A 69807-nucleotide genomic window follows, 5' to 3' on the forward strand; every position below is an offset into this window, starting at 1 on the left:
TTTGTGGATAGAGTCTCGTGGGGATGCCGGCTAAGCTCACTTGGGAAGTACAAGTGCCAGAGTTCCTTTCCGGGGCACCATCAAGAGATCAAATTCGTAGCATGCGGGTAAAGCTTTCCTCCTAATCTGTGCATTCGCAGGCAGCTTCAAGGTGTTGTTTTGTGGTTACACTCTCGTGGAGAGGCCAGCTAAGCTCACTTGAGAAGTACAAGTGCCAGAGTTACTTTCCGGGGCACCTTCAAGACATCAAATTCGTAGCAGGCGGGTAGGTTTCCTCCTAAACTGTGCATTCGCAGGCAGGTTCAAGGTGTTCCTTTTGTGGTTAGACCCTCGTGGAAATGCCAGCCTAGCTCACTTGAGAAGTACAAGTGCCAGAGTTCCTTTCAGGGGCACCAACAAGAGATCAAATTCGTAGCATTCGGGTACTGCTTTCCTCCTAAGCTGTGCATTCACAGGCAGCTTGAATGTGTTCATTTTGTGGATAGAGTCTCGTGGGGATGCTGGCTAAGCTCACTCGGGAAGTACAAGTGCCAGAGTTCCTTTCCGGGGCACCATTAAGAGATCAAATTCGTAGCATGAGGGTAAAGCTTTCCTCCTAAGCTGTGCATTCGCAGGCAGCTTCAAGTTGTTGTTTTGTGGTTACACTCTCGTGGAGAGGCCGGCTAAGCTCACTTGAGAAGTACAAGTGCCAGAGTTCCTTTCCGGGGCACCATCAAGAGATCAAATTCGTAGCATGCGGGTACTGCTTTCTTCCTAAGCTGTGCATTCGCAGCCAGCTTGAATGTGTTCATTTTTTGGATAGAGTCTCGTGGGGATGCCGGCTAATTTAACTTGGGAAGTACAAGTGCCAGAGTTCCTTTCTGGGGCACCATCAAGAGATCAAATTCGTAGCATGCGGGTAAAGCTTTCCTCCTAAGCTGTGCATTCGCAGGTAGCTTCAAGGTGTTGTTTTGTGGTTACACTCTCGTGGAGAGTCCGGCGAAGCTCACTTGAGAAGTTCAAGTGCCAGGGTTCCTTTCCGGGACACCTTCAAGACATCAAATTCGTAGCATGCGGGTAAAGAATTCCTTCTACACTGTGCATTCGCAGGCAGGTTGAAGATGATCATTTTGTGGATAGAGTCTCGTGGGGATGCCGGCTAAGCTCACTCGGGAAGTACAAGTGCCAGAGTTCCTTTCCGGGACACCATCAAGAGATCAAATTCGTAGCATGCGGGTAAAGCTTTCCTCCTAACCTGTGCATTCGCAGGCAGCTGCAAGGTGTTCAAGGTGTTTTTTTGTGGTTACACTCTCGTGGAGAGGCCAGCTAAGCTCACTTGAGAAGTACAAGTGCCAGAGTTACTTTCCGGGGCACATTCAAGACATCAAATTGGTAGCAGGCGGGTAAGGTTTCCTCCTAAACTGTGCATTCGCAGGCAGGTTTAAGGTGTTCCTTTTGTGGTTAGACTCTCGTGGAAATGGCAGCTAAGCTCACTTGAGAAGTACAAGTGCCAGAGTTCCTTTCCGGGGCACCTTCAAGACATCAAATTCGTAGCATGCGGGTAAAGCTTTCCTCCTACACTGTGCATTCGCAGGCAGGTTGAAGGTGATCATTTTGTGGATAGAGTCTCGTGGGGATGCCGGCTAAGCTCACTTGGGAAGTACAAGTGCCAGAGTTCCTTTCCGGGGCACCATCAAGAGATCAAATTCGTAGCATGCGGGTAAAGCTTTCCTCCTAAGCTGTGTATTCGCAGGCAGCTTCGAGTTGTTGTTTTGTGGTTACACTCTCGTGGAGAGGACGGCTAAGCTCACTTGAGAAGTACAAGTGCCAGAGTTCCTTTCCGTGGCACCATCAAGAGATCAAATTCGTAGCATGCGGGTACTGCTTTCCTCCTAAGCTGTGCATTCGCAGCCAGCTTGAAGGTGTTCATTTTTTGGATAGAGTCTCGTGGGGATGCCGGCTAAGCTCACTTGGGAAATCCAAGTGCCAGAGTTCCTTTCCGGGGCACCATCAAGAGATCAAATTCGTAGCATGCGGATAAAGCTTTCCTCCTAAGCTATGCATTCGCAGGCAGCTTCAAGGTGTTCTTTTGTGGTTACACTCTCGTGGAGAGGCCAGGTAAGCTCACTTGAGAAGTACAAGTGCCAGAGTTACTTTCCGGGGCACCTTCAAGACATCAAATTCGTAGCAGGCGGGTAAGGTTTCCTCCTAAACTGTGCATTGGCAGGCAGGTTCAAGGTGTTCCTTTTGTGGTTAGACTCTCGTGGAAATGCCAGCTAAGCTCTCTTGAGAAGTACAACTGCCAGAGTTCCTTTCCGGGGCACCATAAAGAGATCAAATTCGCAGCATGCGGGTACTGCTTTCCTCCTAAGCTGTGCATTCAAGGCAGCTTGAAGGTGTTCATTTTGTGGATAGAGTCTCGTGGGAATGCCGGCTAAGCTCACTTGGGATGTACAAGTGCCAGTGTTCCTTTGCGGGGCACCGTCAAGAGATCAAATTCGTAGCATGCGGGTAAAGCTTTCCTCCTAACCTGTACATTCGCAGGCAGCTTCAAGTTGTTGTTTTGTGGTTACACTCTCGTGGAGAGGCCGGCCAAGCTCACTTCAGAAGTACAAGTGCCAGAGTTCCTTTCCGGGGCACCATAAAGAGATCAAATTCGTAGCATGCGGGTACTGCTTTCCTCCTAAGCTGTGCATTCGCAGCCCGCTTGAAGGTGTTCATTTTTTGGATAGAGTCTCGTGGGGATGCCGGCTAGGTTAACTTGGGAAGTACAAGTGCCAGAGTTCCTTACCGGGGCACCTTCAAGACATCAAATTCGTAGCATGCGGGTAAAGCTTTCCTCCTAAGCTGTGCATTCGCCGGTAGCTTGAAGGTGTTGTTTTTTGGTTACACTCTCGTGGAGAGGCCGGCGAAGCTCACTTGGGAAGTTTAAGGGCCAGAGTTCCTTTCCGGGGCACCATAAAGAGATCAAATTCGTAGCATGCAGGTACTGCTTTCCTCCTAAGCTGTGCATTCACAGGCAGCTTGAAGGTGTTCATTTTGTGGATAGAGTCTCGTGGGGATGCCAGCTAAGCTCACTCGGGAAGTACAAGTGCCAGAGTTCCTTTCCGGGGCACCATCAAGAGATCAAATTCGTAGCATGCGGGTAAAGCTTTCCTCCTAACCTGTGCATTCACAGGTATCTTCAAGGTGTTGTTTTGTGGTTACACTCTCGTGGAGAGGCCGGCCAAGCTCACTTGATAAGTTCAAGTGCCAGAGTTCCTTTCCGGGGCACCTTCAAGACATCAAATTCGTAGATGCGGGTAAACCTTTCCTCCTGCAATGTGCATTCGCAGGCAGGTTGAAGGTGATCATTTTGTGGATAGAGTCTCGTGGGGATGCCGGCTAAGCTCACTCGGGAAGTACAAGTGCCAGAGTTCCTTTCCGGGGCACCATAAAGAGATCAAATTCGTAGCATGCGGGTACTGGTTTCCTCCTAAGCTGTGCATTCACAGGCAGCTTGAAGGTGTTCATTTTGTGGATAGAGTCTCGTGGGAATGCCAGCTAAGCTCACTTGGGAAGTACAAGTGCCAGAGTTCCTTTCCGGGGCACCATCAAGAGATCAAATTCGTAGAATGCGGGTAAAGCTTTCCTCCTAATCTGTGCATTCGCAGGCAGCTTCAAGTTGTTGTTTTGTGGTTACACTCTCGTGGAGAGGCCGGCCAAGCTCACTTGAGAAGTACAAGTGCCAGAGTTCCTTTCCGGGGCACCATCAAGAGATCAAATTCATAGCTTGCGGGTACTGCTTTCCTCCTAAGCTGTGCATTCGTAGCCAGCTTGAAGGTGTTCATTTTTTGGATAGAGTCTCGTGGGGATGCCGGCTAGGTTAACTTGGGAAGTACAAGTGCCAGAGTTCCTTTCCGGGGCACCATCAAGAGATCAAATTCGTAGCATGCGGGTACTGCTTTCCTCCTAAGCTGTGCATTCGCAGGTAGCTTCAAGGTGTTATTTTGTGGTTACACTCTCGTGGAGAGGCCGGCGAAGCTCACTTGAGAAGTTCAAGTGCCAGAGTTCCTTTCCGGGGCACCTTCAAGACATCAAATTCGTAGCATGCGGGTAAAGCTTTCCTTCTACACTGTGCATTTGCAGGCAGGTTGAAGGTGATCATTTTGTGGATAGAGTCTCGTGGGGATGCCGGCTAAGCTCACTCGGGAAGTACAAGTGCCAGAGTTCCTTTCTGGGGCACCATCAAGAGATGAAATTCGTAGCATGCGGGTAAAGCTTTCCTCCTAACCTGTGCATTCGCAGGCAGCTGCAAGGTGTTCAAGGTGTTTTTTTGTGGTTACACTCTCGTGGAGAGGCCAGCTAAGCTCACTTGAGAAGTACAAGTGCCAGAGTTACTTTCCGGGGCACTTTCAAGACATGAAATTCGTAGCAGGCGGGTAAGGTTTCCTCCTAAACTGTGCATTGGCAGTCAGGTTCAAGGTGTTCCTTTTGTGGTTAGACACTCGTGGAAATGCCAGCTAAGCTCACTTGAGAAGTACAAGTGCTAGAGTTCCTTTCCGGGGCACCATAAACAGATCAAATTCGTAGCATGCGGGTACTGCTTTCCTCCTAAGCTGTGCATTCACAGGCAGCTTGAAGGTGTTCATTTTGTAGATAGAGTCTCGTGGGGATGCCGGCGAAGCTCACTTGAGAAGTTCAAGTGCCAGAGTTCCTTTCCAGGGCACCTTCAAGACATCAAATTCGTAGCATGCGGGTAAAGCTGTGCATTCGCAGGCAGCTTCAAGTTGTTGTTTTGTGGTTACACTCTCGTGGAGAGGCCAGCTAAGCTCACTTGAGAAGTACAAGTGCCAGAGTTCCTTTCCGGGGCACCTTCAAGACATCAAATTCGTAGCATGCGTGTAAAGCTTTCCTCCTACACTGTGCATTCGCAGGCAGGTTGAAGGTGATCATTTTGTGGATAGAGTCTCGTGGGGATGCCGGCTAAGCTCACTTGGGAAGTACAAGTGCCAGAGTTCCTTTCCGGGGCACCATCAAGAGATCAAATTCGTAGCATGCGGGTAAAGCTTTCCTCCTAATCTGTGCATTCGCAGGCAGCTTCAAGGTGTTGTTTTGTGGTTACACTCTCGTGGAGAGGCCAGCTAAGCTCACTTGAGAAGTACAAGTGCCAGAGTTACTTTCCGGGGCACCTTCAAGACATCAAATTCGTAGCAGGCGGGTAGGTTTCCTCCTAAACTGTGCATTCGCAGGCAGGTTCAAGGTGTTCCTTTTGTGGTTAGACCCTCGTGGAAATGCCAGCCTAGCTCACTTGAGAAGTACAAGTGCCAGAGTTCCTTTCAGGGGCACCATCAAGAGATCAAATTCGTAGCATGCGGGTAAAGCTTTCCTCCTATGCTGTGCATTCGCAGGTAGCTTCAAGGTGTTGTTTTGTGGTTACACTCTCGTGGAGAGTCCGGCGAAGCTCACTTGAGAAGTTCAAGTGCCAGGGTTCCTTTCCGGGACACCTTCAAGACATCAAATTTGTAGCATGCGGGTAAAGCATTCCTTCTACACTGTGCATTCGCAGGCAGGTTGAAGATTATCATTTTGTGGATAGAGTCTCGTGGGGATGCCGGCTAAGCTCACTCGGGAAGTACAAGTGCCAGAGTTCCTTTCCGGGACACCATCAAGAGATCAAATTCGTAGCATGCGGGTAAACCATTCCACCTAACCTGTGCATTCGCAGGCAGCTGCAAGGTGTTCAAGGTGTTTTTTTGTGGTTACACTCTCGTGGAGAGGCCAGCTAAGCTCACTTGAGAAGTACAAGTGCCAGAGTTACTTTCCGGGGCACATTCAAGACATCAAATTCGTAGCAGGCGGGTAAGGTTGCCTCCTAAACTGTGCATTCGCAGGCAGGTTTTAGGTGTTCCTTTTGTGGTTAGACTCTCGTGGAAATGGCAGCTAAGCTCACTTGAGAAGTACAAGTGCCAGAGTTCCTTTCCGGGGCACAATAAAGAGATCAAATTCGTAGCATGCGGGTACTGCTTTCCTCCTAAGCTGTGCATTCGCAGCCAGCTTGAAGGTGTTCATTTTTTGGATAGAGTCTCGTGGGGATGCGGGCTAATTTAACTTGGGAAGTACAAGTGCCAGAGTTCCTTTCCGGGGCACCATCAAGAGATCAAATTCGTAGCATGCGGGTAAAGCTTTCCTCCTAAGCTGTGCATTCGCAGGCAGCTTCAAGTTGTTGTTTTGTGGTTACACTCTCGTGGAGAGGCCGGCGAAGCTCACTTGATAAGTTCAAGTGCCAGAGTTCCTTTCCGGGGCACCTTCAAGACATCAAATTCGTAGCATGCGGGTAAAGCTTTCCTCCTACACTGTGCATTCGCAGGCAGGTTGAAGGTGATCATTTTGTGGATAGAATCTCGTGGGGATGCCGGCTATGCTCACTTGGGAAGTACAAGTGCCAGAGTTCCTTTCCGGGGCACCTTCAAGACATCAAATTCGTAGCAGGCGGGTAAGGTTTCCTCCTAAACTGTGCATTGGTAGGCAGGTTCAAGGTGTTCCTTTTGTGGTTAGACTCTCGTGGAAATGCCAGCTAAGCTCACTTGAGAAGTACAACTGCCAGAGTTCCTTTCCGGGGCACAGTAAAGAGATCAAATTGGCAGCATGCGGGTACTGCTTTCCTCCTAAGCTGTGCATTCAAGGCAGCTTGAAGGTGTTCATTTTGTGGATAGAGTCTCGTGGGAATGCCGGCTAAGCTCACTTGGGATGGACAAGTGCCAGTGTTCCTTTGCGGGGCACCGTCAAGAGATCAAATTCGTAGCATGCGCGTAAAGCTTTCCTCCTAACCTGTGCATTCGCAGGCAGCTTCAAGTTGTTGTTTTGTGGTTACACTCTCGTGGAGAGGCCGGCCAAGCTCACTTGAGAAGTACAAGTGCCAGAGTTCCTTTCCGGGGCACCATAAAGAGATCAAATTCGTAGCATGCGGGTACTGCTTTCCTCCTAAGCTGTGCATTCGCAGCCAGCTTGAAGGTGTTCATTTTTTGGATAGAGTCTCGTGGGGATGCCGGCTAGGTTAACTTGGGAAGTACAAGTGCCAGAGTTCCTTTCCGGGGCACCATCAAGACATCAAATTCGTAGCATGGGGGTAAAGCTTTCCTCCTAAGCTGTGCATTCGCAGGTAGCTTCAAGGTGTTGTTTTTTGGTTACACTCTCGTGGAGAGGCCGGCGAAGCTCACTTGGGAAGTTCAAGCGCCAGAGTTCCTTTCCGGGGCACCATCAAGAGATCAAATTCGTAGCATGCGGGTACTGCTTTCCTCCTAAGCTGTGCATTCACAGGCAGCTTGAAGGTGTTCATTTTGTGGATAGAGTCTCGTGGGGATGCCGGCTAAGCTCACTCGGGAAGTACAAGTGCCAGAGTTCGTTTCCGGGGCACCATCAAGAGATCAAATTCGTAGCATGCGGGTAAAGCTTTCCTCCTAAGCTGTGCATTCGCAGGCAGCTTCAAGTTGTTGTTTTGTGGTTACACTCTCGTGGAGAGGCCGGCTAAGCTCACTTGATAAGTTCAAGTGCCAGAGTTCCTTTCCGGGGTACCTTCAAGACATCAAATTCGTAGATGCGGGTAAACCTTTCCTCCTACACTGTGCATTCGCAGGCAGGTTGAAGGTGATCATTTTGTGGATAGAGTCTCTTGGGGATGCCCGCTAAGCTCACTCGGTAAGTACAAGTGCCAGAGTTCCTTTCCGGGGCACCGTCAAGAGATCAAATTCGTAGCATGCGGGTAAAGCTTTCCTCCTAACCTATGCATTCGCAGGCAGCTTCAAGTTGTTGTTTTGTGGTTACACTCTCGTGGAGAGGCCGGCTAAGCTCACTTGAGAAGTACAAGTGCCAGAGTTCCTTTCCGGGGCACCATCAAGAGATCAAATTCGTAGCATGCGGGTACTGCTTTCCTCCTAAGCTGTGCATTCGAGGCCAGCTTGAAGGTGTTCATTTTTTGGATAGAGTCTCGTGGGGATGCCGTCTAAGTAAACTTGGGAAGTACAAGTGCCAGAGTTCCTTTCCGGGGCACCATCAAGAGATCAAATTCGTAGCATACGGGTAAAGCTTTCCTCCTAATCTGTGCATTCACAGGCAGCTTCAAGGTGTTGTTTTGTGGTTACACTCTCGTGGAGAGGCCAGCTAAGCTCACTTGAGAAGTACAAGTGCCAGAGTTACTTTCCGGGGCATCTTCAAGTCATCAATTTCGTAGCAGGCGGGTAGGTTTCCTCCTAAACTGTGCATTCGCAGGCAGGTTCAAGGTGTTCCTTTTGTGGTTAGACCCTCGTGGAAATGCCAGCCTAGCTCACTTGAGAAGTACAAGTGCCAGAGTTCCTTTCAGGGGCACCAACAAGAGATCAAATTCGTAGCATGCGGGTACTGCTTTCCTCCTAAGCTGTGCATTCACAGGCAGTTTGAATGTGTTCATTTTGTTGATAGAGTCTCTTGGGGATGCCGGCTAAGCTCACTCGGGAAGTACAAGTGCCAGTGTTCCTTTCCGGGGCACCGTCAAGAGATCAAATTCGTAGCATGCGGGTAAAGCTTTCCTCCTAACCTATGCATTCGCAGGCAGCTTCAAGTTGTTTTTTTGTGGTTACACTCTCGTGGAGAGGCCGGCTAAGCTCACTTGAGAAGTACAAGTGCCAGAGTTCCTTTCCGGGGCACCATCAAGAGATCAAATTCGTAGCATGCGGGTACTGCTTTCTTCCTAAGCTGTGCATTCGCAGCCAGCTTGAATGTGTTCATTTTTTGGATAGAGTCTCGTGGGGATGCCGGCTAATTTAACTTGGGAAGTACAAGTGCCAGAGTTCCTTTCTGGGGCACCATCAAGAGATCAAATTCGTAGCATGCGGGTAAAGCTTTCCTCCTAAGCTGTGCATTCGCAGGTAGCTTCAAGGTGTTGTTTTTTGGTTACACTCTCGTGGAGAGGCCGGCGAAGCTCACTTGGGAAGTTCAAGGGCCAGAGTTCCTTTCCGGGGCACCATCAAGAGATCAAATTCGTAGCATGCGGGTACTGCTTTCCTCCTAAGCTGTGCATTCTCAGGCAGCTTGAAGGTGTTCATTTTGTGGATAGAGTCTCGTGGGGATGCCGGCTAAGCTCACTCGGGAAGTACAAGTGCCAGAGTTCCTTTCCGGGGCACCATCAAGAGATGAAATTCGTAGCATGCGGGTAAAGCTTTCCTCCTAAGCTGTGCATTCGCAGGCAGCTTCAAGTTGTTGTTTTGTGGTTACACTCTCGTGGAGAGGCCGGCTAAGCTCACTTGAGAAGTACAAGTGCCAGAGTTCCTTTCCGGGGCACCATCAAGAGATCAAATTCGTAGCATGCGCGTACTGCTTTCCTCCTAAGCTGTGCATTCGCAGCCAGCTTGAAGGTGTTCATTTTTTGGATAGAGTCTCGTGGGGATGCCGGGTAAGTTTACTTGGGAAGTACAAGTGCCAGAGTTCCTTTCTGGGGCACCATCATGTGATCAAATTCGTAGCATGCGGGTAAAGCTTTCCTCCTAATCTGTGCATTCGCAGGCAGCTTCAAGGTGTTGTTTTGTGGTTACACTCTCGTGGAGAGGCCAGCTAAGCTCACTTGAGAAGTACAAGTGCCAGAGTTACTTTCCGGGGCACCTTCAAGACATCAAATTCGTAGCAGGCGGGTAGGTTTCCTCCTAAACTGTGCATTCGCAGGCAGGTTCAAGGTGTTCCTTTTGTGGTTAGACCCTCGTGGAAATGCCAGCCTAGCTCACTTGAGAAGTACAAGTGCCAGAGTTCCTTTCAGGGGCACCAACAAGAGATCAAATTCGTAGCATTCGGGTACTGCTTTCCTCCTAAGCTGTGCATTCACAGGCAGCTTGAATGTGTTCATTTTGTGGATAGAGTCTCGTGGGGATGCTGGCTAAGCTCACTCGGGAAGTACAAGTGCCAGAGTTCCTTTCCGGGGCACCATTAAGAGATCAAATTCGTAGCATGAGGGTAAAGCTTTCCTCCTAAGCTGTGCATTCGCAGGCAGCTTCAAGTTGTTGTTTTGTGGTTACACTCTCGTGGAGAGGCCGGCTAAGCTCACTTGAGAAGTACAAGTGCCAGAGTTCCTTTCCGGGGCACCATCAAGAGATCAAATTCGTAGCATGCGGGTACTGCTTTCTTCCTAAGCTGTGCATTCGCAGCCAGCTTGAATGTGTTCATTTTTTGGATAGAGTCTCGTGGGGATGCCGGCTAATTTAACTTGGGAAGTACAAGTGCCAGAGTTCCTTTCTGGGGCACCATCAAGAGATCAAATTCGTAGCATGCGGGTAAAGCTTTCCTCCTAAGCTGTGCATTCGCAGGTAGCTTCAAGGTGTTGTTTTGTGGTTACACTCTCGTGGAGAGTCCGGCGAAGCTCACTTGAGAAGTTCAAGTGCCAGGGTTCCTTTCCGGGACACCTTCAAGACATCAAATTCGTAGCATGCGGGTAAAGAATTCCTTCTACACTGTGCATTCGCAGGCAGGTTGAAGATGATCATTTTGTGGATAGAGTCTCGTGGGGATGCCGGCTAAGCTCACTCGGGAAGTACAAGTGCCAGAGTTCCTTTCCGGGACACCATCAAGAGATCAAATTCGTAGCATGCGGGTAAAGCTTTCCTCCTAACCTGTGCATTCGCAGGCAGCTGCAAGGTGTTCAAGGTGTTTTTTTGTGGTTACACTCTCGTGGAGAGGCCAGCTAAGCTCACTTGAGAAGTACATGTGCCAGAGTTACTTTCCGGGGCACATTCAAGACATCAAATTGGTAGCAGGCGGGTAAGGTTTCCTCCTAAACTGTGCATTCGCAGGCAGGTTTAAGGTGTTCCTTTTGTGGTTAGACTCTCGTGGAAATGGCAGCTAAGCTCACTTGAGAAGTACAAGTGCCAGAGTTCCTTTCTGGGGCACCTTCAAGACATCAAATTCGTAGCATGCGGGTAAAGCTTTCCTCCTACACTGTGCATTCGCAGGCAGGTTGAAGGTGATCATTTTGTGGATAGAGTCTCGTGGGGATGCCGGCTAAGCTCACTTGGGAAGTACAAGTGCCAGAGTTCCTTTCCGGGGCACCATCAAGAGATCAAATTCGTAGCATGCGGGTAAAGCTTTCCTCCTAAGCTGTGTATTCGCAGGCAGCTTCGAGTTGTTGTTTTGTGGTTACACTCTCGTGGAGAGGACGGCTAAGCTCACTTGAGAAGTACAAGTGCCAGAGTTCCTTTCCGTGGCACCATCAAGAGATCAAATTCGTAGCATGCGGGTACTGCTTTCCTCCTAAGCTGTGCATTCGCAGCCAGCTTGAAGGTGTTCATTTTTTGGATAGAGTCTCGTGGGGATGCCGGCTAAGCTCACTTGGGAAATCCAAGTGCCAGAGTTCCTTTCCGGGGCACCATCAAGAGATCAAATTCGTAGCATGCGGATAAAGCTTTCCTCCTAAGCTATGCATTCGCAGGCAGCTTCAAGGTGTTCTTTTGTGGTTACACTCTCGTGGAGAGGCCAGGTAAGCTCACTTGAGAAGTACAAGTGCCAGAGTTACTTTCCGGGGCACCTTCAAGACATCAAATTCGTAGCAGGCGGGTAAGGTTTCCTCCTAAACTGTGCATTGGCAGGCAGGTTCAAGGTGTTCCTTTTGTGGTTAGACTCTCGTGGAAATGCCAGCTAAGCTCTCTTGAGAAGTACAACTGCCAGAGTTCCTTTCCGGGGCACCATAAAGAGATCAAATTCGCAGCATGCGGGTACTGCTTTCCTCCTAAGCTGTGCATTCAAGGCAGCTTGAAGGTGTTCATTTTGTGGATAGAGTCTCGTGGGAATGCCGGCTAAGCTCACTTGGGATGTACAAGTGCCAGTGTTCCTTTGCGGGGCACCGTCAAGAGATCAAATTCGTAGCATGCGGGTAAAGCTTTCCTCCTAACCTGTGCATTCGCAGGCAGCTTCAAGTTGTTGTTTTGTGGTTACACTCTCGTGGAGAGGCCGGCCAAGCTCACTTGAGAAGTACAAGTGCCAGAGTTCCTTTCCGGGGCACCATAAAGAGATCAAATTCGTAGCATGCGGGTACTGCTTTCCTCCTAAGCTGTGCATTCGCAGCCCGCTTGAAGGTGTTCATTTTTTGGATAGAGTCTCGTGGGGATGCCGGCTAGGTTAACTTGGGAAGTACAAGTGCCAGAGTTCCTTACCGGGGCACCTTCAAGACATCAAATTCGTAGCATGCGGGTAAAGCTTTCCTCCTAAGCTGTGCATTCGCCGGTAGCTTGAAGGTGTTGTTTTTTGGTTACACTCTCGTGGAGAGGCCGGCGAAGCTCACTTGGGAAGTTTAAGGGCCAGAGTTCCTTTCCGGGGCACCATAAAGAGATCAAATTCGTAGCATGCAGGTACTGCTTTCCTCCTAAGCTGTGCATTCACAGGCAGCTTGAAGGTGTTCATTTTGTGGATAGAGTCTCGTGGGGATGCCAGCTAAGCTCACTCGGGAAGTACAAGTGCCAGAGTTCCTTTCCGGGGCACCATCAAGAGATCAAATTCGTAGCATGCGGGTAAAGCTTTCCTCCTAACCTGTGCATTCACAGGTATCTTCAAGGTGTTGTTTTGTGGTTACACTCTCGTGGAGAGGCCGGCCAAGCTCACTTGATAAGTTCAAGTGCCAGAGTTCCTTTCCGGGGCACCTTCAAGACATCAAATTCGTAGATGCGGGTAAACCTTTCCTCCTGCAATGTGCATTCGCAGGCAGGTTGAAGGTGATCATTTTGTGGATAGAGTCTCGTGGGGATGCCGGCTAAGCTCACTCGGGAAGTACAAGTGCCAGAGTTCCTTTCCGGGGCACCATAAAGAGATCAAATTCGTAGCATGCGGGTACTGGTTTCCTCCTAAGCTGTGCATTCACAGGCAGCTTGAAGGTGTTCATTTTGTGGATAGAGTCTCGTGGGAATGCCAGCTAAGCTCACTTGGGAAGTACAAGTGCCAGAGTTCCTTTCCGGGGCACCATCAAGAGATCAAATTCGTAGAATGCGGGTAAAGCTTTCCTCCTAATCTGTGCATTCGCAGGCAGCTTCAAGTTGTTGTTTTGTGGTTACACTCTCGTGGAGAGGCCGGCCAAGCTCACTTGAGAAGTACAAGTGCCAGAGTTCCTTTCCGGGGCACCATCAAGAGATCAAATTCATAGGTTGCGGGTACTGCTTTCCTCCTAAGCTGTGCATTCGTAGCCAGCTTGAAGGTGTTCATTTTTTGGATAGAGTCTCGTGGGGATGCCGGCTAGGTTAACTTGGGAAGTACAAGTGCCAGAGTTCCTTTCCGGGGCACCATCAAGAGATCAAATTCGTAGCATGCGGGTACTGCTTTCCTCCTAAGCTGTGCATTCGCAGGTAGCTTCAAGGTGTTATTTTGTGGTTACACTCTCGTGGAGAGGCCGGCGAAGCTCACTTGAGAAGTTCAAGTGCCAGAGTTCCTTTCCGGGGCACCTTCAAGACATCAAATTCGTAGCATGCGGGTAAAGCTTTCCTTCTACACTGTGCATTTGCAGGCAGGTTGAAGGTGATCATTTTGTGGATAGAGTCTCGTGGGGATGCCGGCTAAGCTCACTCGGGAAGTACAAGTGCCAGAGTTCCTTTCTGGGGCACCATCAAGAGATGAAATTCGTAGCATGCGGGTAAAGCTTTCCTCCTAACCTGTGCATTCGCAGGCAGCTGCAAGGTGTTCAAGGTGTTTTTTTGTGGTTACACTCTCGTGGAGAGGCCAGCTAAGCTCACTTGAGAAGTACAAGTGCCAGAGTTACTTTCCGGGGCACTTTCAAGACATGAAATTCGTAGCAGGCGGGTAAGGTTTCCTCCTAAACTGTGCATTGGCAGTCAGTTTCAAGGTGTTCCTTTTGTGGTTAGACACTCGTGGAAATGCCAGCTAAGCTCACTTGAGAAGTACAAGTGCTAGAGTTCCTTTCCGGGGCACCATAAACAGATCAAATTCGTAGCATGCGGGTACTGCTTTCCTCCTAAGCTGTGCATTCACAGGCAGCTTGAAGGTGTTCATTTTGTAGATAGAGTCTCGTGGGGATGCCGGCGAAGCTCACTTGAGAAGTTCAAGTGCCAGAGTTCCTTTCCAGGGCACCTTCAAGACATCAAATTCGTAGCATGCGGGTAAAGCTGTGCATTCGCAGGCAGCTTCAAGTTGTTGTTTTGTGGTTACACTCTCGTGGAGAGGCCAGCTAAGCTCACTTGAGAAGTACAAGTGCCAGAGTTCCTTTCCGGGGCACCTTCAAGACATCAAATTCGTAGCATGCGTGTAAAGCTTTCCTCCTACACTGTGCATTCGCAGGCAGGTTGAAGGTGATCATTTTGTGGATAGAGTCTCGTGGGGATGCCGGCTAAGCTCACTTGGGAAGTACAAGTGCCAGAGTTCCTTTCCGGGGCACCATCAAGAGATCAAATTCGTAGCATGCGGGTAAAGCTTTCCTCCTAATCTGTGCATTCGCAGGCAGCTTCAAGGTGTTGTTTTGTGGTTACACTCTCGTGGAGAGGCCAGCTAAGCTCACTTGAGAAGTACAAGTGCCAGAGTTACTTTCCGGGGCACCTTCAAGACATCAAATTCGTAGCAGGCGGGTAGGTTTCCTCCTAAACTGTGCATTCGCAGGCAGGTTCAAGGTGTTCCTTTTGTGGTTAGACCCTCGTGGAAATGCCAGCCTAGCTCACTTGAGAAGTACAAGTGCCAGAGTTCCTTTCAGGGGCACCATCAAGAGATCAAATTCGTAGCATGCGGGTAAAGCTTTCCTCCTATGCTGTGCATTCGCAGGTAGCTTCAAGGTGTTGTTTTGTGGTTACACTCTCGTGGAGAGTCCGGCGAAGCTCACTTGAGAAGTTCAAGTGCCAGGGTTCCTTTCCGGGACACCTTCAAGACATCAAATTTGTAGCATGCGGGTAAAGCATTCCTTCTACACTGTGCATTCGCAGGCAGGTTGAAGATTATCATTTTGTGGATAGAGTCTCGTGGGGATGCCGGCTAAGCTCACTCGGGAAGTACAAGTGCCAGAGTTCCTTTCCGGGACACCATCAAGAGATCAAATTCGTAGCATGCGGGTAAACCATTCCACCTAACCTGTGCATTCGCAGGCAGCTGCAAGGTGTTCAAGGTGTTTTTTTGTGGTTACACTCTCGTGGAGAGGCCAGCTAAGCTCACTTGAGAAGTACAAGTGCCAGAGTTACTTTCCGGGGCACATTCAAGACATCAAATTGGTAGCAGGCGGGTAAGGTTTCCTCCTAAACTGTGCATTCGCAGGCAGGTTTTAGGTGTTCCTTTTGTGGTTAGACTCTCGTGGAAATGGCAGCTAAGCTCACTTGAGAAGTACAAGTGCCAGAGTTCCTTTCCGGGGCACAATAAAGAGATCAAATTCGTAGCATGCGGGTACTGCTTTCCTCCTAAGCTGTGCATTCGCAGCCAGCTTGAAGGTGTTCATTTTTTGGATAGAGTCTCGTGGGGATGCGGGCTAATTTAACTTGGGAAGTACAAGTGCCAGAGTTCCTTTCCGGGGCACCATCAAGAGATCAAATTCGTAGCATGCGGGTAAAGCTTTCCTCCTAAGCTGTGCATTCGCAGGCAGCTTCAAGTTGTTGTTTTGTGGTTACACTCTCGTGGAGAGGCCGGCGAAGCTCACTTGATAAGTTCAAGTGCCAGAGTTCCTTTCCGGGGCACCTTCAAGACATCAAATTCGTAGCATGCGGGTAAAGCTTTCCTCCTACACTGTGCATTCGCAGGCAGGTTGAAGGTGATCATTTTGTGGATAGAATCTCGTGGGGATGCCGGCTATGCTCACTTGGGAAGTACAAGTGCCAGAGTTCCTTTCCGGGGCACCTTCAAGACATCAAATTCGTAGCAGGCGGGTAAGGTTTCCTCCTAAACTGTGCATTGGTAGGCAGGTTCAAGGTGTTCCTTTTGTGGTTAGACTCTCGTGGAAATGCCAGCTAAGCTCACTTGAGAAGTACAACTGCCAGAGTTCCTTTCCGGGGCACCATAAAGAGATCAAATTGGCAGCATGCGGGTACTGCTTTCCTCCTAAGCTGTGCATTCAAGGCAGCTTGAAGGTGTTCATTTTGTGGATAGAGTCTCGTGGGAATGCCGGCTAAGCTCACTTGGGATGTACAAGTGCCAGTGTTCCTTTGCGGGGCACCGTCAAGAGATCAAATTCGTAGCATGCGGGTAAAGCTTTCCTCCTAACCTGTGCATTCGCAGGCAGCTTCAAGTTGTTGTTTTGTGGTTACACTCTCGTGGAGAGGCCGGCCAAGCTCACTTGAGAAGTACAAGTGCCAGAGTTCCTTTCCGGGGCACCATAAAGAGATCAAATTCGTAGCATGCGGGTACTGCTTTCCTCCTAAGCTGTGCATTCGCAGCCAGCTTGAAGGTGTTCATTTTTTGGATAGAGTCTCGTGGGGATGCCGGCTAGGTTAACTTGGGAAGTACAAGTGCCAGAGTTCCTTTCCGGGGCACCATCAAGACATCAAATTCGTAGCATGCGGGTAAAGCTTTCCTCCTAAGCTGTGCATTCGCAGGTAGCTTCAAGGTGTTGTTTTTTGGTTACACGCTCGTGGAGAGGCCGGCGAAGCTCACTTGGGAAGTTCAAGCGCCAGAGTTCCTTTCCGGGGCACCATCAAGAGATCAAATTCGTAGCATGCGGGTACTGCTTTCCTCCTAAGCTGTGCATTCACAGGCAGCTTGAAGGTGTTCATTTTGTGGATAGAGTCTCGTGGGGATGCCGGCTAAGCTCACTCGGGAAGTACAAGTGCCAGAGTTCGTTTCCGGGGCACCATCAAGAGATCAAATTCGTAGCATGCGGGTAAAGCTTTCCTCCTAAGCTGTGCATTCGCAGGCAGCTTCAAGTTGTTGTTTTGTGGTTACACTCTCGTGGAGAGGCCGGCTAAGCTCACTTGATAAGTTCAAGTGCCAGAGTTCCTTTCCGGGGTACCTTCAAGACATCAAATTCGTAGATGCGGGTAAACCTTTCCTCCTACACTGTGCATTCGCAGGCAGGTTGAAGGTGATCATTTTGTGGATAGAGTCTCTTGGGGATGCCCGCTAAGCTCACTCGGTAAGTACAAGTGCCAGAGTTCCTTTCCGGGGCACCATCAAGAGATCAAATTCGTAGCATGCGGGTAAAGCTTTCCTCCTAACCTGTGCATTCACAGGTATCTTCAAGGTGTTGTTTTGTGGTTACACTCTCGTGGAGAGGCCGGCCAAGCTCACTTGATAAGTTCAAGTGCCAGAGTTCCTTTCCGGGGCACCTTCAAGACATCAAATTCGTAGATGCGGGTAAACCTTTCCTCCTGCAATGTGCATTCGCAGGCAGGTTGAAGGTGATCATTTTGTGGATAGAGTCTCGTGGGGATGCCGGCTAAGCTCACTCGGGAAGTACAAGTGCCAGAGTTCCTTTCCGGGGCACCATAAAGAGATCAAATTCGTAGCATGCGGGTACTGGTTTCCTCCTAAGCTGTGCATTCACAGGCAGCTTGAAGGTGTTCATTTTGTGGATAGAGTCTCGTGGGAATGCCAGCTAAGCTCACTTGGGAAGTACAAGTGCCAGAGTTCCTTTCCGGGGCACCATCAAGAGATCAAATTCGTAGAATGCGGGTAAAGCTTTCCTCCTAATCTGTGCATTCGCAGGCAGCTTCAAGTTGTTGTTTTGTGGTTACACTCTCGTGGAGAGGCCGGCCAAGCTCACTTGAGAAGTACAAGTGCCAGAGTTCCTTTCCGGGGCACCATCAAGAGATCAAATTCATAGGTTGCGGGTACTGCTTTCCTCCTAAGCTGTGCATTCGTAGCCAGCTTGAAGGTGTTCATTTTTTGGATAGAGTCTCGTGGGGATGCCGGCTAGGTTAACTTGGGAAGTACAAGTGCCAGAGTTCCTTTCCGGGGCACCATCAAGAGATCAAATTCGTAGCATGCGGGTACTGCTTTCCTCCTAAGCTGTGCATTCGCAGGTAGCTTCAAGGTGTTATTTTGTGGTTACACTCTCGTGGAGAGGCCGGCGAAGCTCACTTGAGAAGTTCAAGTGCCAGAGTTCCTTTCCGGGGCACCTTCAAGACATCAAATTCGTAGCATGCGGGTAAAGCTTTCCTTCTACACTGTGCATTTGCAGGCAGGTTGAAGGTGATCATTTTGTGGATAGAGTCTCGTGGGGATGCCGGCTAAGCTCACTCGGGAAGTACAAGTGCCAGAGTTCCTTTCTGGGGCACCATCAAGAGATGAAATTCGTAGCATGCGGGTAAAGCTTTCCTCCTAACCTGTGCATTCGCAGGCAGCTGCAAGGTGTTCAAGGTGTTTTTTTGTGGTTACACTCTCGTGGAGAGGCCAGCTAAGCTCACTTGAGAAGTACAAGTGCCAGAGTTACTTTCCGGGGCACTTTCAAGACATGAAATTCGTAGCAGGCGGGTAAGGTTTCCTCCTAAACTGTGCATTGGCAGTCAGTTTCAAGGTGTTCCTTTTGTGGTTAGACACTCGTGGAAATGCCAGCTAAGCTCACTTGAGAAGTACAAGTGCTAGAGTTCCTTTCCGGGGCACCATAAACAGATCAAATTCGTAGCATGCGGGTACTGCTTTCCTCCTAAGCTGTGCATTCACAGGCAGCTTGAAGGTGTTCATTTTGTAGATAGAGTCTCGTGGGGATGCCGGCGAAGCTCACTTGAGAAGTTCAAGTGCCAGAGTTCCTTTCCAGGGCACCTTCAAGACATCAAATTCGTAGCATGCGGGTAAAGCTGTGCATTCGCAGGCAGCTTCAAGTTGTTGTTTTGTGGTTACACTCTCGTGGAGAGGCCAGCTAAGCTCACTTGAGAAGTACAAGTGCCAGAGTTCCTTTCCGGGGCACCTTCAAGACATCAAATTCGTAGCATGCGTGTAAAGCTTTCCTCCTACACTGTGCATTCGCAGGCAGGTTGAAGGTGATCATTTTGTGGATAGAGTCTCGTGGGGATGCCGGCTAAGCTCACTTGGGAAGTACAAGTGCCAGAGTTCCTTTCCGGGGCACCATCAAGAGATCAAATTCGTAGCATGCGGGTAAAGCTTTCCTCCTAATCTGTGCATTCGCAGGCAGCTTCAAGGTGTTGTTTTGTGGTTACACTCTCGTGGAGAGGCCAGCTAAGCTCACTTGAGAAGTACAAGTGCCAGAGTTACTTTCCGGGGCACCTTCAAGACATCAAATTCGTAGCAGGCGGGTAGGTTTCCTCCTAAACTGTGCATTCGCAGGCAGGTTCAAGGTGTTCCTTTTGTGGTTAGACCCTCGTGGAAATGCCAGCCTAGCTCACTTGAGAAGTACAAGTGCCAGAGTTCCTTTCAGGGGCACCATCAAGAGATCAAATTCGTAGCATGCGGGTAAAGCTTTCCTCCTATGCTGTGCATTCGCAGGTAGCTTCAAGGTGTTGTTTTGTGGTTACACTCTCGTGGAGAGTCCGGCGAAGCTCACTTGAGAAGTTCAAGTGCCAGGGTTCCTTTCCGGGACACCTTCAAGACATCAAATTTGTAGCATGCGGGTAAAGCATTCCTTCTACACTGTGCATTCGCAGGCAGGTTGAAGATTATCATTTTGTGGATAGAGTCTCGTGGGGATGCCGGCTAAGCTCACTCGGGAAGTACAAGTGCCAGAGTTCCTTTCCGGGACACCATCAAGAGATCAAATTCGTAGCATGCGGGTAAACCATTCCACCTAACCTGTGCATTCGCAGGCAGCTGCAAGGTGTTCAAGGTGTTTTTTTGTGGTTACACTCTCGTGGAGAGGCCAGCTAAGCTCACTTGAGAAGTACAAGTGCCAGAGTTACTTTCCGGGGCACATTCAAGACATCAAATTGGTAGCAGGCGGGTAAGGTTTCCTCCTAAACTGTGCATTCGCAGGCAGGTTTTAGGTGTTCCTTTTGTGGTTAGACTCTCGTGGAAATGGCAGCTAAGCTCACTTGAGAAGTACAAGTGCCAGAGTTCCTTTCCGGGGCACAATAAAGAGATCAAATTCGTAGCATGCGGGTACTGCTTTCCTCCTAAGCTGTGCATTCGCAGCCAGCTTGAAGGTGTTCATTTTTTGGATAGAGTCTCGTGGGGATGCGGGCTAATTTAACTTGGGAAGTACAAGTGCCAGAGTTCCTTTCCGGGGCACCATCAAGAGATCAAATTCGTAGCATGCGGGTAAAGCTTTCCTCCTAAGCTGTGCATTCGCAGGCAGCTTCAAGTTGTTGTTTTGTGGTTACACTCTCGTGGAGAGGCCGGCGAAGCTCACTTGATAAGTTCAAGTGCCAGAGTTCCTTTCCGGGGCACCTTCAAGACATCAAATTCGTAGCATGCGGGTAAAGCTTTCCTCCTACACTGTGCATTCGCAGGCAGGTTGAAGGTGATCATTTTGTGGATAGAATCTCGTGGGGATGCCGGCTATGCTCACTTGGGAAGTACAAGTGCCAGAGTTCCTTTCCGGGGCACCTTCAAGACATCAAATTCGTAGCAGGCGGGTAAGGTTTCCTCCTAAACTGTGCATTGGTAGGCAGGTTCAAGGTGTTCCTTTTGTGGTTAGACTCTCGTGGAAATGCCAGCTAAGCTCACTTGAGAAGTACAACTGCCAGAGTTCCTTTCCGGGGCACCATAAAGAGATCAAATTGGCAGCATGCGGGTACTGCTTTCCTCCTAAGCTGTGCATTCAAGGCAGCTTGAAGGTGTTCATTTTGTGGATAGAGTCTCGTGGGAATGCCGGCTAAGCTCACTTGGGATGTACAAGTGCCAGTGTTCCTTTGCGGGGCACCGTCAAGAGATCAAATTCGTAGCATGCGGGTAAAGCTTTCCTCCTAACCTGTGCATTCGCAGGCAGCTTCAAGTTGTTGTTTTGTGGTTACACTCTCGTGGAGAGGCCGGCCAAGCTCACTTGAGAAGTACAAGTGCCAGAGTTCCTTTCCGGGGCACCATAAAGAGATCAAATTCGTAGCATGCGGGTACTGCTTTCCTCCTAAGCTGTGCATTCGCAGCCAGCTTGAAGGTGTTCATTTTTTGGATAGAGTCTCGTGGGGATGCCGGCTAGGTTAACTTGGGAAGTACAAGTGCCAGAGTTCCTTTCCGGGGCACCATCAAGACATCAAATTCGTAGCATGCGGGTAAAGCTTTCCTCCTAAGCTGTGCATTCGCAGGTAGCTTCAAGGTGTTGTTTTTTGGTTACACGCTCGTGGAGAGGCCGGCGAAGCTCACTTGGGAAGTTCAAGCGCCAGAGTTCCTTTCCGGGGCACCATCAAGAGATCAAATTCGTAGCATGCGGGTACTGCTTTCCTCCTAAGCTGTGCATTCACAGGCAGCTTGAAGGTGTTCATTTTGTGGATAGAGTCTCGTGGGGATGCCGGCTAAGCTCACTCGGGAAGTACAAGTGCCAGAGTTCGTTTCCGGGGCACCATCAAGAGATCAAATTCGTAGCATGCGGGTAAAGCTTTCCTCCTAAGCTGTGCATTCGCAGGCAGCTTCAAGTTGTTGTTTTGTGGTTACACTCTCGTGGAGAGGCCGGCTAAGCTCACTTGATAAGTTCAAGTGCCAGAGTTCCTTTCCGGGGTACCTTCAAGACATCAAATTCGTAGATGCGGGTAAACCTTTCCTCCTACACTGTGCATTCGCAGGCAGGTTGAAGGTGATCATTTTGTGGATAGAGTCTCTTGGGGATGCCCGCTAAGCTCACTCGGTAAGTACAAGTGCCAGAGTTCCTTTCCGGGGCACCGTCAAGAGATCAAATTCGTAGCATGCGGGTAAAGCTTTCCTCCTAACCTATGCATTCGCAGGCAGCTTCAAGTTGTTGTTTTGTGGTTACACTCTCGTGGAGAGGCCGGCTAAGCTCACTTGAGAAGTACAAGTGCGAGAGTTCCTTTCCGGGGCACCATCAAGAGATCAAATTCGTAGCATGCGGGTACTGCTTTCCTCCTAAGCTGTGCATTCGAGGCCAGCTTGAAGGTGTTCATTTTTTGGATAGAGTCTCGTGGGGATGCCGTCTAAGTAAACTTGGGAAGTACAAGTGCCAGAGTTCCTTTCCGGGGCACCATCAAGAGATCAAATTCGTAGCATACGGGTAAAGCTTTCCTCCTAATCTGTGCATTCACAGGCAGCTTCAAGGTGTTGTTTTGTGGTTACACTCTCGTGGAGAGGCCAGCTAAGCTCACTTGAGAAGTACAAGTGCCAGAGTTACTTTCCGGGGCATCTTCAAGTCATCAATTTCGTAGCAGGCGGGTAGGTTTCCTCCTAAACTGTGCATTCGCAGGCAGGTTCAAGGTGTTCCTTTTGTGGTTAGACCCTCGTGGAAATGCCAGCCTAGCTCACTTGAGAAGTACAAGTGCCAGAGTTCCTTTCAGGGGCACCAACAAGAGATCAAATTCGTAGCATGCGGGTACTGCTTTCCTCCTAAGCTGTGCATTCACAGGCAGTTTGAATGTGTTCATTTTGTTGATAGAGTCTCTTGGGGATGCCGGCTAAGCTCACTCGGGAAGTACAAGTGCCAGTGTTCCTTTCCGGGGCACCGTCAAGAGATCAAATTCGTAGCATGCGGGTAAAGCTTTCCTCCTAACCTATGCATTCGCAGGCAGCTTCAAGTTGTTTTTTTGTGGTTACACTCTCGTGGAGAGGCCGGCTAAGCTCACTTGAGAAGTACAAGTGCCAGAGTTCCTTTCCGGGGCACCATCAAGAGATCAAATTCGTAGCATGCGGGTACTGCTTTCTTCCTAAGCTGTGCATTCGCAGCCAGCTTGAATGTGTTCATTTTTTGGATAGAGTCTCGTGGGGATGCCGGCTAATTTAACTTGGGAAGTACAAGTGCCAGAGTTCCTTTCTGGGGCACCATCAAGAGATCAAATTCGTAGCATGCGGGTAAAGCTTTCCTCCTAAGCTGTGCATTCGCAGGTAGCTTCAAGGTGTTGTTTTTTGGTTACACTCTCGTGGAGAGGCCGGCGAAGCTCACTTGGGAAGTTCAAGGGCCAGAGTTCCTTTCCGGGGCACCATCAAGAGATCAAATTCGTAGCATGCGGGTACTGCTTTCCTCCTAAGCTGTGCATTCTCAGGCAGCTTGAAGGTGTTCATTTTGTGGATAGAGTCTCGTGGGGATGCCGGCTAAGCTCACTCGGGAAGTACAAGTGCCAGAGTTCCTTTCCGGGGCACCATCAAGAGATGAAATTCGTAGCATGCGGGTAAAGCTTTCCTCCTAAGCTGTGCATTCGCAGGCAGCTTCAAGTTGTTGTTTTGTGGTTACACTCTCGTGGAGAGGCCGGCTAAGCTCACTTGAGAAGTACAAGTGCCAGAGTTCCTTTCCGGGGCACCATCAAGAGATCAAATTCGTAGCATGCGCGTACTGCTTTCCTCCTAAGCTGTGCATTCGCAGCCAGCTTGAAGGTGTTCATTTTTTGGATAGAGTCTCGTGGGGATGCCGGGTAAGTTTACTTGGGAAGTACAAGTGCCAGAGTTCCTTTCTGGGGCACCATCATGTGATCAAATTCGTAGCATGCGGGTAAAGCTTTCCTCCTAAGCTGTGCATTCGCAGGTATCTTCAAGGTGTTGTTTTGTGGTTACACTCTCGTGGAGAGGCAGGCGAAGCTCACTTGATAAGTTCAAGTGCCAGAGTTCCTTTCCGGGGTACCTTCAAGACATCAAATTCGTAGATGCGGGTAAACCTTTCCTCCTACACTGTGCATTCGCAGGCAGGTTGAAGGTGACCATTTTGTGGATAGAGTCTCATGGGGATGCCGGCTAAGCTCACTCGGGAAGTACAAGTGCCAGAGTTCCTTTCCGGGGCACCATAAAGAGATCAAATTCGTAGCATGCGGGTACTGCTTTCCTCCTAAGCTGTGCATTCACAGGCAGCTTGAAGGTGTTCATTTTGTGGATAGAGTCTCGTGGGAATGCCGGCTAAGCTAACTCGGGAAGTACAAGTGCCAGAGTTCCTTTCCGGGGCACCATCAAGAGATCAAATTCGTAGAATGCGGGTAAAGCTTTCCTCCTAATCTGTGCATTCGCAGGCAGCTTCAAGTTGTTGTTTTGTGGTTACACTCTCGTGGAGAGGCCGGCCAAGCTCACTTGAGATGTACAAGTGCCAGAGTTCCTTTCCAGGGCACCATCAAGAGATCAAATTCGTAGCATGCGGGTACTGCTTTCCTCATATGCTGTGCATTCGCGACCAGCTTGAAGGTGTTCATTTTTTGGATAGAGTCTCGTGGGGATGCCGGCTAGGTTAACTTGGGAAGTACAAGTGCCAGAGTTCCTTTCCGGGGCACCATAAAGAGATCAAATTCGTAGCATGCGGGTACTGCTTTCCTCCTAAGCTGTGCATTCACAGGTAGCTTGTAGGTGTTCATTTTGTGGATAGAGTCTCGTGGGGATGCTGGCTAAGCTCACTCGGGAAGTACAAGTGCCAGAGTTCCTTTCCGGGGCACCATCAAGAGATTAAATTCGTAGCATGCGGGTAAAGCTTTCCTCCTAAGCTGTGTATTCGCAGCCAGCTTGAAGGTGTTCATTTTTTGGATAGAGTCTCGTGGGGATGCCGCCTAAGTTATCTTGGGAAGTACAGGTGCCAGAGTTCCTTTCCGGGGCACCATCAAGTGATCAAATTCGTAGCATGCGGGTACTGCATTCCTCCTAAGCTGTTCATTCGCAGCCAGCTTGAAGGTGTTCATTTTTTGGATAGAGTCTCGTGGGGATGCCGCCTAAGTTATCTTGGGAAGTACAGGTGCCAGAGTTCCTTTCCGGGGCACCATGAAGAGATCAAATTCGTAGCATGCGGGTAGAGCTTTCCTCCTAAGCTGTGCATTCGCAGGTAGCTTCAAGGTGTTGTTTTTTGGTTACACTCTCGTGGAGAGGCCGGCGAAGCACACTTGAGAAGTCCAAGGGCCAGAGTTCCTTTCCGGGGCACCTTCAAGACATCAAATTTGTAGCATGCGGGTAAAGCTTTCCTTCTACACTGTGCATTCGCAGGCAGGTTGAAGGTGATCATTTTGTGGATAGAGTCTCGTGGGGTTGCCGGCTAAGCTCACTTGGGAAGTACAATTGCCAGAGGTGCTTTCCGGGGCACCATAAAGAGATCAAATTCGTAGCATGCGGGTAACGCTTTCCTCCTAATCTGTGCATTCGCAGGCAGGTTCAAGGTGTTTTTTTGTGGTTACACTCTCATGGAGAGGCCAGCTAAGCTCACCTGAGAAGTACCAGTGCCAGAGTTACTTTCCGGGGCACCTTCAAGACATCAAATTCGTAGCAGGCGGGTAAGGTTTCCTCCTAAACTGTGCATTGGCAGGCAGGTTCAAGGTGTTCCTTTTGTGGTTAGACTCTCGTGGAAATGCCAGCTAAGCTCACTTGAGAAGTACAAGTGCCAGAGTTCCTTTCCGGGGCACCATAAAGAGATCAAATTCGTAGCATGCGGGTACTGCTTTCCTCCTAAGCTGTGCATTCACAGGCAGCTTGAAGGTGTTCATTTTGTGGATAGAGTCTCGTGGGGATGCCGGCTAAGCTAACTCGGGAAGTACAAGTGCCAGAGTTCCTTTCCGGGGCACCATCAAGAGATTAAATTCGTAGCATGCGGGTAAAGCTTTCCTCCTAAGCTGTGTATTCGCAGGCAGTTTCAAGTTGTTGTTTTGTGGTTACACTCTCGTGGAGAGGACGGCTAAGCTCACTTGAGAAGTACAAGTGCCAGAGTTCCTTTCCGAGGCACCATCAAGAGATCAAATTCGTAGCATGCGGGTACTGCTTTCCTCCTAAGCTGTGCATTCGCAGCCAGCTTGAAGGTGTTCATTTTTTGGATAGAGTCTCGTGGGGATGCTGGCTAAGCTCACTTGGGAAATACAAGTGCCAGTGTTCCTTTCCGGGGCACCATCATGTGATCAAATTCATAGCATGCGGGTAAAGCTTTCCTCCTAAGCTGTGCATTCGCAGGTATCTTCAAGGTGTTGTTTTGTGGTTACACTCTCGTGGAGAGGCCGGCCAAGCTCACTTGAGAAGTACAAGTTCCACAGTTCCTTTCCGGGCCACCATCAAGAGATCAAATTCGTAGCATGCGGGTACTGCTTTCCTCCTAAGCTGTGCATTCGCAGCCAGCTTGAAGGTGTTCATTTTTTGGATAGAGTCTCGTGGGGATGCCGGCTAGGTTAACTTGGGAAGTACAAGTGCCAGGGTTCCTTTCCGGGGCACCATCAAGAGATCAAATTCGTAGCATGCGGGTACTGGTTTCCTCCTAAGCTGTGCATTCGCAGCCAGCTTGAAGGTGTTCATTTTTTGGATAGAGTCTCGTGGGGATGCCGGCTAAGCTCACTTGGGAAATCCAAGTGCCAGAGTTCCTTTCCGGGGCAACATCAAGTGATCAAATTCGTAGCATGCGGGTAAAGCTTTCCTCCTAAGCTGTGCATTCGCAGGCAGCTTCAAGGTGTTGTTTTGTGGTTACACTCTCGTGGAGAGGCCAGCTAAGCTCACTTGAGAAGTACAAGTGCCAGAGTTACTTTCCGGGGCCCCTTCAAGACATCAAATTCGTAGCAGGCGGGTAAGGTTTCCTCCTAAACTGTGCATTGGCAGGCAGGTTCAAGGTGTTCCTTTTGTGGTTAGACTCTCGTGGAAATGCCAGCTAAGCTCACTTGAGAAGTACAACTGCCAGAGTTCCTTTCCGGAGCACCATAAAGAGATCAAATTCGCAGCATGCGGGTACTGCTTTCCTCCTAAGCTGTGCATTCACAGGCAGCTTGAAGGTGTTCATTTTGTGGATAGAGTCTCGTGGGAATCCCGGCTAAGCTCACTTGGGATGTACAATTGCCAGTGTTCCTTTGCGGGGCACCGTCAAGAGATCAAATTCGCAGAATGCGGGTAAAGCTTTCCTCCTAACCTGTGCATTCGCAGGCAGCTTCAAGTTGTTGTTTTGTGGTTACACTCTCGTGGAGAGGCAGGTCAAGCTCACTTGAGAAGTACAAGTGCCAGAGTTCCTTTCCGGGGCACCATAAAGAGATCAAATTCGTAGCATGCGGGTACTGCTTTCCTCCTAAGCTGTGCATTCGCAGCCAGCTTGAAGGTGTTCATTTTTTGGATTGAGTCTCGTGGGGATGCCGGCTAGGTTAACTTGGGAAGTACAAGTGCCAGAGTTCCTTACCGGGGCACCTTCAAGACATCAAATTCGTAGCATGCGGGTAAAGCTTTCCTCCTAAGCTGTGCATTCGCAGGTAGCTTCAAGGTGTTGTTTTTTGGTTACACTCTCGTGGAGAGGCCGGCGAAGCTCACTTGGGAAGTTCAAGGGCCAGAGTTCCTTTCCGGGGCACCATCAAGAGATCAAATTCGTAGCATGCGGGTACTGTTTTCCTCCTAAGCTGTGCATTCACAGGCATCTTGAAGGTGTTCATTTTGTGGATAGAGTCTCGTGGGGATGCCGGCTAAGCTCACTCGGGAAGTACAAGTGCCAGAGTTCCTTTCCGGGGCACCATCAAGAGATGAAATTCGTAGCATGCGGGTAAAGCTTTCCTCCTAAGCTGTGCATTCGCAGGCAGCTTCAAGGTGTTGTTTTGTGGTTACACTCTCGTGGAGAGGCCAGCTAAGCTCACTTGAGAAGTACAAGTGCCAGAGTTACTTTCCGGGGCACCTTCAAGATATCAAATTCGTAGCAGGCGGGTAAGGTTTCCTCCTAAACTGTACATTGGCAGGCAGGTTCAAGGTGTTCCTTTTGTGGTTAGACTCTCGTGGAAATGCCAGCTAAGCTCACTTGAGAAGTACAACTGCCAGAGTTCCTTTCCGGGGCACAGTAAAGAGATCAAATTGGCAGCATGCGGGTACTGCTTTCCTCCTAAGCTGTGCATTCAAGGCAGCTTGAAGGTGTTCATTTTGTGGATAGAGTCTCGTGGGAATGCCGGCTAAGCTCACTTGGGATGTACAAGTGCCAGTGTTCCTTTGCGGGGCACCGTCAAGAGATCAAATTCGTAGCATGCGGGTAAAGCTTTCCTCCTAAACTGTGCATTCGCAGGCAGCTTCAAGTTGTTGTTTTGTGGTTACACTCTCGTGGAGAGGCCGGCCAAGCTCACTTGAGAAGTACAAGTGCCAGAGTTCCTTTCCGGGGCACCATAAAGAGATCAAATTCGTAGCATGCGGGTACTGCTTCCTCCTAAGCTGTGCATTCGCAGCCAGCTTGAAGGTGTTCATTTTTTGGATAGAGTCTCGTGGGGATGCCGGCTAGGTTAACTTGGGAAGTACAAGTGCCAGAGTTCCTTACCGGGGCACCTTCAAGACATCAAATTCGTAGCATGCGGGTAAAGCTTTCCTTCTAAGCTGTGCATTCGCAGGTAGCTTCAAGGTGTTGTTTTTTGGTTACACTCTCGTGGAGAGGCCGGCGAAGCTCACTTGGGAAGTTCAAGGGCCAGAGTTCCTTTCCGGGGCACCATCAAGAGATCAAATTCGTAGCATGCGGGTACTGCTTTCCTCCTAAGCTGTGCATTCACAGGCAGCTTGAAGGTGTTCATTTTGTGGATAGAGTCTCGTGGGGATGCCGGCTAAGCTCACTCGGGAAGTACAAGTGCCAGAGTTCCTTTCCGGGGCACCATCAAGAGATCAAATTCGTAGCATGCGGGTAAAGCTTTCTTCCTAAGCTGTGCATTCGCAGGCAGCTTCAAGTTGTTGTTTTGTGGTTACACTCTCGTGGAGAGGCCGGCGAAGCTCACTTGATAAGTTCAAGTGCCAGAGTTCCATTCCGGGGTACCTTCAAGACATCAAATTCGTAGATGCGGGTAAACCTTTCCTCCTACACTGTGCATTCGCAGGCAGGTTGAAGGTGATCATTTTGTGGATAGAGTCTCGTGGGGATGCCCGCTAAGCTCACTCGGGAAGTACAAGTGCCAGAGTTCTTTTCCGGGGCACCATAAAGAGATCAAATTCGTAGCATGCGGGTACTGGTTTCCTCCTAAGCTGTGCATTCACAGGCAGCTTGTAGGTGTTCATTTTGTGGATAGAGTTTCGTGGGAATGCCGGTTAAGCTCACTTGAGAAGTACAAGTGCCAGAGTTCCTTTCCGGGGCACCATCAAGAGATCAAATTCGTAGAATGCGGGTAAAGCTTTCCTCCTAATCTGTGCATTCGCAGGCAGCTTCAAGTTGTTGTTTTGCGGTTACACTCTCGTGGAGAGGCCGGCCAAGCTCACTTGAGAAGTACAAGTGCCAGAGTTCCTTTCCAGGGCACCATCAAGAGATCAAATTCGTAGCATGCGGGTACTGCTTTCCTCCTAAGCTGTGCATTCGCAGCCAGCTTGAAGGTGTTCATTTTTTGGATAGAGTCTCGTGGGGATGCCGGCTAGGTTAACTTGGGAAGTACAAGTGCCAGAGTTCCTTTCCGGGGCACCATCAAGAGATCAAATTCGTAGCATGCGGGTACTGCTTTCCTCCTAAGCTGTGCATTCGCAGCCAGCTTGAAGGTGTTCATTTTTTGGATAGAGTCTCGTGGGGATGCCGTCTAAGTAAACTTGGGAAGTACAAGTGCCAGAGTTCCTTTCCGGGGCACCATCAAGAGATCAAATTCGTAGCATGCGGGTAAAGCTTTCCTCCTAATCTGTGCATTCACAGGCAGCTTCAAGGTGTTGTTTTGTGGTTACACTCTCGTGGAGAGGCCAGCTAAGCTCACTTGAGAAGTACAAGTGCCAGAGTTACTTTCCGGGGCATCTTCAAGTCATCAATTTCGTAGCAGGCGGGTAGGTTTCCTCCTAAACTGTGCATTCGCAGGCAGGTTCAAGGTGTTGCTTTTGTGGTTAGACCCTCGTGGAAATGCCAGCCTAGCTCACTTGAGAAGTACAAGTGCCAGAGTTCCTTTCAGGGGCACCAACAAGAGATCAAATTCGTAGCATGCGGGTACTGCTTTCCTCCTAAGCTGTGCATTCACAGGCAGTTTGAATGTGTTCATTTTGTGGATAGAGTCTCTTGGGGATGCCGGCTAAGCTCACTCGGGAAGTACAAGTGCCAGAGTTCCTTTCCGGGGCACCGTCAAGAGATCAAATTCGTAGCATGCGGGTAAAGCTTTCCTCCTAACCTGTGCATTCGCAGGCAGCTTCAAGTTGTTGTTTTGTGGTTACACTCTCGTGGAGAGGACGGCTAAGCTCACTTGAGAAGTACAAGTGCCAGAGTTCCTTTCCGGGGCACCATCAAGAGATCAAATTCGTAGCATGCGGGTACTGCTTTCTTCCTAAGCTGTGCATTCGCAGCCAGCTTGAATGTGTTCATTTTTTGCATAGAGTCTCGTGGGGATGCCGGCTAAGCTCACTCGGGAAGTACAAGTGCCAGAGTTCCTTTCCGGGGCACCGTCAAGAGATCAAATTCGTAGCATGCGGGTAAAGCTTTCCTCCTAACCTGTGCATTCGCAGGCAGCTGCAAGGTGTTCAAGGTGTTTTTTTGTGGTTACACTCTCGTGGAGAGGCCAGCTAAGCTCACTTGAGAAGTACAAGTGCCAGAGTTACTTTCCGGGGCACATTCAAGACATCAAATTGGTAGCAGGCGGGTAAGGTTTCCTCCTAAACTGTGCATTCGCAGGCAGGTTTAAGGTGTTCCTTTTGTGGTTAGACTCTCGTGGAAATGGCAGCTAAGCTCACTTGAGAAGTACAAGTGCCAGAGTTCCTTTCCGGGGCACCATAAAGAGATCAAATTCGTAACATGCGGGTACTGCTTTCCTCCTAAGCTGTGCATTCGCAGCCAGCTTGAAGGTGTTCCTTTTTTGGATAGAGTCTCGTTGTGATGCGGGCTATGTTAACTTGGGAAGTACAAGTGCCAGAGTAACTTTCCGGGGCACCATCAAGAGATCAAATTCGTAGCATGCGGGTAAAGCTTTCCTCCTACGCTGTGCATTCGCAGGTAGCTTCAAGGTGTTGTTTTGTGGTTACACTCTCGTGGAGAGGCCGGCGAAGCTCACTTGAGAAGTTCAAGTGCCAGAGTTCCTTTCCGGGGCACCTTCAAGACATCAAATTCGTAGCATGCGGGTAAAGCTTTCCTCCTACACTGTGCATTCGCAGGCAGGTTGAAGGTGATCATTTTGTGGATAGAGGCTCGTGGGGATGCCGGCTAAGCTCACTTGGGAAATACAAGTGCCAGAGTTCCTTTCCGGGGCACCATCAAGAGATCAAATTCGTAGCATGCGGGTAAAGCTTTGCTACTAACCTGTGCATTCGCAGGAAGCTTCGAGTTGTTGTTTGTGGTTACACTCTCGTGGAGAGGACGGCTAAGCTCACTTGAGAAGTACAAGTGCCAGAGTTCCTTTCCGTGGCACCATCAAGAGATCAAATTCGTAGCATGCGGGTACTGCTTTCCTCCTAAGCTGTGCATTCGCAGCCAGCTTGAAGGTGTTCATTTTTTGGATAGAGTCTCGTGGGGATGCCGGCTAAGCTCACTTGGGAAATCCAAGTGCCAGAGTTCCTTTCCGGGGCATCATCAAGTGATCAAATTCGTAGCATGCGGGTAAAGCTTTCCTCCTAAGCTGTGCATTCGCAGGCAGCTTCAAGGTGTTCTTTTGCGGTTACACTCTCGTGGAGAGGCCAGCTAAGCTCACTTGAGAAGTACAAGTGCCAGAGTTACTTTCTGGGGCACCTTCAAGATATCAAATTCGTAGCAGGCGGGTAAGGTTTCCTCCTAAACTGTGCATTGGCAGGCAGGTTCAAGGTGTTCCTTTTGTGGTTAGACTCTCGTGGAAATGCCAGCTAAGCTCACTTGAGAAGTACAACTGCCAGAGTTCCTTTCCGGGGCACCATAAAGAGATCAAATTCGCAGCATGCGGGTACTGCTTTCCTCCTAAGCTGTGCATTCACAGGCAGCTTGAAGGTGTTCATTTTGTGGATAGAGTCTCGTGGGAATGCCGGCTAAGCTCACTTGGGATGTACAAGTGCCAGTGTTCCTTTGCGGGGCACCGTCAAGTGATCAAATTCGTAGCATGCGGGTAAAGCTTTCCTCCTAACCTGAGCATTCGCAGGCAGCTTCAAGTTGTTGTTTTGTGGTTACACTCTCGTGGAGAGGCCGGTCAAGCTCACTTGAGAAGTACAAGTGCCAGAGTTCCTTTCCGGGGCACCATAAAGAGATCAAATGCGTAGCATGCGGGTACTGCTTTCCTCCTAAGCTGTGCATTCGCAGCCAGCTTGAAGGTGTTCATTTTTTGGATTGAGTCTCGTGGGGATGCCGGCTAGGTTAACTTGGGAAGTACAAGTGCCAGAGTTCCTTACCGGGGCACCTTCAAGACATCAAATTCGTAGCATGCGGGTAAAGCTTTCCTCCTAAGCTGTGCATTCGCAGGTAGCTTCAAGGTGTTGTTTTTTGGTTACACTCTCGTGGAGAGGCCGGCAAAGCTCACTTGGGAAGTTCAAGGGCCAGAGTTCCTTTCCGGGGCACCATCAAGAGATCAAATTCGTAGCATGCGGGTACTGCTTTCCTCCTAAGCTGTGCATTCTCAGGCAGCTTGAAGGTGTTCATTTTGTGGATAGAGTCTCGTGGGGATGCCGGCTAAGCTCACTCGGGAAGTACAAGTGCCAGAGTTCCTTTCCGGGGCACCATCAAGAGATGAAATTCGTAGCATGCGGGTAAAGCTTTCCTCCTAAGCTGTGCATTCGCAGGCAGCTTCAAGGTGTTGTTTTGTGGTTACACTCTCGTGGAGAGGCCAGCTAAGCTCACTTGAGAAGTACAAGTGCCAGAGTTACTTTCCGGGGCACCTTCAAGATATCAAATTCGTAGCAGGCGGGTAAGGTTTCCTCCTAAACTGTACATTGGCAGGCAGGTTCAAGGTGTTCCTTTTGTGGTTAGACTCTCGTGGAAATGCCAGCTAAGCTCACTTGAGAAGTACAACTGCCAGAGTTCCTTTCCGGGGCACAGTAAAGAGATCAAATTGGCAGCATGCGGGTACTGCTTTCCTCCTAAGCTGTGCATTCAAGGCAGCTTGAAGGTGTTCATTTTGTGGATAGAGTCTCGTGGGAATGCCGGCTAAGCTCACTTGGGATGTACAAGTGCCAGTGTTCCTTTGCGGGGCACCGTCAAGAGATCAAATTCGTAGCATGCGGGTAAAGCTTTCCTCCTAACCTGTGCATTCGCAGGCAGCTTCAAGTTGTTGTTTTGTGGTTACACTCTCGTGGAGAGGCCGGCCAAGCTCACTTGAGAAGTACAAGTGCCAGAGTTCCTTTCCGGGGCACCATAAAGAGATCAAATTCGTAGCATGCGGGTACTGCTTCCTCCTAAGCTGTGCATTCGCAGCCAGCTTGAAGGTGTTCATTTTTTGGATAGAGTCTCGTGGGGATGCCGGCTAGGTTAACTTGGGAAGTACAAGTGCCAGAGTTCCTTACCGGGGCACCTTCAAGACATCAAATTCGTAGCATGCGGGTAAAGCTTTCCTCCTAAGCTGTGCATTCGCAGGTAGCTTCAAGGTGTTGTTTTTTGGTTACACTCTCGTGGAGAGGCCGGCGAAGCTCACTTGGGAAGTTCAAGGGCCAGAGTTCCTTTCCGGGGCACCATCATGAGATCAAATTCGTAGCATGCGGGTACTGCTTTCCTCCTAAGCTGTGCATTCACAGGCAGCTTGAAGGTGTTCATTTTGTGGATAGAGTCTCGTGGGGATGCCGGCTAAGCTCACTCGGGAAGTACAAGTGCCAGAGTTCCTTTCCGGGGCACCATCAAGAGATCAAATTCGTAGCATGCGGGTAAAGCTTTCTTCCTAAGCTGTGCATTCGCAGGCAGCTTCAAGTTGTTTTTTTGTGGTTACACTCTCGTGGAGAGGCCGGCGAAGCTCACTTGATAAGTTCAAGTGCCAGAGTTCCATTCCGGGGTACCTTCAAGACATCAAATTCGTAGATGCGGGTAAACTTTTCCTCCTACACTGTGCATTCGCAGGCAGGTTGAAGGTGATCATTTTGTGGATAGAGTCTCGTGGGGATGCCCGCTAAGCTCACTCGGGAAGTACAAGTGCCAGAGTTCTTTTCCGGGGCACCATAAAGAGATCAAATTCGTAGCATGCGGGTACTGGTTTCCTCCTAAGCTGTGCATTCACAGGCAGCTTGAAGGTGTTCATTTTGTGGATAGAGTTTCGTGGGAATGCCGGTTAAGCTAACTTGAGAAGTACAAGTGCCAGAGTTCCTTTCCGGGGCACCATCAAGACATCAAATTCGTAGAATGCGGGTAAAGCTTTCCTCCTAATCTGTGCATTCGCAGGCAGCTTCAAGTTGTTGTTTTGTGGTTACACTCTCGTGGAGAGGCCGGCCAAGCTCACTTGAGAAGTACAAGTGCCAGAGTTCCTTTCCAGGGCACCATCAAGAGATCAAATTCGTAGCATGCGTGTACTGCTTTCCTCCTAAGCTGTGCATTCGCAGCCAGCTTGAAGGTGTTCATTTTTTGGATAGAGTCTCGTGGGGATGCCGGCTAGGTTAACTTGGGAAGTAAAAGTGCCAGAGTTCCTTTCCGGGGCACCATCAAGAGATCAAATTCGTAGCATGCGGGTACTGCTTTCCTCCTAAGCTGTGCATTCGCAGCCAGCTTGAAGGTGTTCATTTTTTGGATAGAGTCTCGTGGGGATGCCGTCTAAGTAAACTTGGGAAGTACAAGTGCCAGAGTTCCTTTCCGGGGCACCATCAAGAGATCAAATTCGTAGCATGCGGGTAAAGCTTTCCTCCTAATCTGTGCATTCACAGGCAGCTTCAAGGTGTTGTTTTGTGGTTACACTCTCGTGGAGAGGCCAGCTAAGCTCACTTGAGAAGTACAAGTGCCAGAGTTACTTTCCGGGGCATCTTCAAGTCATCAATTTCGTAGCAGGCGGGTAGGTTTCCTCCTAAACTGTGCATTCGCAGGCAGGTTCAAGGTGTTGCTTTTGTGGTTAGACCCTCGTGGAAATGCCAGCCTAGCTCACTTGAGAAGTACAAGTGCCAGAGTTCCTTTCAGGGGCACCAACAAGAGATCAAATTCGTAGCATGCGGGTACTGCTTTCCTCCTAAGCTGTGCATTCACAGGCAGTTTGAATGTGTTCATTTTGTGGATAGAGTCTCTTGGGGATGCCGGCTAAGCTCACTCGGGAAGTACAAGTGCCAGAGTTCCTTTCCGGGGCACCGTCAAGAGATCAAATTCGTAGCATGCGGGTAAAGCTTTCCTCCTAACCTGTGCATTCGCAGGCAGCTTCAAGTTGTTGTTTTGTGGTTACACTCTCGTGGAGAGGACGGCTAAGCTCACTTGAGAAGTACAAGTGCCAGAGTTCCTTTCCGGGGCACCATCAAGAGATCAAATTCGTAGCATGCGGGTACTGCTTTCTTCCTAAGCTGTGCATTCGCAGCCAGCTTGAATGTGTTCATTTTTTGCATAGAGTCTCGTGGGGATGCCGGCTAAGCTCACTCGGGAAGTACAAGTGCCAGAGTTCCTTTCCGGGGCACCGTCAAGAGATCAAATTCGTAGCATGCGGGTAAAGCTTTCCTCCTAACCTGTGCATTCGCAGGCAGCTGCAAGGTGTTCAAGGTGTTTTTTTGTGGTTACACTCTCGTGGAGAGGCCAGCTAAGCTCACTTGAGAAGTACAAGTGCCAGAGTTACTTTCCGGGGCACATTCAAGACATCAAATTGGTAGCAGGCGGGTAAGGTTTCCTCCTAAACTGTGCATTCGCAGGCAGGTTTAAGGTGTTCCTTTTGTGGTTAGACTCTCGTGGAAATGGCAGCTAAGCTCACTTGAGAAGTACAAGTGCCAGAGTTCCTTTCCGGGGCACCATAAAGAGATCAAATTCGTAGCATGCGGGTACTGCTTTCCTCCTAAGCTGTGCATTCGCAGCCAGTTTGAAGGTGTTCCTTTTTTGGATAGAGTCTCGTTGGGATGCGGGCTATGTTAACTTGGGAAGTACAAGTGCCAGAGTAACTTTCCGGGGCACCATCAAGAGATCAAATTCGTAGCATGCGGGTAAAGCTTTCCTCCTACGCTGTGCATTCGCAGGTAGCTTCAAGGTGTTGTTTTGTGGTTACACTCTCGTGGAGAGGCCGGCGAAGCTCACTTGAGAAGTTCAAGTGCCAGAGTTCCTTTCCGGGGCACCTTCAAGACATCAAATTCGTAGCATGCGGGTAAAGCTTTCCTCCTACACTGTGCATTCACAGGCAGGTTGAAGGTGATCATTTTGTGGATAGAGGCTCGTGGGGATGCCGGCTAAGCTCACTTGGGAAATACAAGTGCCAGAGTTCCTTTCCGGGGCACCATCAAGAGATCAAATTCGTAGCATGCGGGTAAAGCTTTGCTACTAACCTGTGCATTCGCAGGAAGCTTCGAGTTGTTGTTTTGTGGTTACACTCTCGTGGAGAGGACGGCTAAGCTCACTTGAGAAGTACAAGTGCCAGAGTTCCTTTCCGTGGCACCATCAAGAGATCAAATTCGTAGCATGCGGGTACTGCTTTCCTCCTAAGCTGTGCATTCGCAGCCAGCTTGAAGGTGTTCATTTTTTGGATAGAGTCTCATGGGGATGCCGGCTAAGCTCACTTGGGAAATCCAAGTGCCAGAGTTCCTTTCCGGGGCATCATCAAGTGATCAAATTCGTAGCATGCGGGTAAAGCTTTCCTCCTAAGCTGTGCATTCGCAGGCAGCTTCAAGGTGTTGTTTTGCGGTTACACTCTCGTGGAGAGGCCAGCTAAGCTCACTTGAGAAGTACAAGTGCCAGAGTTACTTTCTGGGGCACCTTCAAGATATCAAATTCGTAGCAGGCGGGTAAGGTTTCCTCCTAAACTGTGCATTGGCAGGCAGGTTCAAGGTGTTCCTTTTGTGGTTAGACTCTCGTGGAAATGCCAGCTAAGCTCACTTGAGAAGTACAACTGCCAGAGTTCCTTTCCGGGGCACCATAAAGAGATCAAATTCGCAGCATGCGGGTTCTGCTTTCCTCCTAAGCTGTGCATTCACAGGCAGCTTGAAGGTGTTCATTTTGTGGATAGAGTCTCGTGGGAATGCCGGCTAAGCTCACTTGGGATGTACAAGTGCCAGTGTTCCTTTGCGGGGCACCGTCAAGTGATCAAATTCGTAGCATGCGGGTAAAGCTTTCCTCCTAACCTGAGCATTCGCAGGCAGCTTCAAGTTGTTGTTTTGTGGTTACACTCTCGTGGAGAGGCCGGTCAAGCTCACTTGAGAAGTACAAGTGCCAGAGTTCCTTTCCGGGGCACCATAAAGAGATCAAATTCGTAGCATGCGGGTACTGCTTTCCTCCTAAGCTGTGCATTCGCAGCCAGCTTGAAGGTGTTCATTTTTTGGATTGAGTCTCGTGGGGATGCCGGCTAGGTTAACTTGGGAAGTACAAGTGCCAGAGTTCCTTACCGGGGCACCTTCAAGACATCAAATTCGTAGCATGCGGGTAAAGCTTTCCTCCTAAGCTGTGCATTCGCAGGTAGCTTCAAGGTGTTGTTTTTTGGTTACACTCTCGTGGAGAGGCCGGCAAAGCTCACTTGGGAAGTTCAAGGGCCAGAGTTCCTTTCCGGGGCACCATCAAGAGATCAAATTCGTAGCATGCGGGTACTGCTTTCCTCCTAAGCTGTGCATTCTCAGGCAGCTTGAAGGTGTTCATTTTGTGGATAGAGTCTCGTGGGGATGCCGGCTAAGCTCACTCGGGAAGTACAAGTGCCAGAGTTCCTTTCCGGGGCACCATCAAGAGATGAAATTCGTAGCATGCGGGTAAAGCTTTCCTCCTAAGCTGTGCATTCGCAGGCAGCTTCAAGTTGTTGTTTTGTGGTTACACTCTCGTGGAGAGGCCGGCTAAGCTCACTTGAGAAGTACAAGTGCCAGAGTTCCTTTCCGGGGCACCATCAAGAGATCAAATTCGTAGCATGCGCGTACTGCTTTCCTCCTAAGCTGTGCATTCGCAGCCAGCTTGAAGGTGTTCATTTTTTGGATAGAGTCTCGTGGGGATGCCGGGTAAGTTTACTTGGGAAGTACAAGTGCCAGAGTTCCTTTCTGGGGCACCATCATGTGATCAAATTCGTAGCATGCGGGTAAAGGTTTCCTCCTAAGCTGTGCATTCGCAGGTATCTTCAAGGTGTTGTTTTGTGGTTACACTCTCGTGGAGAGGCAGGCGAAGCTCACTTGATAAGTTCAAGTGCCAGAGTTCCTTTCCGGGGTACCTTCAAGACATCAAATTCGTAGATGCGGGTAAACGTTTCCTCCTACACTGTGCATTCGCAGGCAGGTTGAAGGTGATCATTTTGTGGATAGAGTCTCATGGGGATGCCGGCTAAGCTCACTCGGGAAGTACAAGTGCCAGAGTTCCTTTCCGGGGCACCATAAAGAGATCAAATTCGTAGCATGCGGGTACTGCTTTCCTCCTAAGCTGTGCATTCACAGGCAGCTTGAAGGTGTTCATTTTGTGGATAGAGTCTCGTGGGGATGCTGGCTAAGCTAACTCGGGAAGTACAAGTGCCAGAGTTCCTTTCCGGGGCACCATCAAGAGATCAAATTCGTAGCATGCGGGTACTGCTTTCCTCCTAAGCTGTGCATTCGCAACCAGCTTGAAGGTGTTCATTTTTTGGATAGAGTCTCGTGGGGATGCCGGCTAGGTTAACTTGGGAAGTACAAGTGCCAGAGTTCCTTTCCGGGGCACCATAAAGAGATCAAATTCGTAGCATGCGGGTACTGCTTTCCTCCTAAGCTGTGCATTCACAGGTAGCTTGTAGGTGTTCATTTTGTGGATAGAGTCTCGTGGGGATGCTGGCTAAGCTCACTCGGGAAGTACAAGTGCCAGAGTTCCTTTCCGGGGCACCATCAAGAGATTAAATTCGTAGCATGCGGGTAAAGCTTTCCTCCTAAGCTGTGTATTCGCAGCCAGCTTGAAGGTGTTCATTTTTTGGATAGAGTCTCGTGGGGATGCCGCCTAAGTTATCTTGGGAAGTACAGGTGCCAGAGTTCCTTTCCGGGGCACCATCAAGTGATCAAATTCGTAGCATGCGGGTACTGCATTCCTCCTAAGCTGTGCATTCGCAGCCAGCTTGAAGGTGTTCATTTTTTGGATAGAGTCTCGTGGGGATGCCGCCTAAGTTATCTTGGGAAGTACAGGTGCCAGAGTTCCTTTCCGGGGCACCATCAAGAGATCAAATTCGTAGCATGCGGGTAAAGCTTTCCTCCTAAGCTGTGCATTCGCAGGTAGCTTCAAGGTGTTGTTTTTTGGTTACACTCTCGTGGAGAGGCCGGCGAAGCACACTTGAGAAGTTCAAGGGCCAGAGTTCCTTTCCGGGGCACCTTCAAGACATCAAATTTGTAGCATGCGGGTAAAGCTTTCCTTCTACACTGTGCATTCGCAGGCAGGTTGAAGGTGATCATTTTATGGATAGAGTCTCGTGGGGTTGCCGGCTAAGCTCACTTGGGAAGTACAATTGCCAGAGGTGCTTTCCGGGGCACCATCAAGAGATCAAATTTGTAGCATGCGGGTAACGCTTTCCTCCTAATCTGTGCATTCGCAGGCAGGTTCAAGGTGTTTTTTTGTGGTTACACTCTCATGGAGAGGCCAGCTAAGCTCACCTGAGAAGTACCAGTGCCAGAGTTACTTTCCGGGGCACCTTCAAGACATCAAATTCGTAGCAGGCGGGTAAGGTTTCCTCCTAAACTGTGCATTGGCAGGCAGGTTCAAGGTGTTCCTTTTGTGGTTAGACTCTCGTGGAAATGCCAGCTAAGCTCACTTGAGAAGTACAAGTGCCAGAGTTCCTTTCCGGGGCACCATAAAGAGATCAAATTCGTAGCATGCGGGTACTGCTTTCCTCCTAAGCTGTGCATTCACAGGCAGCTTGAAGGTGTTCATTTTGTGGATAGAGTCTCGTGGGGATGCCGGCTAAGCTAACTCGGGAAGTACAAGTGCCAGAGTTCCTTTCCGGGGCACCATCAAGAGATGAAATTCGTAGCATGCGGGTAAAGCTTTCCTCCTAAGCTGTGTATTCGCAGGCAGCTTCAAGTTGTTGTTTTGTGGTTACACTCTCGTGGAGAGGACGGCTAAGCTCACTTGAGAAGTACAAGTGCCAGAGTTCCTTTCCGAGGCACCATCAAGAGATCAAATTCGTAGCATGCGGGTACTGCTTTCCTCCTAAGCTGTGCATTCGCAGCCAGCTTGAAGGTGTTCATTTTTTGGATAGAGTCTCGTGGGGATGCCGGCTAAGCTCACTTGGGAAATACAAGTGCCAGTGTTCCTTTCCGGGGCACCATCATGTGATCAAATTCATAGCATGCGGGTAAAGCTTTCCTCCTAAGCTGTGCATTCGCAGGTATCTTCAAGGTGTTGTTTTGTGGTTACACTCTCGTGGAGAGGCCGGCCAAGCTCACTTGAGAAGTACAAGTTCCACAGTTCCTTTCCGGGCCACCATCAAGAGATCAAATTCGTAGCATGCGGGTACTGCTTTCCTCCTAAGCTGTGCATTCGCAGCCAGCTTGAAGGTGTTCATTTTTTGGATAGAGTCTCGTGGGGATGCCGGCTAAGCTCACTTGGGAAATCCAAGTGCCAGAGTTCCTTTCCGGGGCAACATCAAGTGATCAAATTCGTAGCATGCGGGTAAAGCTTTCCTCCTAAGCTGTGCATTCGCAGGCAGCTTCAAGGTGTTGTTTTGTGGTTACACACTCGTGGAGAGGCCAGCTAAGCTCACTTGAGAAGTACAAGTGCCAGAGTTACTTTCTGGGGCACCTTCAAGACATCAAATTCGTAGCAGGCGGGTAAGGTTTCCTCCTAAACTGTGCATTGGCAGGCAGGTTCAAGGTGTTCCTTTTGTGGTTAGACTCTCGTGGAAATGCCAGCTAAGCTCACTTGAGAAGTACAACTGCCAGAGGTCCTTTCCGGGGCACCATAAAGAGATCAAATTCGCAGCATGCGGGTACTGCTTTCCTCCTAAGCTGTGCATTCACAGGCAGCTTGAAAGTGTTCATTTTGTGGATAGAGTCTCGTGGGAATGCCGGCTAAGCTCACTTGGGATGTACAATTGCCAGTGTTCCTTTGCGGGGCACCGTCAAGAGATCAAATTCGCAGAATGCGGGTAAAGCTTTCCTCCTAACCTGTGCATTCGCAGGCAGCTTCAAGTTGTTGTTTTGTGGTTACACTCTCGTGGAGAGGCCGGTCAAGCTCACTTGAGAAGTACAAGTGCCAGAGTTCCTTTCCGGGGCACCATAAAGAGATCAAATTCGTAGCATGCGGGTACTGCTTTCCTCCTAAGCTGTGCATTCGCAGCCAGCTTGAAGGTGTTCATTTTTTGGATTGAGTCTCGTGGGGATGCCGGCTAGGTTAACTTGGGAAGTACAAGTGCCAGAGTTCCTTACCGGGGCACCTTCAAGACATCAAATTCGTAGCATGCGGGTAAAGCTTTCCTCCTAAGCTGTGCATTCGCAGGTAGCTTCAAGGTGTTGTTTTTTGGTTACACTCTCGTGGAGAGGCCGGCGAAGCTCACTTGGGAAGTTCAAGGGCCAGAGTTCCTTTCCGGGGCACCATCAAGAGATCAAATTCGTAGCATGCGGGTACTGTTTTCCTCCTAAGCTGTGCATTCACAGGCATCTTGAAGGTGTTCATTTTGTGGATAGAGTCTCGTGGGGATGCCGGCTAAGCTCACTCGGGAAGTACAAGTGCCAGAGTTCCTTTCCGGGGCACCTTCAAGACATCAAATTCGTAGCATGCGGATAAAGCTTTCCTCCTAAGCTGTGCATTCGCAGTCAGCTTCAAGTTGTTGTTTTGTGGTTACACTCTCGTGGAGATGCCGGCTAAGCTCACTTGAGAAGTACAAGTGCCAGAGTTCCTTTCCGGGGCACCATCAAGAGATCAAATTCGTAGCATGCGCGTACTGCTTTCCTCCTAAGCTGTGCATTCGCAGCCAGCTTGAAGGTGTTCATTTTTTGGATAGAGTCTCGTGGGGATGCCGGGTAAGTTTACTTGGGAAGTACAAGTGCCAGAGTTCCTTTCTGGGGCACCATCATGTGATCAAATTCGTAGCATGCGGGTAAAGCTTTCCTCCTAAGCTGTGCATTCGCAGGTATCTTCAAGGTGTTGTTTTGTGGTTACACTCTCGTGGAGAGGCCGGCGAAGCTCACTTGATAAGTTCAAGTGCCAGAGTTCCTTTCCGGGGTACCTTCAAGACATCAAATTCGTAGATGCGGGTAAACCTTTCCTCCTACACTGTGCATTCGCAGGCAGGTTGAAGGTGATCATTTTGTGGATAGAGTCTCGTGGGGATGCCGGCTAAGCTCACTCGGGAAGTACAAGTGCCAGAGTTCCTTTCCGGGGCACCATAAAGATATCAAATTCATAGCATGCGGGTACTGCTTTCCTCCTAAGCTGTGCATTCACAGGCAGCTTGAAGGTGTTCATTTTGTGGATAGAGTCTCGTGGGGATGCCGGCTAAGCTAACTCGGGAAGTACAAGTGCCAGAGTTCCTTTCCGGGGCACCATCAAGAGATCAAATTCGTAGAATGCGGGTAAAGCTTTCCTCCTAATCTGTGCATTCGCAGGCAGCTTCAAGTTGTTGTTTTGTGGTTACACTCTCGTGGAGAGGCCGGCCAAGCTCACTTGAGATGTACAAGTGCCAGAGTTCCTTTCCAGGGCACCATCAAGAGATGAAATTCGTAGCATGCGGGTACTGCTTTCCTCCTAAGCTGTGCATTCGCAACCAGCTTGAAGGTGTTCATTTTTTGGATAGAGTCTCGTGGGGATGCCGGCTAGGTTAACTTGGGAAGTACAAGTGCCAGAGTTCCTTTCCGGGGCACCTTCAAGACATCAAATTCGTAGCATGCGGGTAAAGCTTTCCTCCTAATCTTTGCATTCGCAGGCAGGTTGAAGGTGATCATTTTGTGGATAGAGTCTCGTGGGGATGCCGGCGAAGCTCACTTGGGAAGTACAAGTGCCAGAGTTCCTTTCCGGGGCACCATCAAGAGATCAAATTCGTAGCATGCGGGTAAAGCTTTCCTCCTAACCTGTGCATTCGCAGTCAGCTTCAAGGTATTGTTTTGTGGTTACACTCTCGTGGAGAGGCCAGCTAAGCTCACTTGAGAAGTACAAGTGCCAGAGTTACTTTCCGGGGCACCTTCAAGTCATCAAATTCGTAGCAGGCGGGTAAAGTTTCCTGCTAAACTGTGCATTCGCAGGCAGGTTCAAGGTCTTCCTTTTGTGGTTAGACTATCGTGGAAATGCCAGTGAAGCTCACTTGAGAAGTACAAGTGCCAGAGTTCCTTTCCGGGGCACCATAAACAGATCAAATTCGTAGCATGCGGGTACTGCTTTCCTCCTAAGCTGTGCATTCACAGGTAGCTTGTAGGTGTTCATTTTGTGGATAGAGTCTCGTGGGGATTCTGGCTAAGCTCACTCGGGAAGTACAAGTGCCAGAGTTCCTTTCCGGGGCACCATCAAGTGATCAAATTCGTAGCATGCGGTTACTGCATTCCTCCTAAGCTGTGCATTCGCAGCCAGCTTGAAGGTGTTCATTTTTTGGATAGAGTCTCGTGGGGATGCCGCCTAAGTTAACTTGGGAAGTACAGGTGCCAGAGTTCCTTTCCGGGGCACCATCAAGAGATCAAATTCGTAGCATGCGGGTAAAGCTTTCCTCCTAAGCTGTGCATTCGCAGGTAGCTTCAAGGTGTTGTTTTTTGGTTACACTCTCGTGGAGAGGCCGGCGAAGCACACTTGAGAAGTTCAAAGGCCAGAGTTCCTTTCCGGGGCACCTTCAAGACATCAAATTTGTAGCATGCGGGTAAAGCTTTCCTTCTACACTGTGCATTCGCTGGCAGGTTGAAGGTGATCATTTTGTGGATAGAGTCTCGTGGGGTTGCCGGCTAAGCTCACTTGGGAAGTACAATTGCCAGAGGTGCTTTCCGGGGCACCATCAAGAGATCAAATTCGTAGCATGCGGGTAACGCTTTCCTCCTAATCTGTGCATTCGCAGGCAGGTTCAAGGTGTTTTTTTGTGGTTACACTCTCATGGAGAGGCCAGCTAAGCTCACCTTAGAAGTACCAGTGCCAGAGTTACTTTCCGGGGCACCTTCAAGACATCAAATTCGTAGCAGGCGGGTAAGGTTTCCTCCTAAACTGTGCATTGGCAGGCAGGTTCAAGGTGTTCCTTTTGTGGTGAGACTCTCGTGGAAATGCCAGCTAAGCTCACTTGAGAAGTACAAGTGCCAGAGTTCCTTTCCGGGGCACCTTCAAGACATCAAATTCGTAGCATGCGGGTAAAGCTTTCTTCCTACACTGTGCATTCGCAGGCAGGTTGAAGGTGATCATTTTGTGGATAGAGTCTCGTGGGGATGCCGGCTAAGCTCACTTGGGAAGTACAAGTGCCAGAGTTCCTTTCCGGGGCACCATCAAGAGATCAAATTCGTAGCATGCGGGTAAAGCTTTCCTCCTAAGCTGTGTATTCGCAGGCAGCTTCGAGTTGTTGTTTTGTGGTTACACTCTCGTGGAGAGGACGGCTAAGCTCACTTGAGAAGTACAAGTGCCAGAGTTCCTTTCCGTGGCACCATCAAGAGATCAAATTCGTAGCATGCGGTAACTGTTTCCTCCTAAGCTGTGCATTCGCAGCCAGCTTGAAGGTGTTCATTTTTTGGATAGAGTCTCGTGGGGATGCCGGCTAAGCTCACTTGGGAAATCCAAGTGCCAGAGTTCCTTTCCGGGGCAACATCAAGTGATCAAATTCGTAGCATGCGGGTAAAGCTTTCCTCCTAAGCTGTGCATTCGCAGGCAGCTTCAAGGTGTTCTTTTGTGGTTACACTCTCGTGGAGAGGCCAGCTAAGCTCACTTGAGAAGTACAAGTGCCAGAGTTACTTTCCCGGGCACCTTCAAGACATCAAATTCGTAGCAGGCGGGTAAGGTTTCCTCCTAAACTGTGCATTGGCAGGCAGGTTCAAGGTGTTCCTTTTGTGGTTAGACTCTCGTGGAAATGCCAGCTAAGCTCACTTGAGAAGTACAACTGCCAGAGTTCCTTTCCGTGGCACCATCAAGAGATCAAATTCGTAGCATGCGGGTACTGCTTTCCTCCTAAGCTGTGCATTCGCAGCCAGCTTGAAGGTGTTCATTTTTTGTATAGAGTCTCGTGGGGATGCCGGGTAAGTTTACTTGGGAAGTACAAGTGCCAGAGTTCCTTTCTGGGGCACCATCATGTGATCAAATTCGTAGCATGCGGGTAAAGCTTTCCTCCTAAGCTGTGCATTTGCAGGTATCTTCAAGGTGTTGTTCTGTGGTTACACTCTCGTGGAGAGGCCGGCGAAGCTCACTTGATAAGTTCAAGTGCCAGAGTTCTTTTCCGGGGTACGTTCAAGACATCAAATTCGTAGATGCGGGTAAACCTTTCCTCCTACACTGTGCATTCGCAGGCAGGTTGAAGGTGATCATTTTGTGGATAGAGTCTCGTGGGGATGCCGGCTAAGCTCACTCGGGAAGTACAAGTGCCAGAGTTCCTTTCCGGAGCACCATCAAGAGATCAAATTCGTAGCATGCGGGTACTGGTTTCCTCCTAAGCTGTGCATTCACAGGCAGCTTGAAGGTGTTCATTTTGTGGATAGAGTTTCGTGGGAATGCCGGTTAAGCTCACTTGGGAAGTACAAGTGCCAGAGTTCCTTTCCGGGGCACCATCAAGAGATCAAATTCGTAGAATGCGGGTAAAGCTTTCCTCCTAATCTGTGCATTCGCAGGCAGCTTCAAGTTGTTGTTTTGTGGTTACACTCTCGTGGAGAGGCCGGCCAAGCTCCCTTGAGAAGTACAAGTGCCAGAATTCCTTTCTAGGGCACGATCAAGAGATGAAATTCGTAGCATGCAGGTACTGCTTTCCTCCTAAGCTGTGCATTCGCAGCCAGCTTGAAGGTGTTCATTTTTTGGATAGAGTCTCGTGGGGATGCCGTCTAAGTTAACTTGGGAAGTACAAGTGCCAGAGTTCCTTTCCGGGGGACCATCAAGAGATCAAATTCGTAGCATGCGGGTAAAGCTTTCCTCCTAATCTGTGCATTCGCAGGCAGCTTCAAGGTGTTGTTTTCTGGTTACACTCTCGTAGAGAGGCCAGCTAAGCTCACTTGAGAAGTACAAGTGCCAGAGTTACTTTCCGGGGCACCTTCAAGTCATCAAATTCGTAGCAGGCAGGTAGGTTTCCTCCTAAACTGTGCATTCGCAGGCAGGTTCAAGGTGTTCCTTTTGTGGTTACACCCTCGTGGAAATGCCAGCCTAGCTCACTTGAGAAGTACAAGTGCCAGAGTTCCTTTCCGGGGCACCATCAAGAGATCAAATTCGTAGCATGCGGGTACTGCTTTCTTCCTAAGGTGTGCATTTGCAGCCAGCTTGAATGTGTTCATTTTTTGGATAGAGTCTCGAGGGGATGCCGGCTAATTTAATTTGGGAAGTACAAGTGCCAGAGTTCCTTTCTGGGGCACCATCAAGAGATCAAATTCGTAGCATGCGGGTAAAGCTTTCCTCCTAAGCTGTGCATTCGCAGGTAGCTTCAATGTGTTGTTTTGTGGTTACACTCTCGTGGAGAGTCCGGCGAAGCTCACTTGAGAAGTTCAAGTGCCAGGGTTCCTTTCCGGGACACCTTCAAGACATCAAATTCGTAGCATGCGGGTAAAGCATTCCTTCTACACTATGTATTCGCAGGCAGGTTCAAGGTGTTCCTTTTGTGGTTAGACTCTCGTGGAAATGCCAGCTAAGCTCACTTGAGAAGTAAAAGTGCCAGAGTTCCTTTCCGGGGCACCATAAAGAGATCAAATTCGTAGCATGCGGGTACTGCTTTCCTCCTAAGCTGTGCATTCACAGGCAGCTTGTAGGTGTTCATTTTGTGGATAGAGTCTCGTGGGGATGCTGGCTAAGCTCACTCGGGAATTACAAGTGCCAGAGTTCCTTTCCGGGGCACCATCAAGAGATCAAATTCGTAGCATGCGGGTAAAGCTTTCCTCCTAACCTGTGCATTCGCAGGCAGCTGCAAGGTGTTCAAGGTGTTTTTTTGTGGTTACACTCTCGTGGAGAGGCCAGCTAAGCTCACTTGAGAAGTACAAGTGCCAGAGTTACTTTCCGGGGCACTTTCAAGACATCACATTCGTAGCAGGCGGGTAAGGTTTCCTCCTAAACTGTGCATTGGCAGGCAGGTTCAAGGTGTTCCTTTTGTGGTTAGACTCTCGTGGAAATGCCAGCTAAGCTCACTTGCGAAGTACAAGTGCCAGAGTTCCTTTCCGGGGCACCATAAACAGATCAAATTCGTAGCATGCGGGTACTGCTTTCCTCCTAAGCTGTGCATTCACAGGCAGCTTGAAGGTGTTCATTTTGTGGATAGAGTCTCGTGGGGATGCCGGCGAAGCTCACTTGAGAAGTTCAAGTGCCAGAGTTCCTTTCCGGGGCACCTTCAAGACATCAAATTCGTAGCATGCGGGTAAAGCTTTCCTCGTACACTGTGCATTCGCAGGCAGGTTGAAGGTGATCATTTTCTGGATAGAGTCTCGTGGGGATGCCGGCTAAGCTCACTTGGGAAGTACAAGTGCCAGAGTTCCTTTCCGGGGCACCATCAAGAGATCAAATTCGTAGCATGCGGGTAAAGCTTTCCTCCTAATCTGTGCATTCGCAGGCAGCTTCAAGGTGTTGTTTTGTGGTTACACTCTCGTGGAGAGGCCAGCTAAGCTCACTTGAGAAGTACAAGTGCCAGAGTTACTTTCCGGGGCACCTTCAAGACATCAAATTCGTAGCAGGCGGGTAAGTTTCCTCCTAAACTGTGCATTCGCAGGCAGGTTCAAGGTGTTCCTTTTGTGGTTAGACCCTCGTGGAAATGCCAGCCTAGCTCACTTGAGAAGTACAAGTGCCAGAGTTCCTTTCAGGGGCACCAACAAGAGATCAAATTCGTAGCATGCGGGTACTGCTTTCCTCCTAAGCTGTGCATTCACAGGCAGCTTGAATGTGTTCATTTTGTGGATAGAGGCTCGTGGGGATGCCGGCTAAGCTCACTCGGGAAGTACAAGTGCCAGAGTTCCTTTCCGGGGCACCATCAGGAGATCAAATTCGTAGCATGCGGGTAAAGCTTTCCTCCTAAGCTGTGCATTCGCAGGCAGCTTCAAGTTGTTGTTTTGTGGTTACACTCTCGTGGAGAGGCCGGCTAAGCTCACTTGAGAAGTACAAGTACCAGAGTTCCTTTCCGGGGCACCATCAAGAGATCAAATTCGTAGCATGCGGGTACTGCTTTCTTCCTAAGCTGTGCATTCGCAGCCAGCTTGAATGTGTTCATTTTTTGGATAGAGTCTCGTGGGGATGCCGGCTAATTTAACTTGGGAAGTACAAGTGCCAGAGTTCCTTTCTGGGGCACCATCAAGAGATCAAATTCGTAGCATGCGGGTAAAGCTTTCCTCCTAAGCTGTGCATTCGCAGGTAGCTTCAAGGTGTTGTTTTGTGGTTACACTCTCGTGGAGAGTCTGGCGAAGCTCACTTGAGAAGTTCAAGTGCCAGGGTTCCTTTCCGGGACACCTTCAAGACATCAAATTCGTAGCATGCGGGTAAAGCATTCCTTCTACACTGTGCATTCGCAGGCAGGTTGAAGATTATCATTTTGTGGATAGAGTCTCGTGGGGATGCCGGCTAAGCTCACTCGGGAAGTACAAGTGCCAGAGTTCCTTTCCGGGACACCATCAAGAGATCAAATTCGTAGCATGCGGGTAAACCTTTCCTCCTAACCTGTGCATTCGCAGGCAGCTGCAAGGTGTTCAAGGTGTTTTTTTGTGGTAACACTCTCGTGGAGAGGCCAGCTAAGCTCACTTGAGAAGTACAAGTGCCAGAGTTACTTTCCGGGGCACATTCAAGACATCAAATTGGTAGCAGGCGGGTAAGGTTTCCTCCTAAACTGTGCATTCGCAGGCAGGTTCAAGGTGTTGCTTTTGTGGTTAGACTCTCGTGGAAATGGCAGCTAAGCTCACTTGAGAAGTACAAGTGCCAGAGTTCCTTTCCGGGGCACCATCAAGAGATCAAATTGGTAGCATGCGGTTACTGCTTTCCTCCTAAGCTGTGCATTCGCAGCCAGCTTGAAGGTGTTCATTTTTTGGATAGAGTCTCGTGGGGATGCGGGCTAATTTAACTTGGGAAGTACAAGTGCCAGAGTTCCTTTCCGGGGTACCATCAAGAGATCAAATTCGTAGCATGCGGGTAAAGCTTTCCTCCTAAGCTGTGCATTCGCAGGCAGCTTCAAGTTGTTGTTTTGTGGTTACACTCTCGTGGAGAGGCCGGCTAAGCTCACTTGAGAAGTACAAGTGCCAGAGTTCCTTTCCGGGGCACCATCAAGAGATCAAATTCGTAGCATGCGGGTACTGCTTTCTTCCTAAGCTGTGCATTCGCAGCCAGCTTGAATGTGTTCATTTTTTGGATAGAGTCTCGTGGGGATGCCGGCTAATTTAACTTGGGAAGTACAAGTGCCAGAGTTCCTTTCTGGGGCACCATCAAGAGATCAAATTCGTAGCATGCGGGTAAAGCTTTCCTCCTAAGCTGTGCATTCGCAGGTAGATTCAAAGTGTTGTTTTGTGGTTACACTCTCGTGGAGAGTCCGGCGAAGCTCACTTGAGAAATTCAAGTGCCAGGGTTCCTTTCCGGGACACCTTCAAGACATCAAATTCGTAGCATGCGGGTAAAGCATTCCTTCTACACTATGCATTCGCAGGCAGGTTGAAGATGATCATTTTGTGGATAGAGTCTCGTGGGGATGCCAGCTAAGGTCACTCGGGAAGTACAATTGCCAGAGTTCCTTTCTGGGGCACCATCAAGAGATCAAATTCGTAGCATGCGGGTAAAGCTTTCCTCCTAACCTGTGCATTCGCAGGCAGCTGCAAGGTGTTCAAGGTGATTTTTTGTGGTTACACTCTCGTACAGAGGCCAGCTAAGCTCACTTGAGAAGTACAAGTGCCAGAGTTACTTTCCGGGCCCATTCAAGACATCAAATTGGTAGCAGGCGGGTAAGGTTTCCTCCTAAACTGTGCATTTGCAGGCAGGTTCAAGGTGTTCCTTTTGTGGTTAGACTCTCGTGGAAATGGCAGCTAAGCTCACTTGAGAAGTACAAGTGCCAGAGTTCCTTTCCGGGGCACCATAAAGAGATCAAATTCGTAGCATGCGGGTAAAGCTTTCCTCCTAAGCTGTGCATTCGCAACCAGCTTGAAGGTGTTCATTTTTTGGATAGAGTCTCGTGGGGATGCGGGCTAAGTTAACTTGGGAAGTACAAGTGCCAGAGTTCCTTTCCGGGGCACCATCAAGAGATCAAATTCGTAGCATGCGGGTAAAGCTTTCCTCCTACGCTGTGCATTCGCAGGTAGCTTCAAGGTGTTGTTTTGTGGTTACACTCTCGTGGAGAGGCCGGCGAAGCTCACTTGATAAGTTCAAGTGCCAGAGTTCTTTTCCGGGGTACGTTCAAGACATCAAATTCGTAGATGCGGGTAAACCTTTCCTCCTACACTGTGCATTCGCAGGCAGGTTGAAGGTGATCATTTTGTGGATAGAGTCTCGTGGGGATGCCGGCTAAGCTCACTCGGGAAGTACAAGTGCCAGAGTTCCTTTCCGGAGCACCATCAAGAGATCAAATTCGTAGCATGCGGGTACTGGTTTCCTCCTAAGCTGTGCATTCACAGGCAGCTTGAAGGTGTTCATTTTGTGGATAGAGTTTCGTGGGAATGCCGGTTAAGCTCACTTGGGAAGTACAAGTGCCAGAGTTCCTTTCCGGGGCACCATCAAGAGATCAAATTCGTAGAATGCGGGTAAAGCTTTCCTCCTAATCTGTGCATTCGCAGGCAGCTTCAAGTTGTTGTTTTGTGGTTACACTCTCGTGGAGAGGCCGGCCAAGCTCCCTTGAGAAGTACAAGTGCCAGAATTCCTTTCTAGGGCACGATCAAGAGATGAAATTCGTAGCATGCAGGTACTTCTTTCCTCCTAAGCTGTGCATTCGCAGCCAGCTTGAAGGTGTTCATTTTTTGGATAGAGTCTCGTGGGGATGCCGTCTAAGTTAACTTGGGAAGTACAAGTGCCAGAGTTCCTTTCCGGGGGACCATCAAGAGATCAAATTCGTAGCATGCGGGTAAAGCTTTCCTCCTAATCTGTGCATTCGCAGGCAGCTTCAAGGTGTTGTTTTCTGGTTACACTCTCGTAGAGAGGCCAGCTAAGCTCACTTGAGAAGTACAAGTGCCAGAGTTACTTTCCGGGGCACCTTCAAGTCATCAAATTCGTAGCAGGCGGGTAGGTTTCCTCCTAAACTGTGCATTCGCAGGCAGGTTCAAGGTGTTCCTTTTGTGGTTACACCCTCGTGGAAATGCCAGCCTAGCTCACTTGAGAAGTACAAGTGCCAGAGTTCCTTTCCGGGGCACCATCAAGAGATCAAATTCGTAGCATGCGGGTACTGCTTTCTTCCTAAGGTGTGCATTTGCAGCCAGCTTGAATGTGTTCATTTTTTGGATAGAGTCTCGTGGGGATGCCGGCTAATTTAACTTGGGAAGTACAAGTGCCAGAGTTCCTTTCTGGGGCACCATCAAGAGATCAAATTCGTAGCATGCGGGTAAAGCTTTCCTCCTAAGCTGTGCATTCGCAGGTAGCTTCAATGTGTTGTTTTGTGGTTACACTCTCGTGGAGAGTCCGGCGAAGCTCACTTGAGAAGTTCAAGTGCCAGGGTTCCTTTCCGGGACACCTTCAAGACATCAAATTCGTAGCATGCGGGTAAAGCATTCCTTCTACACTATGCATTCGCAGGCAGGTTGAAGATGATCATTTTGTGGATAGAGTCTCGTGGGGATGCCGGCTAAGCTCACTCGGGAAGTACAAGTGCCAGAGTTCCTTTCCGGGGCACCATCAAGAGATCAAATTCGTAGCATGCGGGTAAAGCTTTCCTCCTAACCTGTGCATTCGCAGGCAGCTGCAAGGTGTTCAAGGTGTTTTTTTGTGGTTACACTCTCGTGGAGAGGCCAGCTAAGCTCACTTGAGAAGTACAAGTGCCAGAGTTACTTTCCGGGGCACCTTCAAGACATCAAATTGGTAGCAGGCGGGTAAGGTTTCCTCCTAAACTGTGCATTGGCAGGCAGGTTCAAGGTGTTCCTTTTGTGGTTAGACTCTCGTGGAAATGCCAGCTAAGCTCACTTGAGAAGTACAACTGCCAGAGTTCCTTTCCGGGGCACCATAATGAGATCAAATTCGCAGCATGTGGGTACTGCTTTCCTCCTAAGCTGTGCATTCAAGGCAGCTTGAAGGTGTTCATTTTGTGGATAGAGTCTCGTGGGAATGCCGGCTAAGCTGACTTGGGATGCACAAGTGCCAGTGTTCCTTTGCGGGGCACCGTCAAGAGATCAAATTCGTAGCATGCGGGTAAAGCTTTCCTCCTAACCTGAGGATTCGCAGGCAGCTTCAAGTTGTTGTTTTGTGGTTACACTCTCGTGGAGAGGCCGGCGAAGCTCACTTGAAAAGTACAAGTGCCAGAGTTCCTTTCCGGGGCACCATAAAGAGATCAAATTCGTAGCATGCGGATACTGCTTTCCTCCTAAGCTGTGCATTCGCAGCCAGCTTGAAGGTGTTCATTTTTTGGATAGAGTCTCGTGGGGATGCCGGCTAGGTTAACTTGGGAAGTACAAGTGCCAGAGTTCCTTACCGGGGCACCTTCAAGATATCAAATTCGTAGCATGCGGGTAAAGCTTTCCTCCTAAGCTGTGCATTCGCAGGTAGCTTCAAGGTGTTGTTTTTTGGTTACACTCTCGTGGAGAGGCCAGCGAAGCTCACTTTGGAAGTTCAAGGGCCAGAGTTCCTTTCCGGGGCACCATCAAGAGATCAAATTCGTAGCATGCGGGTAAAGCTTTCCTCCTAAGCTGTGCATTCGCAGGCAGCTTCAAGTTGTTGTTTTGTGGTTACACTCTCGTGGAGAGGCCGGCTAAGCTCACTTGAGAAGTACAAGTGCCAGAGGTCCTTTCCGGGGCACCATCAAGAGATCAAATTCGTAGCATGCGGGTACTACTTTCCTCGTAAGCTGTGCATTCGCAGCCAGCTTGAAGGTGTTCATTTTTTGGATAGAGTCTCGTGGGGATGCCGGGTAAGTTTACTTGGGAAGTACAAGTGCCAGAGTTCCTTTCTGGGGCACCATCATGTGATCAAATTCGCAGCATGCGGGTAAAGCTTTCCTCCTAAGCTGTGCATTCGCAGGTATCTTCAAGGTGTTGTTTCGTGGTTACACACTCGTGGAGAGGCCAGCCAAGCTCACTTGATAAGTTCAAGTGCCAGAGTTCCTTTCCGGGGCACCTTCAAGACATCAAATTCGTAGATGCGGGTAAACCTTTCCTCCTACACTGTGCATTCGCAGGCAGGTTGAAGGTGATCATTTTGTGGATAGAGTCTCGTGGGGATGCCGGCTAAGCTCACTCGGGAAGTACAAGTGCCAGAGTTCCTTTCCGGGGCACCATAAAGAGATCAAATTCGTAGCATGCGGGTACTGGTTTCTTCCTAAGCTGTGCATTCGCAGCCAGCTTGAAGGTGTTCATTTTGTGGATAGAGTCTCGTGGGAATGCCGGCTAAGCTCACTTGGGAAGTAAAAGTTCCAGAGTTCCTTTCCGGGGCACCATCAAGAGATCAAATTCGTAGAATGCGGGTAAAGCTTTCCTCCTAATCTGTGCATTCGCAGGCAGCTTCAAGTTGTTGTTTTGTGGTTACACTCTCGTGGATAGGCCGGCCAAGCTCACTTGAGAAGTACAAGTGCCAGAGTTCCTTTCCGGGGCACCATCAAGAGATCAAATTCATAGCTTGCGGGTACTGCTTTCCTCCTAAGCTGTGCATTCGCAGCCAGCTTGAAGGTGTTCATTTTTTGGATAGAGTCTCGTGGGGATGCCGGCTAGGTTAACTTGGGAAGTACAAGTGCCAGAGTTCCTTTCCAGGGCACCATCAAGAGATCAAATTCGTAGCATGCGGGTACTGCTTTCCTCCTAAGCTGTGCATTCGCAGCCAGCTTGAAGGTGTTCATTTTTTGGATAGAGTCTCGTGGGGATGCCGTCTAAGTTAACTTGGGAAGTACAAGTGCCAGAGGTCCTTTCCGGGGCCCCATCAAGAGATCAAATTCGTAGCATGCGGGTAAAGATTTCCTCCTAAGCTGTGCATTCGCAGGTAGCTTGAAGGTGTTGTTTTGTGGTTACACTCTCGTGGAGAGGCCGGCGAAGCTCACTTGAGAAGTTCAAGTGCCAGAGTTACTTTCCGGGGCACCTTCAAGACATCAAATTCGTAGCATGCGGGTAAAGCTTTCCTCCTAATCTGTGCATTCGCAGGCAGGTTGAAGGTGATCATTTTGTGGATAGAGTCTCGTGGGGATGCCGGCTAACCTCACTTGGGAAGTACAAGTGCCAGAGTTCCTTTCCGGGGCACCATCAAGAGATCAAATTCGTAGCATGCGGGTAAAGCTTTCCTCCTAACCTGTGCATTCGCAGGCAGCTTCAAGGTATTGTTTTGTGGTTACACTCTCGTGGAGAGGCCAGCTAAGATCACTTGAGAAGTACAAGTGCCAGAGTTACTTTCCGGGGCACCTTCAAGTCATCAAATTCGTAGCAGGCGGGTAAGGTTTCCTCCTAAACTGTGCATTCGCAGGCAGGTTCAAGGTGTTCCTTTTGTGGTTAGACTCTCGTGGAAATGCCAGCTAAGCTCACTTGAGAAGTAAAAGTGCCAGAGTTCCTTTCCGGGGCACCATAAAGAGATCAAATTCGTAGCATGCGGGTACTGCTTTCCTCCTAAGCTGTGCATTCACAGGCAGCTTGTAGGTGTTCATTTTGTGGATAGAGTCTCGTGGGGATGCTGGCTAAGCTCACTCGGGAATTACAAGTGCCAGAGTTCCTTTCCGGGGCACCATCAAGAGATCAAATTCGTAGCATGCGGGTAAAGCTTTCCTCCTAACCTGTGCATTCGCAGGCAGCTGCAAGGTGTTCAAGGTGTTTTTTTGTGGTTACACTCTCGTGGAGAGGCCAGCTAAGCTCACTTGAGAAGTACAAGTGCCAGAGTTACTTTCCGGGGCACTTTCAAGACATCACATTCGTAGCAGGCGGGTAAGGTTTCCTCCTAAACTGTGCATTGGCAGGCAGGTTCAAGGTGTTCCTTTTGTGGTTAGACTCTCGTGGAAATGCCAGCTAAGCTCACTTGCGAAGTACAAGTGCCAGAGTTCCTTTCCGGGGCACCATAAACAGATCAAATTCGTAGCATGCGGGTACTGCTTTCCTCCTAAGCTGTGCATTCACAGGCAGCTTGAAGGTGTTCATTTTGTGGATAGAGTCTCGTGGGGATGCCGGCGAAGCTCACTTGAGAAGTTCAAGTGCCAGAGTTCCTTTCCGGGGCACCTTCAAGACATCAAATTCGTAGCATGCGGGTAAAGCTTTCCTCGTACACTGTGCATTCGCAGGCAGGTTGAAGGTGATCATTTTCTGGATAGAGTCTCGTGGGGATGCCGGCTAAGCTCACTTGGGAAGTACAAGTGCCAGAGTTCCTTTCCGGGGCACCATCAAGAGATCAAATTCGTAGCATGCGGGTAAAGCTTTCCTCCTAATCTGTGCATTCGCAGGCAGCTTCAAGGTGTTGTTTTGTGGTTACACTCTCGTGGAGAGGCCAGCTAAGCTCACTTGAGAAGTACAAGTGCCAGAGTTACTTTCCGGGGCACCTTCAAGACATCAAATTCGTAGCAGGCGGGTAAGTTTCCTCCTAAACTGTGCATTCGCAGGCAGGTTCAAGGTGTTCCTTTTGTGGTTAGACCCTCGTGGAAATGCCAGCCTAGCTCACTTGAGAAGTACAAGTGCCAGAGTTCCTTTCAGGGGCACCAACAAGAGATCAAATTCGTAGCATGCGGGTACTGCTTTCCTCCTAAGCTGTGCATTCACAGGCAGCTTGAATGTGTTCATTTTGTGGATAGAGGCTCGTGGGGATGCCGGCTAAGCTCACTCGGGAAGTACAAGTGCCAGAGTTCCTTTCCGGGGCACCATCAGGAGATCAAATTCGTAGCATGCGGGTAAAGCTTTCCTCCTAAGCTGTGCATTCGCAGGCAGCTTCAAGTTGTTGTTTTGTGGTTACACTCTCGTGGAGAGGCCGGCTAAGCTCACTTGAGAAGTACAAGTACCAGAGTTCCTTTCCGGGGCACCATCAAGAGATCAAATTCGTAGCATGCGGGTACTGCTTTCTTCCTAAGCTGTGCATTCGCAGCCAGCTTGAATGTGTTCATTTTTTGGATAGAGTCTCGTGGGGATGCCGGCTAATTTAACTTGGGAAGTACAAGTGCCAGAGTTCCTTTCTGGGGCACCATCAAGAGATCAAATTCGTAGCATGCGGGTAAAGCTTTCCTCCTAAGCTGTGCATTCGCAGGTAGCTTCAAGGTGTTGTTTTGTGGTTACACTCTCGTGGAGAGTCTGGCGAAGCTCACTTGAGAAGTTCAAGTGCCAGGGTTCCTTTCCGGGACACCTTCAAGACATCAAATTCGTAGCATGCGGGTAAAGCATTCCTTCTACACTGTGCATTCGCAGGCAGGTTGAAGATTATCATTTTGTGGATAGAGTCTCGTGGGGATGCCGGCTAAGCTCACTCGGGAAGTACAAGTGCCAGAGTTCCTTTCCGGGACACCATCAAGAGATCAAATTCGTAGCATGCGGGTAAACCTTTCCTCCTAACCTGTGCATTCGCAGGCAGCTGCAAGGTGTTCAAGGTGTTTTTTTGTGGTAACACTCTCGTGGAGAGGCCAGCTAAGCTCACTTGAGAAGTACAAGTGCCAGAGTTACTTTCCGGGGCACATTCAAGACATCAAATTGGTAGCAGGCGGGTAAGGTTTCCTCCTAAACTGTGCATTCGCAGGCAGGTTTAAGGTGTTCCTTTTGTGGTTAGACTCTCGTGGAAATGGCAGCTAAGCTCACTTGAGAAGTACAAGTGCCAGAGTTCCTTTCCGGGGCACCATCAAGAGATCAAATTGGTAGCATGCGGTTACTGCTTTCCTCCTAAGCTGTGCATTCGCAGCCAGCTTGAAGGTGTTCATTTTTTGGATAGAGTCTCGTGGGGATGCGGGCTAATTTAACTTGGGAAGTACAAGTGCCAGAGTTACTTTCCGGGGCACATTCAAGACATCAAATTGGTAGCAGGCGGGTAAGGTTTCCTCCTAAACTGTGCATTCGCAGGCAGGTTCAAGGTGTTCCTTTTGTGGTTAGACTCTCGTGGAAATGCCAGCTAAGCTCACTCGGGAAGTACAAGTGCCAGAGTTCCTTTCAGGGGCACCATCAAGAGATAAAATTCGTAGCATGCGGGTAAAGATTTCCTCCTAAGCTGTGCATTCGCAGGCAGCTTCAAGTTGTGGTTTTGTGGTTACACTCTCGTGGAGAGGCCGGCCAAGGTCACTTTAGAAGTACAAGTGCCAGAGTTCCTTTCCGGGGCACCATAAAGAGATCAAATTCGTAGCATGCGGGTACTGCTTTCCTCCTAAGCTGTGCATTCGCAGCCAGCTTGAAGGTGTTCATTTTTTGGATAGAGTCTCGTGGGGATGCCGGCTAGCTTAACTTGGGAAGTACAAGTGCCAGAGTTCCTTTCCGGGGCACCATCAAGAGATCAAATTCGTAGCATGCGGGTAAAGCTTTCCTCCTAAGCTGTGCATTCGCAGGCAGCTTCAAGTTGTTGTTTTGTGGTTACACTCTCGTGGAGAGGCCGGCTAAGCTCACTTGAGAAGTACAAGTGCCAGAGTTCCTTTCCGGGGCACCATCAAGAGATCAAATTCGTAGCATGCGGGTACTGCTTTCTTCCTAAGCTGTGCATTCGCAGCCAGCTTGAATGTGTTCATTTTTTGGATAGAGTCTCGTGGGGATGCCGGCTAATTTAACTTGGGAAGTACAAGTGCCAGAGTTCCTTTCTGGGGCACCATCAAGAGATCAAATTCGTAGCATGCGGGTAAAGCTTTCCTCCTAAGCTGTGCATTCGCAGGTAGATTCAAGGTGTTGTTTTGTGGTTACACTCTCGTGGAGAGTCCGGCGAAGCTCACTTGAGAAGTTCAAGTGCCAGGGTTCCTTTCCGGGACACCTTCAAGACATCAAATTCGTAGCATGCGGGTAAAGCATTCCTTCTACACTATGCATTCGCAGGCAGGTTGAAGATGATCATTTTGTGGATAGAGTCTCGTGGGGATGCCAGCTAAGGTCACTCGGGAAGTACAATTGCCAGAGTTCCTTTCTGGGGCACCATCAAGTGATCAAATTCGTAGCATGCGGGTAAAGCTTTCCTCCTAACCTGTGCATTCGCAGGCAGCTGCAAGGTGTTCAAGGTGATTTTTTGTGGTTACACTCTCGTAGAGAGGCCAGCTAAGCTCACTTGAGAAGTACAAGTGCCAGAGTTACTTTCCGGGCCCATTCAAGACATCAAATTGGTAGCAGGCGGGTAAGGTTTCCTCCTAAACTGTGCATTTGCAGGCAGGTTCAAGGTGTTGCTTTTGTGGTTAGACTCTCGTGGAAATGGCAGCTAAGCTCACTTGAGAAGTACAAGTGCCAGAGTTCCTTTCCGGGGCACCTTCAAGACATCAAATTCGTAGCATGCGGGTAAAGCTTTCCTCCTAAGCTGTGCATTCGCAACCAGCTTGAAGGTGTTCATTTTTTGGATAGAGTCTCGTGGGGATGCCAGCTAAGGTCACTCGGGAAGTACAATTGCCAGAGTTCCTTTCTGGGGCACCATCAAGAGATCAAATTCGTAGCATGCGGGTAAAGCTTTCCTCCTAAGCTGTGCATTCGCAACCAGCTTGAAGGTGTTCATTTTTTGGATAGAGTCTCGTGGGGATGCGGGCTAAGTTAACTTGGGAAGTACAAGTGCCAGAGTTCCTTTCCGTGGCACCATCAAGAGATCAAATTCGTAGCATGCGGGTAAAGCTTTCCTCCTACGCTGTGCATTCGCAGGCAGCTTCAAGGTGTTGTTTTGTGGTTACACTCTCGTGGAGAGGCCAGCTAAGCTCACTTGAGAAGTACAAGTGCCAGAGTTACTTTCCGGGGCACCTTCAAGACATCAAATTCGTAGCAGGCGGGTAAGTTTCCTCCTAAACTGTGCATTCGCAGGCAGGTTCAAGGTGTTCCTTTTGTGGTTAGACCCTCGTGGAAATGCCAGCCTAGCTCACTTGAGAAGTACAAGTGCCAGAGTTCCTTTCAGGGGCACCAACAAGAGATCAAATTCGTAGCATGCGGGTACTGCTTTCCTCCTAAGCTGTGCATTCACAGGCAGCTTGAATGTGTTCATTTTGTGGATAGAGGCTCGTGGGGATGCCGGCTAAGCTCACTCGGGAAGTACAAGTGCCAGAGTTCCTTTCCGGGGCACCATCAGGAGATCAAATTCGTAGCATGCGGGTAAAGCTTTCCTCCTAAGCTGTGCATTCGCAGGCAGCTTCAAGTTGTTGTTTTGTGGTTACACTCTCGTGGAGAGGCCGGCTAAGCTCACTTGAGAAGTACAAGTACCAGAGTTCCTTTCCGGGGCACCATCAAGAGATCAAATTCGTAGCATGCGGGTACTGCTTTCTTCCTAAGCTGTGCATTCGCAGCCAGCTTGAATGTGTTCATTTTTTGGATAGAGTCTCGTGGGGATGCCGGCTAATTTAACTTGGGAAGTACAAGTGCCAGAGTTCCTTTCTGGGGCACCATCAAGAGATCAAATTCGTAGCATGCGGGTAAAGCTTTCCTCCTAAGCTGTGCATTCGCAGGTAGCTTCAAGGTGTTGTTTTGTGGTTACACTCTCGTGGAGAGTCTGGCGAAGCTCACTTGAGAAGTTCAAGTGCCAGGGTTCCTTTCCGGGACACCTTCAAGACATCAAATTCGTAGCATGCGGGTAAAGCATTCCTTCTACACTGTGCATTCGCAGGCAGGTTGAAGATTATCATTTTGTGGATAGAGTCTCGTGGGGATGCCGGCTAAGCTCACTCGGGAAGTACAAGTGCCAGAGTTCCTTTCCGGGACACCATCAAGAGATCAAATTCGTAGCATGCGGGTAAACCTTTCCTCCTAACCTGTGCATTCGCAGGCAGCTGCAAGGTGTTCAAGGTGTTTTTTTGTGGTAACACTCTCGTGGAGAGGCCAGCTAAGCTCACTTGAGAAGTACAAGTGCCAGAGTTACTTTCCGGGGCACATTCAAGACATCAAATTGGTAGCAGGCGGGTAAGGTTTCCTCCTAAACTGTGCATTCGCAGGCAGGTTTAAGGTGTTCCTTTTGTGGTTAGACTCTCGTGGAAATGGCAGCTAAGCTCACTTGAGAAGTACAAGTGCCAGAGTTCCTTTCCGGGGCACCATCAAGAGATCAAATTGGTAGCATGCGGTTACTGCTTTCCTCCTAAGCTGTGCATTCGCAGCCAGCTTGAAGGTGTTCATTTTTTGGATAGAGTCTCGTGGGGATGCGGGCTAATTTAACTTGGGAAGTACAAGTGCCAGAGTTACTTTCCGGGGCACATTCAAGACATCAAATTGGTAGCAGGCGGGTAAGGTTTCCTCCTAAACTGTGCATTCGCAGGCAGGTTCAAGGTGTTCCTTTTGTGGTTAGACTCTCGTGGAAATGCCAGCTAAGCTCACTCGGGAAGTACAAGTGCCAGAGTTCCTTTCCGGGGCACCATCAAGAGATAAAATTCGTAGCATGCGGGTAAAGATTTCCTCCTAAGCTGTGCATTCGCAGGCAGCTTCAAGTTGTGGTTTTGTGGTTACACTCTCGTGGAGAGGCCGGCCAAGGTCACTTTAGAAGTACAAGTGCCAGAGTTCCTTTCCGGGGCACCATAAAGAGATCAAATTCGTAGCATGCGGGTACTGCTTTCCTCCTAAGCTGTGCATTCGCAGCCAGCTTGAAGGTGTTCATTTTTTGGATAGAGTCTCGTGGGGATGCCGGCTAGCTTAACTTGGGAAGTACAAGTGCCAGAGTTCCTTTCCGGGGCACCATCAAGAGATCAAATTCGTAGCATGCGGGTAAAGCTTTCCTCCTAAGCTGTGCATTCGCAGGCAGCTTCAAGTTGTTGTTTTGTGGTTACACTCTCGTGGAGAGGCCGGCTAAGCTCACTTGAGAAGTACAAGTGCCAGAGTTCCTTTCCGGGGCACCATCAAGAGATCAAATTCGTAGCATGCGGGTACTGCTTTCTTCCTAAGCTGTGCATTCGCAGCCAGCTTGAATGTGTTCATTTTTTGGATAGAGTCTCGTGGGGATGCCGGCTAATTTAACTTGGGAAGTACAAGTGCCAGAGTTCCTTTCTGGGGCACCATCAAGAGATCAAATTCGTAGCATGCGGGTAAAGCTTTCCTCCTAAGCTGTGCATTCGCAGGTAGATTCAAGGTGTTGTTTTGTGGTTACACTCTCGTGGAGAGTCCGGCGAAGCTCACTTGAGAAGTTCAAGTGCCAGGGTTCCTTTCCGGGACACCTTCAAGACATCAAATTCGTAGCATGCGGGTAAAGCATTCCTTCTACACTATGCATTCGCAGGCAGGTTGAAGATGATCATTTTGTGGATAGAGTCTCGTGGGGATGCCAGCTAAGGTCACTCGGGAAGTACAATTGCCAGAGTTCCTTTCTGGGGCACCATCAAGAGATCAAATTCGTAGCATGCGGGTAAAGCTTTCCTCCTAACCTGTGCATTCGCAGGCAGCTGCAAGGTGTTCAAGGTGATTTTTTGTGGTTACACTCTCGTAGAGAGGCCAGCTAAGCTCACTTGAGAAGTACAAGTGCCAGAGTTACTTTCCGGGCCCATTCAAGACATCAAATTGGTAGCAGGCGGGTAAGGTTTCCTCCTAAACTGTGCATTTGCAGGCAGGTTCAAGGTGTTGCTTTTGTGGTTAGACTCTCGTGGAAATGGCAGCTAAGCTCACTTGAGAAGTACAAGTGCCAGAGTTCCTTTCCGGGGCACCTTCAAGACATCAAATTCGTAGCATGCGGGTAAAGCTTTCCTCCTAAGCTGTGCATTCGCAACCAGCTTGAAGGTGTTCATTTTTTGGATAGAGTCTCGTGGGGATGCCAGCTAAGGTCACTCGGGAAGTACAATTGCCAGAGTTCCTTTCTGGGGCACCATCAAGAGATCAAATTCGTAGCATGCGGGTAAAGCTTTCCTCCTAAGCTGTGCATTCGCAACCAGCTTGAAGGTGTTCATTTTTTGGATAGAGTCTCGTGGGGATGCGGGCTAAGTTAACTTGGGAAGTACAAGTGCCAGAGTTCCTTTCCGTGGCACCATCAAGAGATCAAATTCGTAGCATGCGGGTAAAGCTTTCCTCCTACGCTGTGCATTCGCAGGTAGCTTCAAGGTGTTGTTTTGTGGTTACACTCTCGTGGAGAGGCCGGCGAAGCTCACTTGAGAAGTTCAAGTGTCAGAGATCCTTTCCGGGGCACCTTCAAGACATCAAATTCGTAGCATGCGGGTAAAGCTTTCCTCCTAAGCTGTGCATTCGCAGGCAGGTTGAAGGTGATCATTTTGTGGATAGAGTCTCGTGGGGATGCCGGCTACGCTCACTTGGGAAGTACAAGTGCCAGAGTTCCTTTCCGGGGCACCATCAAGAGATCAAATTCGTAGCATGCGGGTACTGCTTTCTTCCTAAGCTGTGCATTCGCAGCCAGCTTGAAGGTGTTCATTTTTTGGATAGAGTCTCGTGGGGATGCCAGCTAAGCTCACTTGGGAAATCCAAGTGCCAGAGTTCCTTTCCGGGGCAACATCAAGTGATCAAATTCGTAGCATGCGGGTAAAGCTTTCCTCCTAATCTGTGCATTCGCAGGCAGCTTCAAGGTGTGCTTTTGTGGTTACAGTCTCGTGGAGAGGCCAGCTAAGCTCACTTGAGAAGTACAAGTGCCAGAGTTACTTTCCGGGGCACCTTCAAGACATCAAATTCATAGCAGGCGGGTAAGGTTTCCTCCTAAACTGTGCATTGGCAGGCAGGTTCAAGGTGTTCCTTTTGTGGTTAGACTCTCGTGGAAATGCCAGCTAAGCTCACTCGGGAAGTACAAGTGCCAGAGTTCCTTTCCGGGGCACCATAAAGACATCAAATTCGTAGCATGCGTGTACTGCTTTCCTCCTAAGCTGTGCATTCACTGGCAGCTTGAAGGTGTTCATTTTGTGGATAGAGTCTCGTGGGAATGCCGGCTAAGCTCACTTGGGATGTACAAGTGCCAGTGTTCCTTTGCGGGGCACCGTCAAGAGATCAAATTCGTAGCATGCGGGTAAAGCTTTCCTCCTAACCAGTGCATTCGCAGGCAGCTTCAAGGTGTTGTTTTGTGGTTACACTCTCGTGGAGAGGCCAGCTAAGCTCACTAGAGAAGTACAGTGCCAGAGTTACTTTCCGGGGCAACTTCAAGACCTCAAATTCGTAGCAGGCGGGTAAAGTTTCCTCCTAAACTGTGCATTCGCAGGCAGGTTCAAGGTGTTCCTTTTGTGGTTAGACTCTCGTGGAAATGCCAGCTAAGCTCACTCGGGAAGTACAAGTGCCAGAGTTCCTTTCCGGGGCACCATCAAGAGATAAAATTCGTAGCATGCGGGTAAAGATTTCCTCCTAAGCTGTGCATTCGCAGGCAGCTTCAAGTTGTGGTTTTGTGGTTACACTCTCGTGGAGAGGCCGGCCAAGGTCACTTTAGAAGTACAAGTGCCAGAGTTCCTTTCCGGGGCACAATAAAGAGATCAAATTCGTAGCATGCGGGTACTGCTTTCCTCCTAAGCTGTGCATTCGCAGCCAGCTTGAAGGTGTTCATTTTTTGGATAGAGTCTCGTGGGGATGCCGGCTAGCTTAACTTGGGAAGTACAAGTGCCAGAGTTCCTTTCCAGGGCACCTTCAAGACATCAAAATCGTAGCATGCGGGTAAAGCTTTCCTCCTAAGCTGTGCATTCGCAGGTAGATTCAAGGTGTTGTTTTTTGGTTAAACTCTCCTGGAGAGGCCGGCCAAGGTCACTTGGGAAGTTCAAGGGCCAGAGTTCCTTTCCGGGGCACCATCAAGAGATCAAATTCGTAGCATGCGGGTACTGGTTTCCTCCTAAGCTGTGCATTCACAGGCAGCTTGAAGGTGTTCATTTTGTGGATAGAGTCTCGTGGGGATGCCGGCTAAGCTCACTCGGGATGTACAAGTGCCAGAGTTCCTTTCCGGTGCACCATCAATAGATCAAATTCGTAGCATGCGGGTAAAGCTTTCCTCCTAAGCTGTGCATTCGCAGGCAGCTTCAAGTTGTTGTTTTGTGGTTACACTCCCGTGGAGAGGCCGGCTAAGCTCACTTGAGAAGTACAAGTGCCAGAGTTCCTTTCCGGGGCACCATCAAGGGATCAAATTCGTATCATGCGGGTACTGTTTTCCTCCTAAGCTGTGCATTCGCAGCCAGCTTGAAGGTGTTCATTTTTTGGATAGAGTCTCGTGGGGATGCCGAGTAAGTTTACTTGGGAAGTACAAGTGCCAGAGTTCCTTTCTGGGGCACTATCATGTGATCAAATTCGTAGCATGCGGGTAAAGATTTCCTCCTAAGCTGTGCATTCGCAGGTATCTTCAAGGTGTTGTTTTGTGGTTACACTCTCGTGGAGAGGCCGGCGAAGCACACTTGAGAATTTCAAGGGCCAGAGTTCCTTTTCGGGGCACCTTCAAGACATCAAATTCGTAGCATGCGGGTAAAGCTTTCCTTCTACACTGTGCATTCGCAGGCAGGTTGAAGGTGATCATTTTGTGGATAGAGTCTCGTGGGGATGCCGGCTAAGCTCACTTGGGAAGTACAACTGCCAGAGTTGCTTTCCGGGGCACCATCAAGAGATCAAATTCGTAGCAGGCGGGTAACGCTTTCCTCCTAATCTGTGCATTCGCAGGCAGGTTCAAGGTGTTTTTTTGTGGTTACACTCTCGTGGAGAGGCCAGCTAAGCTCACCTGAGAAGTACAAGTGCCAGAGTTACTTTCTGGGTCACCTTCAAGACATCAAATTCGTAGCAGGTGGGTAAGGATTCCTCCTAATCTGTGCATTGGCAGGCAGGTTCAAGGTGTTGCTTTTGTGGTTAGACTCTCGTGGAAATGCCAGCTAAGCTCACTTGAGAAGTACAAGTGCCAGAGTTCCTTTCCGGGGCACCATCAAGAGATCAAATTCGTAGCATGCGGGTACTGCTTTCCTCCTAAGCTGTGCATTCACAGGCAGCTTGAAGGTGTTCATTTTGTGGATAGAGTCTCGTGGGGATGACGGCTAAGCTCACTCGGGAAGTACAAGTGCCAGAGTTCCTTTCCGGGGCACCATCAAGAGATCAAATTCGTAGCATGCGGGTAAAGCTTTCCTCCTAAGCTGTGCATTCGCAGGCAGCTTCAAGTTGTTGTTTTGTGGTTACACTCTCGTGGAGAGGCCGGCTAAGCTCACTTGAGAAGTACAAGTGCCAGAGTTCCTTTCCGGGGCACCATCAAGAGATCAAATTCGTAGCATGCGGGTACTGCTTTCTTCCTAAGCTGTGCATTCGCAGGCAGCTTGAAGGTGTTCATTTTGTGGATAGAGTCTCGTGGGGATGCCGGCTAATTTAACTTGGGAAGTACAAGTGCCAGAGTTCCTTTCTGGGGCACCATCAAGAGATCAAATTCATAGCATGCGGGTAATGCTTTCCTCCTAAGCTGTGCATTCGCAGGTAGCTTCAAGGTGTTGTTTTGTGGTTACACTCTCGTGGAGAGGCCGGCGAAGCTCACTTGAGAAGTTCAAGTGCCAGGGATCCATTCTGGGACACCTTCAAGACATCAAATTCGTAGCATGCGGGTAAAGCTTTCCTTCTACACTGTGCATTCGCAGGCAGGTTGAAGGTGATCATTTTGTGGATAGAGTCTCGTGGGGATGCCGGCTAAGCTCACTTGGAAAGTACAAGTGCCAGAATTCCTTTCCGGGGCACCATCAAGAGATCAAATTCGTAGCATGCGGGTAAAGCTTTCCTCCTAATCTGTGCATTCGCAGGAAGCTTCAAGGTGTTTTTTTGTGGTTACACTCTCGTGGAGAGGCCAGCTAAGCTCACTTGAGAAGTACAAGTGCCAGAGTCACTTTCCGGGGCACCTTCAAGACATCAAATTGGTAGCAGGCGGGTAAGGTTTCCTCCTAAACTGTGCATTCGCAGGCAGGTTCAAGGTGTTCCTTTTGTGGTTAGACTCTCGTGGAAATGCCAGCTAAGCTCAATTGAGAAGTACAAGTTCCAGAGTTCCTTTCCGCGGCACCATAAAGAGATCAAATTCGTAGCAGGGGGGTAAAGCTTTCCTCCTAACCTGTGCATTCGCAGCCAGCTTGAAGGTGTTCATTTTTTCGATAGAGTCTCGTGGGGATGCCGCCTAAGTTAACTTGGGAAGTACAGGTGCCAGAGTTCCTTTCCCGGGCACCATCAAGAGATCAAATACGTAGCATGCGGGTAAAGCTTTCCTCCTAAGCTGTGCATTCGCAGGCAGCTTCAAGGTGTTGTTTTGTGGTTACACTCTCGTGGAGAGGCCAGCTAAGCTCACTGGAGAAGTACAAGTGCCAGAGTTACTTTCCGGTGCACCTTCAAGACATCAAATTCGTAGCAGGCGGGTAAGGTTTCCTCCTAAACTGTGCATTCACAGGCAGGTTCAAGGTGTTCCTTTTGTGGTTAGACTCTCGTGGAAATGCGAGCTAAGCTCACTTGAGAAGTACAAGTGCCAGAGTTCCTTTCCGGGGCACCATAAAGAGATCAAATTCGCAGCATGCGGGTACTGCTTTCCTCCTAAGGTGTGCATTCGCAGCCAGCTTAAAGGTGTTCATTTTTTGGATAGTGTCTCGTGGGGATGCCGGCTAATTTAACTTGGGAAGTACAAGTGCCAGAGTTCCTTTCCGGGGCACCATCAAGAAATCAAATTCGTAGCATGCGGGTAAATCTTTCCTCCTAAGCTGTGCATTCGCAGGTAGCTTCAAGGTGTTGTTTTGTGGTTACAGTCTCCTGGAAAGTCCGGCGAAGCTCACTTGAGAAGTTCAAGTGCCAGAGTTCCTTTCCGGGGCACCTTCAAGACATCAAATTCGTAGCATGCGGGTACTGCTTTCCTCCGAAGTTGTGCATTCACAGGCAGCTTGAAGGTGTTCATTTTGTGGATAGAGTCTCGTGGGGATGCCGGCTAAGCTCACTCGGGAAGTACAAGTGCCAGAGTTCCTTTCCGGGGCACCATCAAGAGATCAAATTCGTAGCATGCGGTTAAAGCTTTCCTCCTAAGCTGTGCATTCGCAGGCATCTTCAAGTTGTTGTTTTGTGGTTACACTCTCGTGGAGAGGCTGGCTAAGCTCACTTGAGAAGGACAAGTGCCAGAGTTCCTTTCGGGGGCACCATCAAGAGATCAAATTCGTAGCATGCGGGTACTGCTTTCCTCCTAATCTGTGCATTCGCAGCCAGCTTAAAGGTGTTCATTTTTTGGATAGAGTCTCGTGGGGATGCCGGCTAATTTAACTTGGGAAGTACAAGTGCCAGAGTTCCTTTCCGGGGCACCATCAAGAGATCAAATTCGTAGCTTGCGGGTAAATCTTTCCTCCTAAGCTGTGCATTCCCAGGTAGCTTCAAGGTGTTGTTTTGTGGTTACAGTCTCCTGGAAAGTCCGGCGAAGCTCACTTGAGAAGTTCAAGTGCCAGAGTTCCTTTCCGGGGCACCTTCAAGGCATCAAATTCGTAGCATGCGGGTAAAGCTTTCCTACTACGCTGTTCATTCGCAGGCAGGTTGAAGGTGATCATTTTGTGGATAGTGTCTCGTGGGGATGCCGGCTAAGCTCACCTGGGAATTACAAGTGCCAAAGTTCCTTTCCGGGGCACCATCAAGAGATCAAATTCGTAGCATGCGGGTAAAGCTTTCCTCCTAACCTGTGCATTCGCTGGGAGCTTCAAGGTATTGTTTTGTGGTTACACTCTCGTGGAGAGGCCAGCTAAGCTCACTTGAGAAGTACAAGTGCCAGAGTTACTTTCCGGGGCACCTTCAAGACATCAAATTCGTAGCAGGCGGGTAGGTTTCCTACTAAACTGTGCATTCGCAGGCAGGTTCAAGGTGTTCCTTTTGTGGTTAGACTCTCGTGGAAATGCCAGCTAAGCTCACTTGAGCAGTACAAGTGCCAGAGTTCCTTTCCGGGGCACCATAAAGAGATCAAATTCGTAGCATGCGGGTAAAGCTTTCCTCCTAAGCTGTGCATTCGCAGGCAGCTTCAAGTTGTTGTTTTGTGGATACACTCTCGTGGAGAGGACGGCTAACCACACTTGAGAATTTCAAGGGCCAGAGTTCCTTTCCGGGGAACCTTCAAGACATCAAATTCGTAGCATGCGGGTAAAGCTTTCCTCCTACACTGTGCATTCGCAGGCAGGTTGAAGGTGATCATTTTCAGGATAGAGTCTCATGGGGATGCCGGCTAAGCTCACTTGGGAAGTACAAGTGCCAGAGTTCCTTTCTGGGGCACCATCAAGAGATCAAATTCGTAGCATGCGGGTAAAGCTTTCCTCCTAACCTGTGCATTCGCTGGGAGCTTCAAGGTATTGTTTTGTGGTTACACTCTCGTGGAGAGGCCAGCTAAGCTCACTTGAGAAGTACAAGTGCCAGAGTTACTTTCCGGGGCACCTTCAAGACATCAAATTCGTAGCAGGCGGGTAGGTTTCCTACTAAACTGTGCATTCGCAGGCAGGTTCAAGGTGTTCCTTTTGTGGTTAGACTCTCGTGGAAATGCCAGCTAAGCTCACTTGAGCAGTACAAGTGCCAGAGTTCCTTTCCGGGGCACCATAAAGAGATCAAATTCGTAGCATGCGGGTAAAGCTTTCCTCCTAAGCTGTGCATTCGCAGGCAGCTTCAAGTTGTTGTTTTGTGGATACACTCTCGTGGAGAGGACGGCTAACCACACTTGAGAATTTCAAGGGCCAGAGTTCCTTTCCGGGGCACCTTCAAGACATCAAATTCGTAGCATGCGGGTAAAGCTTTCCTCCTACACTGTGCATTCGCAGGCAGGTTGAAGGTGATCATTTTCAGGATAGAGTCTCATGGGGATGCCGGCTAAGCTCACTTGGGAAGTACAAGTGCCAGAGTTCCTTTCTGGGGCACCATCAAGAGATCAAATTCGTAGCATGCGGGTAAAGCTTTCCTCCTAAGCTGTGCATTCGCAGGCAGCTTCAAGTTGTTGTTTTGTGGTTACACTCTCGTGGAGAGGCCGGCGAAGCTCACTTGAGAAGTTCAAGTGCCAGAGATCCTTTCCGGGGCACCTTCAAGACATCAAATTCGTAGCATGCGGGTAAAGCTTTCCTCCTAAGCTGTGCATTCGCAGGCAGGTTGAAGGTGATCATTTTGTTGATAGAGTCTCGTGGGGATGCCGGCTACGCTCACTTGGGAAGTACAAGTGCCAGAGTTCCTTTCCGGGGCACCATCAAGAGATCAAATTCGTAGCATGCGGGTACTGCTTTCCTCCTAAGCTGTGCATTCGCAGCCAGCTTGAAGGTGTTCATTTTTTGGATAGAGTCTCGTGGGGATGCCGGCTAAGCTCACTTGGGAAATCCAAGTGCCAGAGTTCCTTTCCGGGGCAACATCAAGTGATCAAATTCGTAGCATGCGGGTAAAGCTTTCCTCCTAACCAGTGCATTCGCAGGCAGCTTCAAGGTGTTGTTTTGTGGTTACACTCTCGTGGAGAGGCCAGCTAAGCTCACTAGAGAAGTACAGTGCCAGAGTTACTTTCCGGGGCAACTTCAAGACATCAAATTCGTAGCAGGCGGGTAAAGTTTCCTCCTAAACTGTGCATTCGCAGGCAGGTTCAAGGTGTTCCTTTTGTGGTTAGACTCTCGTGGAAATGCCAGCTAAGCTCACTCGGGAAGTACAAGTGCCAGAGTTCCTTTCCGGGGCACCATCAAGAGATAAAATTCGTAGCATGCGGGTAAAGATTTCCTCCTAAGCTGTGCATTCGCAGGCAGCTTCAAGTTGTGGTTTTGTGGTTACACTCTCGTGGAGAGGCCGGCCAAGGTCACTTGAGAAGTACAAGTGCCAGAGTTCCTTTCCGGGGCACCATAAAGAGATCAAATTCGTAGCATGCGGGTACTGCTTTCCTCCTAAGCTGTGCATTCGCAGCCAGCTTGAAGGTGTTCA

Source organism: Kogia breviceps, chromosome 5, assembly GCF_026419965.1.
Source record: "Kogia breviceps isolate mKogBre1 chromosome 5, mKogBre1 haplotype 1, whole genome shotgun sequence".
Taxonomy (NCBI): domain Eukaryota; kingdom Metazoa; phylum Chordata; class Mammalia; order Artiodactyla; family Physeteridae; genus Kogia; species Kogia breviceps.